The 71,897-nt window shown below is 45.6% G+C and overlaps 3 protein-coding genes across 3 annotated transcripts; 1 reads left to right on the top strand and 2 right to left on the bottom strand.

The window, feature by feature from the left end:
* The first annotated feature begins 35,521 nt into the window (after positions 1-35,521).
* LOC109753974 (heat stress transcription factor A-4d) lies at positions 35,522-37,679 on the top strand. The gene is made up of 3 exons (XM_020312892.3): positions 35,522-35,738; positions 35,891-36,297; positions 36,422-37,679. Exons 1-3 carry the CDS (start codon positions 35,537-35,539, stop codon positions 37,505-37,507), a joined length of 1,695 nt encoding a protein of 564 aa, XP_020168481.2. The 5' UTR covers positions 35,522-35,536; the 3' UTR covers positions 37,508-37,679.
* A 313-nt stretch (positions 37,680-37,992) lies between these two features.
* Positions 37,993-43,283, bottom strand: LOC109753963 (serine/threonine protein kinase OSK1). Its single transcript, XM_020312883.4, has 11 exons — positions 42,932-43,283; positions 42,271-42,452; positions 40,897-41,081; positions 40,473-40,655; positions 40,231-40,362; positions 39,953-40,138; positions 39,648-39,737; positions 39,496-39,579; positions 39,260-39,388; positions 38,957-39,181; positions 37,993-38,451 (listed from the first exon to the last, which is right to left on the bottom strand). Exons 2-11 carry the CDS (start codon positions 42,443-42,445, stop codon positions 38,338-38,340), a joined length of 1,503 nt encoding a protein of 500 aa, XP_020168472.1. The 5' UTR covers positions 42,446-42,452; positions 42,932-43,283; the 3' UTR covers positions 37,993-38,337.
* Positions 43,284-60,246: 16,963 nt separating this feature from the next.
* Positions 60,247-64,799, bottom strand: LOC109753972 (WD repeat-containing protein 55). The gene is made up of 15 exons (XM_020312890.3): positions 64,586-64,799; positions 64,467-64,499; positions 63,879-63,943; positions 63,553-63,640; positions 63,386-63,458; positions 62,933-63,039; positions 62,509-62,551; positions 62,314-62,370; positions 62,135-62,211; positions 61,488-61,533; positions 61,358-61,404; positions 61,183-61,256; positions 61,049-61,104; positions 60,697-60,964; positions 60,247-60,596 (listed from the first exon to the last, which is right to left on the bottom strand). The coding sequence occupies exons 1-15, from the start codon at positions 64,678-64,680 to the stop codon at positions 60,523-60,525; spliced, it is 1,203 nt and encodes a 400-aa protein (XP_020168479.1). The 5' UTR covers positions 64,681-64,799; the 3' UTR covers positions 60,247-60,522.
* Positions 64,800-71,897: the final 7,098 nt, after the last annotated feature.

The following is a 71,897-nucleotide window of genomic DNA, read 5'->3' on the forward strand; positions in this document are numbered from 1 at the left end:
TTAGCTTTAAGCCTTGAGGAATAGTGTAGACTGCACGGAGCTATGTGCAGTGCAGTTTGCACTATTCCGAAAGGCTTGAAGCTAATTAACGAGCATTGTGGCTCTTTTTTATTTTTAATAACTTATTACAACTCCGGACTTCTTGTGTTACGGCAAAAACTGGACGCACTTCGTGTACAAACTGGACAATCTCTTTCGAAGTATCAGGGTTTCTGACGAGAACTCATCTGTTACATGGGCACTTCATTTTTTTTAAACTTATTACAACTCCAGACTTTTTTGCGTTCCGTACACACCATTCAAAGCGACGTCATCAATTTCCAACACGTTCTCACATCATTTGCTGTTTTTCAGTCATTTGAACTCCAGCCTATTTTTGCATTCAGTATGCATCATTCAAAGCGACGTCATCAATTTCCAACACGTTCTGACATCATTTGCTGTTTTTCAGTCATTTACCGATTTGTTTAGAGAGCTAAATGACGGTGAAATTGAAAATCACTAGAAAATGAACTCTGAAAATGTTGGAACTTGGCAAGATATCATCATTTCGCCCGCATAGCATGTGCAAAAGAGTAAAGAGGGTCACGGCGAAAACTGGACGCACCTCGTGTACAAACTGGACAATCTCTTTCGGAGTATCAGGGTTTCGGACCAGAACTCATCTGTTACACGGGCACTTCAATATTTTTTAAACTTATTTGAACTCCAGCCTATTTTTGCATTCAGTATGCATCATTCAAAGCGACGTCATCAATTTCCAACACGTTCTGACATCATTTGTTGTTTTTCAGTCATTTACCGATTTGTTTAGAGAGCTAAATGACGGTGAAATTGAAAATCACTACAAAATGAACTCTGAAAGTGTTGGAACTTGGCATGGTATCATTATTTCGCCCGCATAGCATGTGCAAAAGAGTAGAGAGGGTCACGGCGAAAACTGGACGCACCTCGTGTACAAACTGGACAATCTCTTTCGGAGTATCAGGGTTTCGGACGAGAACTCATCTGTTACACGGGCACTTCAATGTTTTTTAAACTTATTTGAACTCCAGCCTATTTTTGCGTTCAGTATGCATCATTCAAAGCGACGTCATCAATTTCCAACACGTTATGACATCATTTGCTGTTTTTCAGTCATTTGCCGATTTGTTTAGAGAGCTAAATGACGGTGAAATTGAAAATCACTATAAAATGAACTCTGAAAATGTTGGAACTTGGCATGGTACCATCATTTCGCCCGCATAGCATGTGCAAAAGAGTAGAGAGGGTCACGGCGAAAACTGGACGCACCTCATGTACAAACTGGACAATCTCTTTCGGAGTATCAGGGTTTCGGACAAGAACTCATCTGTTACACGGGCACTTCAATGTTTTATAAACTTATTTGAACTCCAGCCTATTTTGCGTTCAGTATGCATCATTCAAAGCGACGTCATCAATTTCCAACACGTTCTGACATCATTTGCTGTTTTTCAGTCATTTACCGATTTGTTTAGGGAGCTAAATGACGGTGAAATTGAAAATCACTACAAAATGAACTCTGAAAATGTTGGAACTTGGCATGGTATCATCATTTCGCCCGCATAGCATGTGCAAAAGAGTAGAGAGTGTCACGGCGAAAACTGGACGCACCTCGTGTACAAACTAGACAATCTCTTTCGGAGTATCAGGGTTTCGAACGAGAACTCATTTGTTACACGGGCACTTCAATGTTTTCTAAACTTATTTGAACTCCAGCCTATTTTTGCGTTCAGTATGCATCATTCAAAGCGACGTCATCAATTTCCAACACGTTCTGACATTATTTGTTGTTTTCCAGTCATTTACCGATTTGTTTAGAGAGCTAAATGACGGTGAAATTGAAAATCACTACAAAATAAACTCTGAAAATGTTGGAACTTAGCATGGTATCATCATTTCGCCCGCATAGCATGTGCAAAAGAGTAGAGAGGGTCACGGCGAAAACTGGACGCACCTCGTGTACAAACTGGACAATCTCTTTCGGAGTATCAGGGTTTCGGACGAGAACTCATCTGTTACACGGGCACTTCAATGTTTTTTAAACTTATTTGAACTCCAGCCTATTTTTGCGTTCAGTATGCATCATTCAAAGCGACGTCATCAATTTCCAACATATTCTGACATCATTTGTTGTTTTTCAGTCATTTACCGATTTGTTTAGGGAGCTAAATGACGGTGAAATTGAAAAAATCACTACAAAATGAACTCTAAAAATGTTGGAACTTGGCATGGTATCATCATTTCGCCTGCATAACATGTGCAAAAGAGTAGAGAGGGTCACGGCGAAAACTGGACGCACCTCGTGTACAAACTGGACAATCTCTTTCAGAGTATCAGGGTTTCGGACGAGAACTCATCTGTTACATGGGCACTTCAATATTTTTTAAACTTATTTGAACTCCAGCCTATTTTTGCGTTTAGTATGTATCATTCAAAGCGAGTCATCAATTTCCAACACGTTCTGACATCATTTGCTGTTTTTCAGTAATTACCGATTTGTTTAGAGAGCTAAATGACGGTGAAATTGAAAATCACTACAAAATAAATAGCAGAAAATAAATAATGCAGAAAAGAAAAAAACTATATAATTTTTTTTATATTCACAAAGAAACTAAATACAGCAAAAAAAATTACTCGAAAATAAATAGAAGAAAATTATATAAAAAATTGTTGGGGCGCTGCCCGCTGGGCCTGCCAACCCTAGGGTTTGCAAATACAGGCCCAGAAGGGCTAGAAGGCTCAACGGACAGCGCGCCAAAGTTAGGCCCAGAAGCCTGCTATAGAGAGGAGTTCGAGACAGCAGCCGCGTCGGGGCTTTTAAACTGATGCAGGCGCCCCTCGGCTAGCAAGGTGGGACTAAACTTGCCCGCACCGCTCCTGCGCCAGCGCACACCTGTAGTACCGGGTCGTGGCTCCAACCGGTACTAAAGGGGGGCCTTTAGTACCGGTTGGAGCCACGAACCGGTACTAAAGGGCAGTTTCCCGCCCCTTGGCCTGGCGAAAATTGGCCTTTAGTACCAGTTGGTGGCTCCAACCGGTTCTAAAGGCCCCTCCTATATATATGGCACTTACGAAAAATTCAGTTTCATCGACCACCACTTCTTCTCCAACTACTTCGCGCGACATCGCCGCCGCCCTCGCCGCCCCCGCCGCCCGTCGTCGCCGTCACCGCTGTCGCCCTCACCGCCCGTCGTCGCCGTCACCGTCGTCGCCCTCACCGCCCGTCGTCGCCGTCACCGCCGTCGCCCCCGCCGCCCGTCGCCGCCGCCCCGTACCACGTCGCCGTCTCGATCGTGCCGTCGCCCCCGGCCTGCCACTCGTCGTCGCGCGTCCCCGTCGCATCGCCGTCTCGCGCGCCCGCTCGTACACACACACACACATACACACACATACACACACACACACACACATATTGTTTTTACTTATTTTCTGTTTTTTGTTGTTTAGATTAATGTTAGATAAATTACGTAGATAAGAATGTTAGAATGTTAATGTTAGATGAATTATATGGAAAAGATGTTAAATATTAATGTCAATTTAAGATGAATTAGCTAGATATTAATTAGGTATATATATGAGATTTGAACTAGTTGAATTAATATAACTAGTTTAATTTTAGTATGAAAATTAATAGAACAAGTTTATTTTTAGTAAGAAAATTTAGGTATATGAGATTATTTAAACTAGTTGAATTAATATAACTAATTTATTTTTAGTAAATGCTTAGTTGAACTAGTTGAATTAATAGAACTAGTTTATTTTTAGTAAGAAAATTTAGGTATATGAGATTTGATGATCTAATCAAAATATTACTATATATAGCTACTTTATATATTTTAGTAAGAAAATTAATAGAACTAGTTTATTTTTAGTAAATTCTTAGTTGAATTAATAGAACTAGTTTATTTTTAGTAAGAAAATTTAGATATATGAGATTTGATGATCTAATTAAAATATTACTATATGGAACTAGCTACTTTATTTTAGTAAGAAAATTAATAGAACACGTTTATTTTTATTAAATGCTTAGTTGAATTAGTTGAATTAATAGAACTAGTTGAACCAATAGAAGTAGTTGAATTAGTTGAATTAGTTGAATTAATAGAACTAGTAAGTGTTTAATGTTTCACCTATATGAACATAGGAAATGTCGTCTGACGACGAAAAAGATTTCATTAAGTGCGAATTCTGTGAAGACCAGCGCGGCCTGTGCGACAGAAATTTCCTTGTTGATGATAGGCGCTTCAGCATCAAGCTGGATGAGACCTTCGAAGTGGATACAGTAAGTCACAACGACAAGTCTTTTTTCGTAATTAAGCATGACTTATATATGCTTCATTTGCTTCAACTTATAATTTTAAATTTTCACTATTCTACTAGCGCATCCCCTGCCATGAAAGAATTTTTGTCTTGGATAAGATAGGTTTCAGTGCTATGGAAACTATGGAGGTAAAGAGAGTTTACCTGAAGACCGAGCATGTTGGTTATACTTTCAACGTCAAATTATACAATGCAGACACATACACCTATTTTGAATGCAAAACCTGGCAAGCACTATGCAAGGCTTTTGCATTTGAGCCTGATATGGTTATCACCTTTGATATTCGTCCGGAAGATGATATTGAAGGTAATAGGGACATCTGGGTCGATGTGCAGACGCCTCCAGTTCTACCATTATGTGAGTTTCTCAACCATATTTATGTCTTTGATATTGTTTATTCAAAAATAGTTGACAACTAATTTCTATTGACAGCTTATTTCCATTCAAGCAAACATGTCCGGCGCTTGGTAGACAGGACCTACTACTGTCCCGGAGCTGAACTAAACTGCGAGGAGATAAGTCATTATGTTTCCTGGCTTGAGGATCTTGATGCTGTTAAGAGAAATCATTTTCCTGAATTTGAAAATCTTAGTACTCAAAACGTGCGACCAATAGTGATCGTATTGAACTACGGTCACATGTATTTAGAAAAGATGGTAAGATTTTTACTATTAGTCCTCAGTGCATCTTTTGCATACATTATTTTTCAAGCTAACTTTCATTGCTAAGTATATTAATTACTATACGATGTTCTTCAACAGGGACTCCCGATGACAGTTGTGCCTCAGTGGATCGAGACTAAAGGTCGCATGTCAATTGTTAGCTTACGGCCAAGATATCCTACAGTGCACATGAGTGCATTCAGGATTTCTGAAAGCGATGAATGCTTAATAGTGAAAGATTGGAGCAAAATTGTTAACGATCGCAGAGAAGTACTAGGGGGCAGCAATCAGAAGCGTAGCCCACGATTAGGAGACAGGTTCATCTGCATGCTCCAATATGATGAATCAGGAGAGCTATACATGTTCTATGTTATTTTACCTGAGAGAGAGCAGCAGGAGTGATTTAGCTAGTTATCATGCTCTTAGTACTTGTTGTCCTCTCATGCGTGTCCATGTTCTTCGTCCTGAACTTAATCTTAAAGAGTGATTTGCTTTTGTGGTGTTATGAACGCTTATAATATCATGACCATGTTGAACTCGATGATATCTTTGCTAGCTAGTATATACTATTGTTGGTGATGATATGATGCAAGAGTTTTTATATTAATATGATGATGATGATGATGATGATGATGATGAGTTATTATATCATTTATGAAAGAAACCGCATATTAGTTTCAACTGGATGGATCCTAGCTAAGTGATCAAGTATATGACATATCCATATTACTTAGATCACTAAGTGATCAAGTAATATGGATATGGCATATACTTGATCACTTAGCTAGGATCCACATGCATCCAGTCGAAACTAATCTGCGTTACTTTCACCTAATGATTTAACAACTCATTATAAACAATCACTAAATTAAATTGGAAACACAAAACTAAAGGAAAAATAAAAATTAAAACCAAAACACACCCAAACATTTAGTACCAGTTGGTGTTACCAACCGGTACTAATGTCCTACACGCACCCGGGCCTGGCTCGTGCCACGTGATGGCACGTTAGTGCCGGTTCTGCAACCGGCACTAAAGGCCCTTACGAACCGGTGATAAAGGCCGGTTCTGCACTAGTGAAACTAAATTAGCATCACTTCTCCTTCATGGTCAACAATTCACTCAGGTGAAATTTCCAATCGACATTTCTTGCAACAGGGAAACAATTGACACCTGATGAAAAACGTGCAGCGATTATGTTAGTTTCACATTGTCACTTTGTGAAAATGCTACCTTCTACTCTATGAAGTGTTAAATAAATGTAATAGTACTTCCTTCAAATATCTATATAAGGTATCATTAGATTTTGTGGCAAACTTTGACCATTGATTTACGATCTATGTTCCCGAACATATACCACCGCAAACATTTTTCGAATGAAAATCCAACGGTAATACATTTTAGGGTATATAACTCGTAGTTAAATCCATGGTCAAAGTTAGATTCAAAATACAATTGGGCCTTGTATACCTGCCTAGATGGTAGTATCTTTTTGTGTCTCATGTAATATGCATACCTATGGGGATATCACATGCTCTAGTTTCAATATAAGTATGTAAAGAAACAACTCCCTTCGTTGTTAAATTCCACCATCAACCTCCGGCCATACGTTTAGAAACTGGAACAGGACTTTCGGTCGGACCCAGAAAAACGGAACAAGTGGCACATGTGGGTTTTAAGCTCTATATATGGACCATCCTACAAATGAACTGGAGAGAACTGACTAGTTTTTCATGCAAACCAGGAGAAAACCCCCGGTGTTGCTTGAACCAATTGCATGCATGCATTCATGGTAAATAGAAAAATAAGACCACAGCCAAAATATTTGACCTATGTTCTTGTCCATCCATGGTCGGCCGGGAAACAAGTCGAAGCCTAGTTTGGCCCAATAACCAACTAACCCGCCTATGTTCTTGTCAAAATATAGAATATTAGCATATTGACCCATTATTACATATCTTTTGTTTCTTAATAAACTAGTCAGTGAAGTGGTGAACTGGTGGTCTGACTGGTGAAACATGAGATGGTGGCTTCACTAGATCACACTCGCCCTCACATGGGCCATGGCGTTACCCTCATGGTTTTGCATTGATGGTCGAAGGAATGATGGTGTTACCCTTTCCATGCTATAGCAATATTGCAATGTTAGAGGAAAAAATCTTGGTGGAAGTGGAACAATGATTGATTTAGTTGAATCCAAAGAAATTCTTGAAGATGAAGAAAATGCAAAATAGAAGGCACAACACATGGAGCATGCTTTATGCATGACATGGATCTGTGTCCTCATATGGGAGGCTTCGTCATATGTTCTATATGTTGTTGACTCGAACATGTGATGTGTGTAGTCAACGTTTCACCGACACCTTCCACTCTCGTGCTAATAGATCACACACTCTTGTCTACACTTTGCATTGCTTTAGTCCTCAGCTGCTCAATTCACCTTTGTTTCAATGTACTTCTTTTCTAGTGTAGCTGGGAGCTTTTTATGTAGCCACATACATTGCAGCAATTAATGCAATCCAATATATTATGTTGAGGAGGTTCTTGCACGAGTTCAACTAAATGTAAGCAAAGGAGTTGGTGAGCTATGCTAACAAGTGCACTCAATTACTTTAGTCAACTAGAGTGAAACACCATCCCATTTAGCTCTTTGGGCAGCTAAAACTATAACGATCAAACTAAACACATCACAAATAATTATGAAGAACAGTACGCTCAGTATTAAACACTTACGGTTTGAGGATATTGATACCCATCCAAGCCTGTCGCATTAATGCACGGGACTTCTTACATACCACACTGTTTCACTCCCATTTACTGACATATCTCAATATCCTCGTCTACCCCCACGTGCAACAAAACCGCTAAATAAAACACTGGCCGCATGTGGTGGCAATGGTGACCGGTTGAATTGGACAAATTTTTATTAAAATGAGAGATGTGGTTGATGTCTGCTTTATTTTGAGCAATGCACCTGATCGATAGAGATGAATTTTAGCACCCGCAAGGTATTTGCTCTCTTAGCACGTGGAGGGTGATCAATGCTTGTCAAGTAGTGGGGACCTTTGAAAAGTGACACGTACATGTGTTACAAATGTAACTGTAAGTACTTTGTGATGCTTGAGAACTGAAACAGATGTCAATGTGTCCAGGAACACGTTATCTATTCTGAATCGGACCAATGACAAGCTGATTTTTAATTTATCATCTATTTATCTCATCCCATGTTTCTTGCGGGCAAGTTTGCCAAATGGAAAGATGAACCGCTACTTGTGTATGCATAGACATGCAATGAAAAGCAAACAATGCGGAGCTACTCCTAGTCTGGGATTAGATTGGTGATGTGGTGCAAGGATGCTCGCAGGGAAGCATTCAGCTCAAGCTGGACTAATCAGTTGTGTCCTTGTGATGTGCGTTTCAAGGTGAAAATCATGCAGCACATGTCTAATCTTATCGTTCGCAAAGGTACAAACCTCAGCCCAACCAGTTCGTAGGGACACCGATCGAGGCGTCCACGGTGCACCTAGGGTGAAGGTAGAGAGCTCTTCAGGCGTGTTGCCCCTAACTCGGAAGGGACTGTGGTTCGACAAATAAAAGAACGATGCGGAGACGAACACTTTGATGGACAAGTGCATGTGATGGTGAAATGGATCAGGTCTTATAAGATTTATCACTTTTTCATCCTCTTCGGCCGTGTTGCCTATAACTTTGCTCGACGAGTAGTTTGAGGAGACAATGAGAAGGAGACGAACACTTTGGTGGGGGAGTGCTTTAAGATTTGTTCGACGCGTTCAGAAGAAGTGCTGGATTGATATGCCATATCAGTGAGGGCGAGTTAACTCCACCGACAAAGGGATCATGTCACATGCGCTCTAGTCATCTTGTCCTATTTTCGTTGGTTGTGGCATCTTTTATTTTTTCTTCATTTATTTTAAGCTTTGGGTGAGCTTGTACTGTATCCCAGACCTTTTTGAATATTTTATTTAATAATATGGCTGCAAGCATCATTTTGATGCAAAGGCCGGGGCGATTCTCTTTTTCATGAAAAAAAACAAAAAAATTGCACACTTTGTAGAATCCCGGTTCTAGGTACGTACATACGGCATGGAGCATGCACTGTTCGCGCACACACGGCAATTTGGAAACAAAGATTTTTTTTTGAGATCTTTTTTTTTTAGATCAACAAAGATTTTTTTTGTGGATACATATGGGGTGAAATCACCAACGGAACTGGACCCAATTAAAGTCCATGCTCTCTCTCTAGAAAGTGTACGCGCAGTTCTTCCACGTCCATGTCTCTATCATGATGTAGCTGACGCACAAGAACCATAAAACATGCAATGGTCCCTGGGGACGGAAGACATGGAAGCTTCAACAAACATTGCTGTTGGTGACCACACGCCGCAGTGATTTTTCCACGATCCCAACAAGCAGACACGAACGGGTGAAAAATCTAGAATGGAATGGTAGCCGCCCGATCGGGCTCACACGCATAACGCGGGGACTCATTGACTAGTTTTGCTAGGAGCACAGATGAGGCCATGCAGATTGTTCATAGCCCTCTGCTTCATCTTGAACAATTGGACCCCGAACGAGATGCCCGGCAGGTCTAGCATTGTGTGTTTCACTTGTTCATGCCTGTGTTTTACTACTAGCCACTCCTGACGAACTTGCAGCGATCAGCTGGTGTCTCCAGCGGGTCAGGTCCGACGGGCCAATTTGCCAAGAGCTCAAATGGATTAACAAGGGTTACTTGTGGATTGGTTAGGCAGCAAGACAACCACGCAGCATATAGTTAATTAGTTGCTTCCATTTGCATCCTCGCATGGCTATGGTTGCTTAGCCGTCTGTTCCTTGCGTCCGTTCTTGCCGAACAAGTTGTTTCGATACGACAAGTCGTTGCCTTTGTTCACTCGGTGAAGATTGTCCCTCGCAGCTCGATGTAAAGAAGAATGGTTTAGACTTTCGAGCGAATCTTATTTTGACCCGTGTTCTACTATAAGTTGTTCATGCGCTGGGTGCAAGGATAGAGGGACTTGGAGAGGGGATCGATCGCCGTCTAAGTCACACGCGGCTCGCAAGTCGCTGTTCATGAATCATGATCAACACTCCGGACATGGTCGAGTAAAGAATGGCATATGGTGTTGTGTCGTGGGCTCGTACAGAGTCAGGTCCGTACCAGTGGAGGCTGACGGACTTATCTGAGGACATGCTGCCCTAGTATTTCGAGCGTAGCGTGGCAGCTCAAAACCTATGTCATGCATGCTGTCAGGTGGAACAATTTCTTGAGAGGCTTCATTCAGCCTATGTCATCTATGTTCACGAGTATAAATGGATAGCTACGCTGCAAAAAATTTACCGACACCTCTCACACCTATGGCTACATTTTTAGAAACACTACATACGTTCTCAGACCCTCAGCTCACCTTTGTTGCATTGTTCTACTTCTCTTATCTTATGGATCCATCACTGCCTAGGAGCCTTATATGTGGCTAGTAGATGCCAACATAAAAGAAGTCGATGTGATCCGGCACGAGATGGCAAGGAGGTTGTTCCACATGTCAAACTGAATGTGAGCAACCGTGAGTGAGCCACACTCACACATGCACTAAACTATTCAAGTCAAGAAGAGTGCAATGGTTTCGCCTTTTCTTTGTAGTGTCCAATAGCAACCAAACCAAATATAAAACAATTAGTGATAAATAATGTGTACAATTAATAGTAAGAGCAAGTACGGTAAGATGACGTAGACGGGCTATAAGACTTCAAATATTAACTTTTTTGTTGAGTTGGAAGAGAGAGAAGAGAAGCAGGCTACTAATTAATAGCCAGCTACAGCATGTATCAACAAAATAGTACATGTTTATATCCAACTATTATACTTGACAGCTATAAGCTTACCTATGGATAACGTGTCAACATCGTATAGCCAGTAGCTGGCCGTATTATTAACCATGCTCTAGACACATGTGACCTGATGGGATTTGGATATTCGCACCAAGTCGTGTTCAATGCATGGGATTTCTTGCACATTGCTTGTAGTTACATCATGATTGAGAGCAGTGGCGGACCCACTTCGTGTTGAGTGAGGGCCTAGATCCCCACAAGTATTCTTAAATTACAATAGTATTTCCATATCTCTTTGGTTAAAGTAGTCGATATTGTTAAATTTATGCAAGAATTTCCCTAGCTGGTAAATTTGCCCCCACTCATAACATATATTGGGTCCGCCCTTGGTTGAGAGTATGAGACCATTAAATTTTGAATATCCTCACCTACACCCACGAGCGGACGGGGAAACCGTAACCGACTAGTCTCCACCCTCTCCCTCCTACTGCCCTCCCCCTGCTACCTGGCGGCGCTGCCGAACGAAGCCCGGCCGGCGTAGGCGGCGGTGGGGCCACTTCTTCCACTCTGCTCCGAGTTTTTGGTGGGCGTGGGACAACCTTGTCGACAAAGGTGTTGAGCTGGTGAGGGGCTCGGTGGCATGACGACGAGCGCTTGGGGTGGCGGCGGCGCCTTGGTGCTCTTATGTGGTGTGGCGGCTGCATGGTTCCTGCTCGGGAGGGTGCGGGTTGGCTTCATCTCGGCCAAATCTGGCGCGAGGGCCGGAAGACGATGCAGGGCCTGGTACTCGGGGTCGTTTTGGTGCATCGTGCCAATGGGGCAGCGCGTGCCCGGTGCGGCCCGGGGCTTCCCTTGCGGCGATGGGGTGGGGCTGCTGCCTTGGTTGGCGACGGCTCGATCCGCGGCGGCGGCGGTCGAGGATGGCTCGGTGCGTGCTGATTCCGACGGGCGGGTGCAGCTCTGGAGTGTGGTGTAGGATGGCGGTCGGCGCGGCACATAGGTCAGAGGACTGACCTAGTCCGCGGTGGTGCTTGCCTTCGCGTTTGTGCCCGTCTGTCTTGCTTCTCTATTGTGTTGTCGGTCCGATTTGACACCTTGTTGCTGCTTTGCCGTTGGTCAGAGCGGCGCCGGTGGCCATGGGTGTGGTGGCATCCGAGCTCATCTCAACCAAGGTCAGGGACCAGTATTTGAGCTTGCTCGGCGGTGGCCGTCGGTAGTTACCAGGTCGTGCCCCCCTGGTCCACCAGGAGTGGTTGGGGATGCAGGTGTGGACGCTTTCTATCGTGTGGGCGATCCCACAGACCCGATGGCTGATGTCGGGCTAGGAGCGGTAGGATGTGCCATCTGCCCTTCCCACTGTGGTCTATGTGTTGTGATGTTGATGGCTGGCGGTGACTCGGGACATGGACGCTGGAGTGGCGACCCCCGGATGATGGTCCGTGTGGTGGCTTTCCGGCAGGCTCCATGGCGGCAGTCGTGGCTACGCTTCTTGGTCGTCTGGACTGCGAATGTGTAGTATACGATGGTTCGGTTGCACTTAAAGTTGCCCAGATCCGGATCTGGAGGCCGGCTCTTGCTGCGACCGTTCTGAGTGTCGAGTGCTCGCACGGGTGAGCTGCCGAGCGAAAGCTCCATGCTTTGATACTAGCAATGATGACACCTATGGGTGTCGTTATCTTCTTGAAGACGTCGTCATGGTTCTCCTCCGCGTGCCAGAGTCTTCGGATGAAAACCTTATCCACCTCGGGCTTAGCAGTGGCGGTGCTTGCGTCCCCCTCCCGAGGGCGTTGTTGTGGAGGCTAGGTGTTCTAGCTCGTGTGGTGGTGTTGTAATCTGGTGGTCCTGTGCTAGTTTTTGACAGCATGGTCACGTGTGTTTATGTTGGCCATCTATCTAAAGATCTGATGTATCAGAGGCTACCTTATCACATTTTATCGTTTGGCCGTGTAACTTAGGTGGTGTTGCTTTACATATGAATTGGGGCGAGGCCGAGAGATGGACACTTTGCGGAAGATACGCTTTGAGATTGGTGCAAGGCTCGTAATGGTAAAATGGACCAGATCTTACAAGACCCGTCTTTATTTCATCCCATAAGAAAGACTATGACGCCCTTTCTGATCGAAGGATATGTTCTCATCTCCGCCGTTAGTTTGCACCCAAGCTCACAAAAGTTTCTAGTAGACTACCTCTTATCACTATCCTAGCTCCTTTTAGAAGAAGTGTCGGATCTCGGATTGGTATACCCTATCTACGAGGGAAGAGTTAAGGCCAACTCCAGAGCACGACCCTAAACGGACGTCCGTTTTGCCCGGATTCTGTCTGTTTGGGTAGGGCAATGGGGTCGTGTCCGGGCCTGTCCTGGGATGCGATGGCCATGTGCCCAGCGCGCGGTCACATTCTTTGGCCCCATCCTGTCCACCACAGCCAAAAATGCCCATATATTCATATCAAAACAAGTTTGCACGTCCAAATATTAATTGTCTGAAAATAAAAATAGTTTTACAACCCAATCGGAAATTGTCTCTAATAAAATAGTTTTACAACCAAACCGAAATTGTCTTGAATGAACATAATGAACCAATACATCTATTGGTTGCAATGTGAGTCCACACGTGCTCAACCAAGTCATTTTAAAGATCCAAATGAGTGTGCCAATCACGCAATTCACGATGAAATTGGACAAACTGTTCAAAATTGGACTCACTCATACGCACATACTCATCCACCAGATCACCTGGAATTCCATATGCAAGCATGCGGATGACCGCGGTGCATTGCTGGTAAGAGGAGAATCCAAGCTTGCCAAGGGCATCTGTCTTGCACTCGAAGTATGGGTAATGAGCAACCACTCCCTCTCGGATACGATTGAACACATGCCTTGCCATACGAAAACGGCGACGGAATTTATCCGGCTTGAAGAGCGGGGTGTTCGCAAAGTAATCGGCATAGAGTAGGGCGTGGCCTCTCTCCCTGTTGCGGTTCAGGTTGGGAGCATGGCCAGGGAGTGACCCCCTATAACGAGGAAGTTTCCGTTCAATGTGGTCGTGAACGACCAGTGCAGCTACCACAAGATCTTCATCATCCGACGACGAATCGTCCGATGAATAAATGAAGTGGTGGAAGAAAAATTCATCTCCATTGTCCATGCCTTTGTGGGCAAAGTGTCAAACACCTTGCGGTCGTGGTGGCAAAGAGGTCGCGATGATCACCTCGATGCAGCAGGGGTGGTTGGCGGCCGGCTGCTGGCCGCTCTGGAGCACTCGTCGGAAGCTGCCGTGGCTGCCGTGGTACGTCGCCGGCGGTCGTATCCCCTCTGCCACCGGCTACGATGGCGACGGCCAAATCTCCTCCAAGCGACGGTCAAAACTACTACGAAAGCGCGGGCGTGGTGGCGGCCATGTGGAGATGTGGTTTGGTATGGACGGCCGGGGGGGTGCGCAGTGAGGATGCGGCCGGAAAATAGTGGCGGCGCCGGCGGCAGGGTGGGGCGGGGGAGAGGGGGTGGAGGCGTTGGAAGCGAAGGGACTGCTAGTGTCCCCGACAGACGGGCCATGAGGGAGAAGGGCGTGCGTCGAGCCCGTCCGCGCGATGTCCGTTTCACCCCAACTCGGCGCAAGTTTGGGCCGAGAATGGGTCGAAAACGGACGAAATCCGAATATTTGTCCGTTTGGGACCGCGTGTTGGGCCGCGCTATTTGTCCGTTTTACCCTAAACGGACGCACCCGAACAAAATAGGTTCGCGCGCTGGAGTTGGCCTAATATACACCGCCGACAAGGGGATCACGTCACCTGCTCTATTTAATGAAGCCACAACAAATTCCACAGCTTCTAGATTCCCGATCCTAGGTGTGTACACATGGCGAGGTGCACGCACGACAATATGGACACAAATACTCCCTCCGTCAGGAAATACTTGTCTGAAGAATGGATGTATCTAAATGTATTTTGATTCTAGATACATTCATTTGTATCCATTTTTATGACAAGTATTTTCGGACGGAGGGGGTAGTTTGTTGTGTGGATAAATCACCAACGGAACTGGGCCCAGTTAAGCCCATGCTCGCTCTCTAGAACGTGTATGCGCACTGCCTCCACGTCCATTTCTATATGGCCGCGCAGCCGACGCGCAGGAACTAGCAGAGTTGCACTGGTTCATGGGGACACCGGACACAGAACGCTTCCTACCTGCGCGCGCGGCATGGAAGGTTCCGCTGAGCATTGCTGTTGCGGTGGCACGTCGCGGTGATTTTTTTCATGCACGGGCGCCGTGGAGACTGGTTGACTAGCTTGGATGGATGGATTCTCCCTCTTCGTCTTCCTGTACGTAGAACGATGGTTTCTTTCCATGCAAGCGGAGATGATCGAGCCCATGCATGCAGATTGTCCAGAGCCGTCTGCTTCATCTTGAACTGTCCACGTGATGGACTGTAGGATTCACGTCTGTCTAGCTAATCCTCTTTCATGTGGATTCCTACCGTTACTCTCTTGAGAGCATCCGAGGAAATGACACACTTGCCCACAGTGTCCATGGAAGTAGCCGTGACCCGTACGTGTTCCGGCCGGACCAATGGGATCGTGTGCGCGTTAGCTGCTCCGTATCTACAGTAGATTCTAGAAGCAAGCCTAGCCACAAGCCCACGACGGCAGTGCGATGCGCGCGTTGGTCAGGCAAACGTCACATGCAATGCAACGACCAGCCCGTAATTAAGATGCGCGCGCAACCACGTCCATGTCGTGCGACGACCGCGGCCATGTAAGAGCATCTCCAACCGCGTCCCCAACAGGTCCCTCGAATCCATTTTTTAACGTCAGGGCCTAAAAATTGGTTCAGTCGCGTTTCTAGGAGCACAATTTTCGCCGGTTAGGGCCGAAACTGACGCCGGCGGACCCAGGCCGAACCTAGTGCGCTGGGGGCGCCGGGCAATCTTTTTTTGGTGCGAAAGAATGGTGGGCCCGCTGAGTCAGCGACCCCCGCGCCCCGTCGTCCTCATCGCCTCGATTTCCCGCGCGGAATCAATGCCAAGGCTACCGCTGGTCAGCCTTCCATTGATTCCTCACGGGCGGTGTGGTAAGGCAACGCCCCCCCCCCCCCCCCCCCGCCGCTATATAAGCCGCCCTGCCTCGCCGGTGAACGCACCCTGCCCGCAGCCCTCCTCTCTTCCTGTGCACACACAGCCGCCGCCGCCGAACTCTCTTTCCCCCTCTCACCATGCACGCACAGATGATGGGCGAAAGGTTCCCCTGCGACGGGGCGGCGGCCAATGGGTTCGGCCGCCGCTCTCTGCACGAGTGGGAAGCCCATCTCCTCCACGAAGCAAACTACCCGGCGCCTCCCGACATGCGCGCCGGGGCGGTGGAGGCTCAGCGACGGGGGAGTCTCCGTCCCCTCGCTACCCGACGTCGAGCACCCCCACTACTTCCAGGCCGAGATCGACCGTGTGCGGGCGTCTCTATCGGAGGAGGAGCGAGCCCTCCCGAAGTACGACACAGGCAACCACGAGGCATGGGCGGCGTACTTCGAACGCCGGCAGGCGGAGCGGCTAGCCTCCATCAACAATGTGCCACTGGTGAGGGGGCGCAACAACAGCGACGGCCGCCGCCTGTAGTAGGGCGCCCCCGGCCGCATGCTACACGACGTCCTCGAGTACCTCGATGGAGGCAACGATCCGCCGCTGAAGTACCCGGCCGCCCCGGTCCCTCGCCGGAGTTGCGGTCCATGGCTGCTGAGGAGGATCCTGGGCGGGTCCTCCTCCTCCTCCTCCCGCTCCTCCTCCCACTCCTTCGGGTCGCCGGCGCTCTTAAGCATCAAGGCCGAGCCCGTGGAAACGCCGCTCGGCCGGCGCAACCGCGGCGTCGTCATCAACGAGCGCGGTGGCGGTTCCTCGGGCGGCGGCGGCGGTTCCTCCCGCCTCGTCAGGCCGAAGACGGAGCCGGGGCTAGGCCCCGTGAAGCGCGAGCACAACGACGAGGCCGCCATGAAGTGGGTGATACGTCTCCGTCGTATCTATAATTTTTTATTGTTTCATGCCAATATTATACAACTTTCACATATTTTTGGCAACTTTTTATATGATTTATTGGACTGACCTATTGATCCAGTGCCCAGTGTCAGTTCCTGTTTGTTGCATGTTTTTGTATCACAGAAAATCCATATCAAATGAAGTCCAAATGCAATAAAATTTTATGGAGAATTATTTTGGAATATATGTGATTTTTGGGACTTGGAATCAACGCAAATGGAGGCGCATACAGCCCACAAGACACTAGGGCGCGCCGCATGAGCCAGGCGCATGGTGGTGGGTTGTGCTCACCTCGTACGTCGGTTGGAGCTCTACTTCAGGCGCAAGGAAGCTTATATTCCGAAAAAATCGTGTTAAAATCTCAGCGCAATCAGAGTTATGGATCTTCGGGAATTTAAGAAACCGTGAAGGTCCAGATCTGGGGAGCGCGAAACGGAAGAGAACAGAGAGGGAGATCCAATCTCGGAGGGGCTCTCGTCCCTCCGCCGCCATGGAGGCCATGGACCATAGGGGGAACTCTCCTCCCATCTAGGGGGGAGGCCAAGGAAGAAGAAGAAGGAGGGGGCCCTCTCCCCTCTCTCCCGATGGCGCCGGAGTGTCGCCGGGGCAAGGATCGTGACGATGATCTACATTAACAATCTTGCTACCGACAACACCAACTCTCTCCCCCTCTATGCAGCGGTGTAACACCTCTTCTCCCCGATGTAATCTCTACTTAAACATGGTGCTCAACTCCATATATTATTTTCCAATGATCTATGGTTATCCTATGATGTTTGAGTAGATCCGTTTTGTCCTATGGGTTAATCGTGATCTTGGTTGGTATGATTGTATATTTTATTTATGGTGTTGTCATACGGTGCCCTTCGTCTCGCGCAAACGTGAGGGGGCCCCGCTGTAGGGTGTTGCAATACGTTCATGATTCGCTTATGGTGGGTTGCGAGAGTGACAAATGCTTAAACCCGAGTAGGTGGGTTGTTGCGTATGGGATAAAGAGGACTTGATACTCAATGCTATGGTTGGGTTTCATGACCTTAATGATCTTTAGTAGTTGCGGATGCTTTCTAGGTGTCCAATCATAAGTGCATATGATCCAAGTAGAGAAAGTATGTTAGCTCATGCCTCTTCCTCATATAAAATTGCAAGAATGATTATCGGTACTTGTTATCGATTGCCTAGGGACAAATGACTTTCTTGTTGACAAAAGCTATCCACTTTTATTACCTTGCAATTTACTCGTAGTTTTATTCTCGCAAAGTACTCGTAGTTTTATTCTTGCAAAATAGTTTCATACTTGTTTTAGGTAAAGCAAACGTCAAGTGTGCGTAGAGTTGTATCGGTGGTCGATAGAACTTGAGGGAATATCTGTTCTACCTTTAGCTCCTTGTTGGGTTCTACACTCTTATTTATCGAAGAAGGCTACAAACGATCCTCTATACTTGTGGGTTATCAAGACCTTTTTCTGGCGCCGTTGCCGAGGAGCAATAGTGTGGGGTGAATATTCTCGTGTGTGCTTGTTTGCTTTATCGCTAAGTAGTTTTTATTTTCCGTTCTAAGTTATGGATATGGAACACGAAACACCAAAGAAATTAGTTGTACTTGCTACTCATGGAGATGGGGAACCTCCTCAAACCCTCGATGCTCGTTATGTGAAAATTATTATGCACTACTTTGATAATCCTGAGAAAACCTCATTCAACTATATAATGGGAGTAACTTTGGATCAATGTGAATACTTTAGGGATTATCGCTTGACTCATAAGGGAAATTGTTATGGGATCAAATTTATATGTTGCATTGGTATGCTAGGAAGTTATGCTTGAGATATGATTATACTTGTTGCTCTAGGATGAATGCTCTACATCTTCCCTTTTCATGTGAATTTAATGATAATGAAACCTTGGCTTCTTATGCTAGAGGTATATATGATTACTATGATGTGGAACGAATAGAAGAATTTTTTATTTTAAGGGTGCTTATGAAGTTGAATCTTTGTTTGAAAAGTTTGAAGATTTTGATGATTCAGTTTATAGACCTGAAAATTTTGCTATCCTTAAATATTGCTATGATAAATATAAATGCAATTACGATATTGATGTATTTATTGAGAGAGTCTCCGCTATCCAAGAAGAGACTAATATTTTGCAGGAGTCTATGGAAGAAGAAATTGATGATATTGTGAGGCCATTGGATGAAAAAGATGAGGAGGAGAGCGAAGAACAAAAGGAGGAAGAGCGGATTGATCACCCGTGCCCACCTTCTCATGAGAGTAACTCTTTATCCCATACATTGTTTGATGCCCCTTCGTTCTTATCGAAGGATGAATGCTATGATAATTGCTATGATCCCGTTGATTCATTTGAGATATCCCTTTTTGATGAACTTGATGCTTGCTATGCTTGTGGCCATGATGCCAATATGAATTATGCTTATGGAGATGAATTTGCTACAGTTCCTTATGTTAAGAATGAAATTGTTGCTATTGCACCCACACATGATAGTCCTACTATCTTTTTGAATTCTCCAAACTACACTATATCGGAGAAGTTTGCTGTTATTAAGGATTACAATGATGGGTTGTGTTTTGCTATTGCACATGATAATTTTGATGAATGTAATATGCATGTGCTTGCTGCTCCTACTTGCAACTATTATGAGAGAGGAACTACATCTCCGCCTCTCTATGTTTCCAACACAACAAAATTGCAAGAAACTGCTTATACTATGCATTGGCCTTTACTAGATGTGCATGAATTGTTCTTGTATGTCATGCCTATGCATAGGAAGAGAGTTAGACTTCGTCGTTACATGACACACTTCACTTTGTGCTCACTACTAAATGCCAGATCATTGCTAATTCAAATTGGCTTTGATATACCTTGGGATCCGGGTGGATCCATTACTTGAGCACTTTATGCCTAGCTTAATGGCTTTAAAGAAAGCGCTGTCAGGGAGACAACCCGGAAGTTTTAGAGAGTCATTTTATTATGTTGAGTGCTTTTATAAAGTTTAAAAACAAAAAAATTAGAGGGGAACTTAAAACTTCACAAAAAGAAAAGTGAAAGTGAGAGGGACGAGCATTGTGAAAGTGGGAGCTAGCCTTGAACTTTGTTCATGCCTATGAAACTTTGTGAATCTTAATTATAGAAACTTTTCAACAAAAATAATTATCCCCTTGTACGAATCCATTGTATTATAAAAATAATTTGCCAAGTTTTGCCTTTAGGATGATTAGATTGCTTGTTGGTAGGTGCGGTGCAGGAACAGAAACTTTGGCTGTAGCGCGTGAATTTTCATTTTTTACTCGAACGTGAAACGTTTTTGAAAATTTTTGCAAATTCTTGCTATACAAATTTTTTACGTTATCTTAATTTTTCAGAATTTTTGGAGTTACAGAAGTATGGTAAATGTTCAGATTGCTACAGACTGTTCTGTTTAAGACATATTCTTTTTTTGATGCATTGTTTTGTTTGTTTTGATGAAACTACCGATTCTATCGGTGGTATAGGCCAAGGAAAAGTTATATTACAGTAGCTACAATGAAACGGTACTTAGAGTAGTGATTTGCCTTATTATACTAATGGATCTTACCGAGCTTTCTGTTGAGTTTTGTGTGGATGAAGTGATCAAAGATCGAGGAGGTCTCGATATGAGGAGAAGGAGGAGAGGCAAGAGATCAAGCTTCGGGATGCCTAAGGAACCCCAAGTAAATATTCAAGGAGACTCAAGCATCTAAGCTTGGGGATGCCCCAGAAGGCATCCCATCTTTCTTCAACAAGTATCGGTATGTTTTTGTTTTCGTTTTGTTCATGTGATATGTGCAAATCTTGGAGCGTCTTTTGCATTTGGTTTCCACTTTTCTTTCATGCACCATGCTGGTAAGAGATAGTCCATGGTTGATTTATAGAATGCTCATTGCACTTCACTTATATCTTTTGAGTATGCCTTTATAGAATGCTTCATGTGCTTCACTTATATCATTTGAAGTTTGGATTGCCTGTTTCTCTTCACATAGAAAACCGATGTTCGTAAAATGCTCTCTTGCTTCACTTATATTTATTAGAGCATGATCTTTCATAGAAAGAATTAAACTCTCATGCTTCACTTATATCTATTTAGAGAGTCAAAAGGAATTGGTCATTTGCATGGTTAGTCATGGAATCCTACATAAAACTTATGGATCACTGAATATGATATGTTTGATTCCTTGCAATAGTTTTGCGATATAGAGATGATAATATGTGGGAGGTACTAGTAAACGGTTGTGGTTAGTAAGAATATTGGTGTTAAGGTTTGTGATTCCCGAAGCATGCACGTATAGTCTCTCGTTATGCTATGAAGTTGGAGCATGATTTATTATTGATTGTCTTCCTTATGAGTGGCGGCCGGGGACGAGCCACTAGTAGAAAACAGGGCTTTGGTTCAGCCAGAAAAGAGAATTAATCCCGGTTGCATTACGAACCGGGACTAATGTGAGCATTAGTCCCGGTTCGAGCGGCTAGGACACCGTACAGGCATTAGTCCCGGTTCAAATGGGACCTTTAGTCCCGGTTGGTGCCACGAACCGGGACTAAAGGGTGCGATGCCCATTAGTACCGGTTCGTGGCACCAACCGGTACTAAAGGTTAGACCTTTAGTCCCGGTTCGAGCCACCAACCGGTACTAATGGGGTTTGAGGCATTAGTACCGGTTCATGGCACGAACCGGTACTAAAGGTCCCATTTTCAAACTCTACCCCCTGGATCGCCTTTTCAGTTTTGTAAAAAGCAAAAGAAAATGATAAAAACTTCAAAAATTAAAATCCTTCCAGATGTAGTTATGTTACTACATGTACTAGTTAGGAAAATTTAAAAACTTAAATTTGGACAAGTTTTGCAAAAAGTGTAGGGAAAATGTAAAACGGCTATAACTTTTGCATACGATGTCAGAAAAAAACGTATAATATATCAAAATGTTCAGCACGAAAATCCGCATCCAATTTTGACGGCCTACGGCCTGTTTGCAAATCTTTAGAATCCTCAAATTCTAAAAGGAAAAAAATTTATGCTCAAATTTCTAGTTTTTTTTATTTTTGTTAAATCTGGTCAAACTACTTATTCAAGAAGTATGAGTGTTACTAAATAATTATTCAAGAATATTAGTGTTACTAATTAATTATTTTAGTTTTTTTGAATTTTGGTCAAATCTGGTCAAACTGTGGTCAAACAATGGTCAAACTAATTATTCAAGAAATATTAGTGTTACTAAATAATTATTTCAGTTTTTTTGAATTTTGGTCAAACTATGGTCAAACTACTTATTCAAGAAATATTAGTGTTACTAAATAATTATTGTTTTTTAGAACAATAGTTTCAAACTCAAACAGTGAAATGTGTGACTTCATGCTCAAGCTAAATTCCTGAGGGTTAATAGGACTGACATCTTACTATTGTCAGGAAAACAACAAGTGCAGACTTGGAAACGAGGGAGAATAGAACCCGGAAGTTAAGCGTGCTCAGGCTGGAGTAGTGAGAGGATGGGTGACCGTCCGGGAAGTTAGATGATTTCGAATGATGAGGGGTGATTAGAGATTAGAGGTTAAATTGAGCAGTGATGAGGGGTGATTAGAGATTAGAGGTTAAAATAATTCAGAAATTTGAAAATAAAAAAAATCAAAAAAAATCATAAAATTTCCTTTAGTACCGGTTGGTGTTATCAACTGGGACTAAAGGTGGACCTCCAGGCAGCGGCCACGTGGAGGGCCTTTAGTCCTGGTTCGTGTAAGAACCGGGACTAAAGGGGGAAGCTTTAGTAATGACCCTTTAGTCCCGGTTCCAGAACCGGGACTAAAGGCCCTTATGAACCGGGACTAAAGGCCCTTTTTCTACTAGTGAGCGATGGTCTTTTCCTACCAATCTATCCCCTTAGGGGCATGCGTAGTAGTACTTTGCTTCGAGGGCTAATAAACTTTTGCAATAAGTATATGAGTTCTTTATGACTAATGTGAGTCCATGGATTATACGCACTCTTACCTTTCCGCAATTTGCTAGCCTCTACGGTACCGTGCATTGCCCTTTCTCACCTCGAGAGTCAGTGCAAACTTCACCGGTGCATCCAAACCCCGTGATATGATACGCTCTATCACACATAAGCCTTATTATATCTTCCTCAAAACAGCCACCATACCTACCTATTATGGCATTTCCATAGCCATTCCGAGATATATTGCCATGCAACTTCCATCGCTTCCGTTTTGATGACTTGAGCATTCATTGTCATATTGCTTTGCATGATCATATAGCTGACATAGTAGTTGTGGCTCAGCCACCGTGCATCATTTTTTATACATGTTACGCTAGATCATTGCACATCCTGGTACATTGCCAGAGGCATTCATATAGAGTCATACTTTATCATAGGTATCGAGTTGTAATTTCTATTTCTTTTGAGTTATAAGTAAATAGAAGTGTGATGATCATCATTATTCATTTTTAGAGCAGTGCCTCGGTGAGGAAAGTATGATGGAGACTATGATTCCCCCACAAGTCGGGATGAGACTCCGGACAATGAGAGAAAAAAAGAAAAAAACAAAGAGAGAAGGGGCATTGTTAATATCCTTTACCACACTTGTGCTTCAAAGTAGCACATGTTTTTCATATGGAGAGTCTCCTATGTTGTCACTTTCATGTACTAGTGGAAATTTTTCATTATAGGATTAGATGCACACCCATTTAGTTTTCATATTGAGCTTTCATACACTTATAGCTCTTAGTGCATCCGTTGCATGGCAATCCCTACTCCTCACATTGATATCAATTGATGGGCATCTCCATAGCCCGTTGGTTAGCCGCGTCGATGTGAGACTTTCTTACTTTTTGTCTTCTCAATATTTACCCCTATCATCATACTCTATTTCACCCGTAGTGCTATATCCATGGCTCGCGCTCATGTATTGCGTGAGGGTTGAAAAAGCTGAAGTGCGTTAAAAAGTATGAACCAATTGCTCGGCTTGTCATCGGGGTTGTGCATGATAAATACTTTGTGTTAAGAAGACAGAGCATGACAAGACTATATGATTTTGTAGGGATAGCTTTCTTTACCGTTGATATTTTGAAAGACACGATTGTTTGTTGGGATGCCTGAGTATTGATGTCTTTATGTCAACTTATAGACTATTACTCTGAATCACTTATGTCTTAATATTCATGCCATGATTAGATATATGATCAAGTTTATGCTAGGTAGCATTCCACATAAAAAATTATCTTTTTTATCATTTACCTGCTCGAGGACGAGCAGGAATTAAGCTTGGGGATGCTGATACATCTCCATCGTATCTATAATTTTTGATTGTTTCATGCCAATATGATACAACTTTCACATATTTTTGGCAACTTTTTATATGATTTATTGGACAAACCTATTGATCCAGTGCCCAGTGCCAGTTCCTGTTTGTTGCATGTTTTTTGTATCACAGAAAATCCATATCAAATGGAGTCCAAATGCAATAAAATTTTACGGAGAATTATTTTGGAATATATGTGATTTTTTGGACATGGAATCAACGCAAACGGAGGCCCACACAACCCACAAGACACCAGGGCGCGCCCCAGGAGCCAGGCGTGTGGTGGTGGGTTGTGCTCACCTCGTACGTCGGTTGGAGCTCTACTTCGGGCGCAAGGAAGCTTATATCCGGAAAAAAAATTGTGTTAAAATCTCAGCGCAATCGAAATTACGGATCTCCGGGAATTTAAGAAACCGTGAAGGGCCAAATCTAGGGAGCGCGAAACAGGAGAGGACAGAGAGGGAGATCCAATCTCGGAGGGGCTCCCGCCCCTCCGCCGCCATGGAAGCCATGGACCAGAGGGGGAACTCTCCTCCCATCTAGGGGGAGGCCAAGGAAGAAGAAGAAGGAGGGGGGCTCTCTCCCCCTCTCTCCCGGTGGCGCCGGAGTGCCGTCGGGGCAAGGATCGTCATGGCGATCTACATCAACAATCTTTCTACCGTCAACACCAACTCTCTCCCCCTCTATGCAGCAGTGTAACACCTCTTCTCCCCGCTGTAATCTCTACTTAAACATGCTGCCCAACTCCATATATTATTTCCCAATGATCTATGGTTATCCTATGATGTTTGAGTAGATCCGTTTTGTCCTATGGATTAATCGTGATCTTGGTTGGTATGATTGTATATTTTATTTATGGTGCTGTTCTACGGTGCCCTCCATCTCGCGTAAACGTGAGGGGCCCTGATGTAGGGTGTTGCAAGACGTTCATGATTCGCTTATGGTGGGTTGCGAGAGTAACAGAAGCTTAAACCCGAGTAGGTGGGTTGTTGCGTATGGGATAAAGAAGACTTGATACTCAATGCTATGGTTGGGTTTCACGACCTTAATGATCTTTAGTAATTGCGGATGCTTGCTATGGGTCCAATCATAAGTGCATATGATCCAAGTAGAGAAAGTATGTTAGCTCATGCCTCTCCCTCATATAAAATTGCAAGAATGATTATCGGTATTTGTTATCGATTGCCTAGGGACAAATGACTTTCTTGTTGACAAAAGCTATCCACTTTTATTACCTTGCAATTTACTCATAGTTTTATTCTCGCAAAGTACTCGTAGTTTTATTCTTGCAAAATAGTTTCATATTTGTTTTAGATAAAGCAAATGTCAAGTGTGCGTAGAGTTGTATCGGTGGTCGATAGAACTTGAGGGGATATTTGTTCTACCTTTAGCTCTTCGTTGGTTCGATACTCTTATTTATCGAAGAAGGCTACAAACGATCCCCTATACTTGTGGGTTATCAGTGGGCGCGGGAGGACTGGACGCGGATAGAGATGGAGCGCCAGCGCCGCACCCTGGAGGAGATCGCGGCTCAGCACCGTGGCCGCGACGAGGGAGGCGTCGTCGTTGTCGACGACAGCGATGACGAGGTGCCGCCACCAGCCGAACCAGTCCGCCAGGGGGGCCCGGGCAGGGATCCAGCAGGGACGGCCGCGTGAAGGAGGAGAAGGAGCACGACGGACGACGACGGCGACTTTGGCGTGTTCAGCGAGTTCTTCGGCCTGTAGGCGCGGCCTTTTCTTTCTTCTTTTTAGTAGACTTATTATTATGTTTCTATATGTAAAAAAATTGTGAACCGCCTAAATATCGCCGAGTGTATGCCGTGTTTGTCAAAATTTGCCCACTATGTTTTTTTTTAAAGAGCGTCTGGGGGCGACCGGCTGCCGAAAATATCGCCGGTGGGATCGCCGGTTCGCCCACCAGCGACGCTTTTTTCTATCCCCTAGAGGCAAACGACTGGAGATGGTCTAATAAAGGCCAACTGTGCGGCACCTGCACCGGTGGTGGCACGGCGACGGCCGCCTCGGTCACCCGTCTGCCCCGCTCGCTCCCAGTTCCACTATGCTCCTTTGCGGAAAGCTTGCGCCGCCTCTTCGCGGGTTGGCGCCTTGGAACCAGATTCAAAGGACCAATCAAACTTGCCTTGGTCCCTTTTCATAAGGGTTCCTTCCCAAGTCCATTTGGTTTGTTCAGACATTTTGGCGGAGCAAATTCTTGTGTTTTGTTGGCTATCCCTACAATCGATCGGTATAAGGATCGGGTCATCCATATAGAGGGTTCATACTCACATGCTTTAAGGCAGTACCACCATAGTTCCACCGTCGCAATGGAACGACGAGCAGTTCTGACGAAAAGGTGGTGAGATGAGGAGCCGGAGAACCCCAGCTATATTGCAATGAAACAGAAGGGGAGCTGGAGATTCTCCATTTAGTTCAAGATAAAAAAAAAGGGCAAACAAATGATGCATTGTAGAGCATGCTCGATGTGTGTTGTGCACAACATGGATCCTCTTTCTCATCCGAGAGGTTTCATTCAGCCGATGTCATTCATGATATCAAGTTGGACTGATCATCTTCGTGGCCAACATTTCACCGACACATCCCACTCCCATGACTACATTTTGCACGTGTCTCGCCCTTAGGAGCTCAGCTCACCTTTGGTGCATGGATCCTCTTCTCTTTGGCCTATGAATCGAGCACTGGCTAGGAGCTTTATATAAAGTTGTTGTGCCAATCAAACTATAGTACGCCATTGAGTTGGTGAGCCAGATTAACACCTATATTCAACTACTCAATGCTGCCATCTCTATACCAATCAAATTGAACATAGTACAAGTACTTATAAATAACACATGTACTCAGTGATAAACACACATGACTTGATGAGATCTAGATACCCGCGTCAAGCATGTCGTGTTCAATGCGAGATTTTTTTTTTCACATGCTGCATCTGTGTTTTGCTCCTAGTTAGTAATTACAACCGAACGAAGTGTGAGAGTATCACATCTCAATATCCTCAACTAATAGACAGACTGGATATAGTGAAATAGTTGAAGAGTACACCAGATAGATCGAATGTGCTACACATGTCGGTGGTGATTTTGGTGGACGTGATGCACTTCGGTAAAGTCCCAACCTGCAACATGCAATACGACTTCTAGTGCACATGAAATCTTTAAGAAGTTCAATGCACTCTAAATGTTAGAAAACTAGAACGTTGCCCATGTGTTGCTACGGAGCCATGGCGACTCAGGAGGTCATCAAAATAGTTGAAGAGTACACCAGATAGTGGTTTGCACAGGGAGGGTCATTAATTTGGCGCGGATGGCCACCACTTCCCCATCACCTCTATTTTCATGGGCAGGCTCTAACATCTCGTTGATCTCAAAATCAGCTACCTGGCCCAACTGAAGTTGACATTTTTTTAGACAGAGAACCAACCTAAAGTAGATTGAATTGCTTATAGAAGTTAGATAGCACATTTCTTGTTTGTGATAATCTATATACATGTATGTATACCTCCTCACAATGCAAGAGATAATCATGTAAATGAACTGAATAGAGAGCTAGCTAGTAGACCGACAATTATAAAGATAACCTAACACCAATGTGATCCGGATACATATTGGTGCCTGCTTTGCAGGAGATTTTTTAGATACCAGGCAGTTAATTGAAAATACAGCTACTACCAGAATAAAGCTAAAGAGATAAGTAGATGATCTAAACTAGAATCAACTCATAGTTTTGGGCATCGCTAAGTCGAATTCTCAAAACAAAGAGCTGAAACGTGTAGGCAAGGGAACATACAACAATTCATTGGAAGCACCTATCAAACAACATTCTTAGGTAGGATATATATTACATTCGCATGCATTATGCAGAAGCAACAAAAGAAGACTTCAGAGGAGGCATTGCAGTAGACAAAGTGTAGACAAAGAAGGTTCATCTCTCACATCGCCATGATCCTATTCACCCCCACCCGCCAGCCATGCACAACTCTAAAGAACTCATCTGCAATCAGCTCGAACATCTTAACTCCCCATCTAAGTGTTTCTTGACTTTCCTTGTTTTTCTGCAAAAGTACCCAATCATTCAACCATCTGGCAATCATATTGACAGGAACACGAGGATCATTAATCTTGTTATTATCAAATATTAAGCCATTTCTTAATATCCAAATTGTCCACAGAACTACTGAGACACCAATCAACATCATGTGCCTTTCAGTTTTTGCAAAAAAGAAAATTACCGTACATCGAATAATTCATGCATTTACCCACAAAAGAAAAAAATCATGCATGTTATCGTGAACATCAATTAAAGTGAAAGCATACTTCGGAATGTTCAATGGCATTTTGGAAACGGAACATTGCATAAACATGTGTTGCACAGACTCCTCTCCACCACAAAAATGGGCGCGCTCCAATCCGGCCTCTTCTAATCAGATTGTCTTTTGTCAGAGTGTTGTTCCTAAACACCAGCTACAGGAAAAATATAATTCTAGAAAGCAATTTAACCTTCCATAGGAAAATAATGAGGAAATTTTATTCCAATTTCATCAGTTTCATGGAATAAGATCTTTACTATAGTCTCAATATAAGCCCACAGTGAATTCCATAGTTTCTAGATGCTGATCTGAAAACAAGAGTTTCCCGTGCAGATATGGAGTGAAGTCGCCAAGAAAACTGCCACCCAGCTAATCAAGTCCATCCACTCTACTTACCTACCTAGATGTCGATGCGCACGCAAGGACTCTGCTGCTTCGTTCCACGTCCATTTCCCTGACGGCGCAGCTGACGCGTGAGACAGTTGAAGTGATTGATTCCGGGGGACGGACAGAGAACGGTATACATGGATTGCGGAGCACGCTCGCCACCTGCGGCAGGGAAAGGCTCTGAAGAAAACATCGCTGTTGGTGTATCTCCCAGATAGATTTTTCCACGCGCGGGCGCATGCACGCCGGTGAAAATTCTCGCACGTTAACGGATCGCCGATCGATCGCGTCCACACGGGCACTGCGGAGACTCGTTGACTAGGTTGGTTGGAATTTCTATTTCTACGTGTTCTTCTTTCCTGTGCCGCTGTACGAACTACGAACGAGTATAATTTCTTTTTTTTTCTTTTTTTTTTTGCGGGGAAAACGAGTATAATTTCGTGGAAGCGTAGACTAGTATTTTCAGAGCCGTCTGCTTCATCATTTCGCACGATGGAGCGTAGGATTCCGGTGTGTCCAGCTAGCTAGTCCTGCTTGATGTGGATTCCAACCGCCATTCTCTCCATAGCATCTGAGCAAACAATACTAGCTTGCCCACTGTGTCCAGGTGATCGATCAACCGTGATATATTCGGACTAGTATCCTCTGACGTATGTTAGTTCTGACGTTCGTCACTGACATGTGGGCCCGAGGCACTGGCTGGCCCACATGTCAGTGACGAACATCACAACTGACTTACGTCAGAGGAGCCGCTTCCGATATATTCCGGTCGCCAGCGAGTTCACCCAAAAGCTCAAGCTGCTGGAAAAAAGGTGGGCTATGTATTTATATTTCAACACTCCTCACGTGTGGCTCCCTCGAGTCTAAATGTGAATAGAAAGTGAGCTATAATTTTTTGTTTTTAAATTGCGATAGCCGGGTCTTGAACTCAAGACCTCTTGGCTTTGATACCATATAAAACTGCATACTAATTAATTCACCCAAAAACTGAACCAGGTGGGAAAAGGTTGGCTATGCATTTATACTTCAACAACTGGTCTCAAATGGAGCTCGATAGGAGCTAGCGTGCGGGTGGAGGTGATGGGGCAATGAGGAGGCGATGCAGGGTGGCAACAACACTCGCCGGCGGTGACACCCTGCGGCTGTGTGGCAGACATGCGCGCACATGGCGGTGCCAGTCAGGGTTGTGTGGCCGTGCTTGATGGGGGAGAAGCGGGCCCAATTGTAATCTAAGTTTCGTGCATTGTGCAATTTTTCAGGGCCGTCTATAAATTGAATTGGTGACTGACGACTGGGCCTCATGTCTAACGTAACGGTCAACCAACAGTGTTGACCGTTTTATGCCAGGTTATCACCTACAGGTGGACCCATCATGTCTGAAATGTCATTAAAATGGGATAAACGCGTGATCAATATTTATTGAAAAATTTATATGAAAATTGGTAGATTTTTGGGGCTCCCAAGAAATGTGGTAGCAAATCCGAAATTGAACTTAGAATATGATGGGTTTTTTCAATTCACTCTTCTAGAAATAGAACATTGCATAAATATGGTGGGTTCCCATCTAGCATCTTCTAACCAGGTTGTCTTTTGTGTTCCTAAGCACATCCACAAGAAAATTTTAATTCTAGAAGACATTTTTTCTATGGGAAAAACTTTTGATCTATTAATAAAACATCATGGCAGTATAAAGAACACCAGAACTAACAAAAATTGTATCATTGTTCGTAGACTATGTAGTGACGATTACAAGCACTGGAACGAGCTGAAGGCGCGCCTCCATCTCGCCCTCTCTCATAGGAGCCGTGCAAGCCTCAAGGTAATAGATTCGAAGACTCCAAAGGACAAACACAGGGGAGCATCAACCGTTGTCGAAAAGAGGATCGGAAGGGTACAATCCATAGACACACGAACGCAAAGGAACAGAGACCGGATCCATCGAAGAAAAATACTGACCGATCCTGCGAGATCTGTCAGAGACACACCTCTACACGCCCTCTGACGATGCGAGCGAGACGTATCGCCGAGACGGGTGCTAGACGGAAGAACCTTATTCCATCTTTCAGTGAGCCGTCGCTGCCTCGGCTTTCTAAGCAAGACACGAACTCTAAACAAACCAAATTAGACACCTAAAAACAAAGTAGGAGACGTCCCATCGGTAAGGGTCCGGATCCATCACACCTACATGGGATTGGCGACGGCGCTGAAGAAAGGCAGGGAAACCCTAGACCATGGGCGTAGCTACGAACAGCTAGCCGGTGTCACTGGCACCGGATCCAATTTACGCTTGCTTAATATAATTCATTGATCTAGTGTGTAGGTCATTGATTTTTTGACATGTAGGCATGTGATCTTCTATGTGAACACCGGATAATTTTCAATCTGGGTCCGCCCCTGCCCTAGACGCTGGGGAGTCGGCCGTGGGGGAGGGGGGAAAACATTTCCTAGATGGCATTTTAACCTTCCATAGGAAACTATGAGGAAATTTTATTCCATTTTCATCGATTTCATGTAATAAGATTTTACTATAGTTTCGATACAAAAATGCTAGACGTACAAAAGATTACAGGGTTTTACAGGCTCTTTTCATCTAGTAACCAATCACAAACTTGCCTCTCCCTGATTTTGAGGAGGGCGGGCCGCGTCCCTCACCTTTTAACCAATCAAATTAACCATCTTTATAAAACCTTGTAATTCATTTGTACGTGTAGCGTTACTCGTTTCGATATGAGCCACACTAAATTCCAGAGTTTCTAGATGCCCCGATACTACTGACGTACGTACGCGGGAAGCACGCACAGGTCGCGCACAACAGGATGATCGCCAGGAAAATTGCCACCCAACTAATCAAGTCCATGCACTCTACTACCTACTGTAGATGTTGATGTGCACGCAAGGACTCTGATGCTTCCACGTCCATTTCCCTGACGGCGCAACTGACGCGCAAGACAGTTGCGGTGATTGTGATTCCCAGAGAACGGTATATATGGATTGCGCAGCACGCTCGCCACCTGCGGCAGGGAAGGTTCTGAAAAAAATATCGCTGTTGGTGGATCACCCAGATAGATTTTTCCACGCGCGGGCGCAATCATGCCGGTGAAAATTCTCGCATGGTAAGCACCTACAGCGGGGCGCTCTAATCCTGCCTTAAACGTGCGAGCGGGCGAACCAGTCACTAACTAGTAAAAAAATCGATTCATCCGGACGCCTCAAACCAACCTCAAACACCTAGACTATCTGACGTCCCTCATATCCAGTCTAAATATAGGAAGGATATGAGGCGGTCCGGACACGCTCGGGCACACGTCCGCCATGTCGGAGCTGATAGGCCTGGCCCATCACCGACCCCACGGTTGTCCCAGAAAATCCTCAATCTGGGTCATCGATCAGAACCCTAGCTCGCTCACTATCCTCTCTCGCTCCCCCCCCCCCCCCCCCCCCGCTTCGATTTCTATCCAATCTGGCGCAATGTCAAGCTCCGACAGGCACTCCGGCTCGGATCCGACGTCGATGAGGTGTTGGCCCTCCGCATTGCCTTGGAGCGGTTCAAGGGATGACAACGGGCAGCTCCGGATCTGCAGCGCGGACGCCGGAGCTCGCCCCTCCCGAATTTGTGCCGTCCCCTTCCCCCGTCGGCCGCTGCTCCGTGCGGGCAGCGGTTTGTGCTAGTGCCATGTTGTCGGCCCGCGCGCGCACTCCGGAATCGGAGGCGCGCGTCGCCTGCCCTGGAAGGCAACGGGCAAGGGAGAGAGATGCGGCAGAGCAGTCCATGCGCTGCCGCCGCGGGATGCCGGCGGAGCCCGACGAGGAGGAGCAGCTCTTGCTAGGTCTACCGCCGTTCGCTCACGACAGCAGAGACAGACGCTCTTGACCTACGGCGGAAGAACGCAAAGGTGCTCCGGCTTGCCATAAAGTAGTGAGAGAGCGAGGCGGAGGAGGTAGCGCCGGAGGCGACTCCGCTCGCCAAGTTGATGCTGCAGGAGGACAGGGCCGTTCGCCGGATGAAGGAGCTAATCGTCCTATCCGACTCCGGCGACGGCGACGAGCATAACTCCACCTCCTCCTTCGACGACCAAGATCCTCCACCAGCCGTGGACACCTACAGCTACGCCGACAACCGGAAGGGGAAAGGCCCGGTGAAAAAGTGGTGAAGACGCTACTCCTATGTTTTTTTTATCGTCTTTTAGTTGTTGAACTTAAGAACTTGTCCGGTGATGAACTCCGTTGATCTTTTGGATGATGTACAGTTCGTTTATGTGCAGTTGGTTGTCAGTTTGATGTCGATTTTGTTTTGCATTGTTTGATCACGCAAACTAGTTCTTAGAGCATCTCCAGCCGCGCCCCCAACAGGCCTCCCAAGCGATTTTTCAGCACCGGCGCTCAAAAATCGGCCCAGTCACGCCCCCAGGAGCCTGTTTTTCGCCGGTTTGGGCCGAAACCGGCGACGGCGGACCCAGGCCGAAACCGGCGACGGCGGACCCAGGCCGAACCCGGCGCGCTGGTCAGCCTTCCATTGATTCCTCACGGGCGGCGCGGCGACGCACCACCTCCCGCCACGCGTACACACGGCGCCCAAACTCCCCGGCCGCTATATAAGCAGTGCCTCCCCTCGCCTGTGGCCGCACCCTGCCCACAACGGCCGAGCTCTTCCCGTGCACCGCCGCCGCCGACGTTCCTCCCCTCTCTCCCCGTGCCCTGCCGCGACGATGGGCAAGAGGTTCCCCGGCGATGGGGCGGCGGCCAATGGCTTCGGGCGCCGCTCGTTGCACGAGTGGGAAGCCTACCTGCTGTTCGAGCCAACGTCCCGGCGCCTCCCCACATGCACGCGCCGAGGCGGTGGAAGCTCAGCGTCGGTGGCGTCCCCATTCCCCCGCTTCCCGACGTCATCGCGCGCGCCGACTACTTCGCCGACGAGGTCGACCGCGTGCGGGCATCGCTGACGAAGGAGCAGCGGGCCCTCCCGCGGTACGCGTCGGCAACCGCGAGGCGTGGGCGGCGTACTTCCAGCGCCGGCAGGCGGAGCGGCTGGCCTCCACCAACGGGGCGCTGGTGGTGCGGGGCACCAAGAACAGCGAGGGCAGCCACCTGTGGTGGGGCGCACCCGGCCGCAAGCTCCACGCCGTCCTCACTCACCTCGAGGGCGGCAATGACCCGCCGTTGACGTACCCGGCCGCCCCGGTCCCCCGCCGGAGCGGCGGCCAATGGATGCCGAGGAGGGCCGGCTCCTCTTCTTCCTCCTCCCGCTCCTCCGAGTCGTCGGCGTTGTTCGGCGTCAAGGCCGAGCCCGCGGAGACGCCGCTCGGCCGGCGCACCCGCAGCGCCGGCATCGTCATCAACGAGGGCGGGCGCGGCTCCTCCCCGCTTCGTCAAGCCGAAGACGTAGCCGGGGCTTGCCGCCGTGAAGGCGGAGCCAGGGATCGACGACGCGACGGCCTTGAAGTGGGCGCGCGAAGACTGGGCGCAGACGGAGCTGGCCTGCCAGTGACTCGCCCTAGAGCAGTCCGCCGCTCGGCGCCGTGGCCGCGACGAGGGAGGCATCGTCGTCCTCGACGACGACAGCGACGACAACGCGCCACCACCGGTCCGCCAGGGCGACCCCGGGCAGGGGTCCAACAGGGGCGGCCGCGTGAAGGAGGAGAAGGACGACGAGGACAACGGCGGCCGTGACGGCGGCGACTTTGCCTCTCTCAGCGCGTTATTCAGCCTATAGTCGCGGCCTCTATGTTTTTTTCTTAAGTATTTTATCTATGTAAAAGACTATTTATCTATGTAAAAGACTATTTCAGTTCGCCGAAGTAATGTACTGTTTCGCCGAATATTTGTAACGTTCGCCGAATTTTAGTCAAATAAATGTTCAAAAAAGTTTTAAACAGGCGCCTGGGGCCGGCCATGGGGCGTCGGCTGGGAACCCGATCGCCCCAGGCCGATTTTAGCGACGGTTCGCCCCCAGGTGACGACTTTTCAAGCTGCCTGGGGCAACGGCTGGAGATGCTCTTACAATTGCATGCATTGTATGAACATAGGGTATCGGATATGAGATAGACGGATGTGAAAAGCAAAATTTAAGATGTGATCGGTCCCGTGGACGTTTGAGGGGCCGGATTTACTTACCACCTCTGTAGATGCTCTACCGATCGCCGATAGATCGTGTCCACACGCGGCTACCGCGGAGACTCGTTGACTAGCTGGGTTGGAATTTCTACATGTTTTTTCTTCTACGTGTTCTTCCTGTACGAACGAGTATAGTTTCGTGGAAGCGAGGCCATGCATGCAGACTATTTTCAGAGCCGTCTGCTTCATCTTGGACAGTTCACGCGATGGACCGTAGGATCCCCGTGTGTCCAGCTAGCTAGTCCTCTCCTGCTTGATGCGGATTCCAACCGTCATTCTCTGATTCTCTCCATAGCATCTGAGGAAACGATACTGTCCAAGTGATCGATCAACCGTGACCTATTCCGGTCGCCGGACCAGTGGAATCATGCGCGCGCTAGCTGGTCCGCTGACTCCGACGACCCGCTGCCGTTCCGCATCTAGAAGCAGGCCACGCCACCACGGCCGCGCCATGCGCTGCTCCATCAAACGTCACATGCAACGACCAGCCCGTAAGATAAGCGCAACCACGTCCATGTCCACGTCGCGCGACCACGGCCGCCCTATAAAGGCCGCCCGCGCGCCACCTGCACCGGTGGCGCCGCCCGCCTTTTCCACCCCGGTCCCTCCCTCTCTTCTACCTCCGGATCCGCCACCTCCACTACGTTTTCCACCTCGTAAACATTTCTCCCGTCTGCCGGCCGGAACGGGAGGACCTCGCCGTGGTTTCGCCGCAGGTGAGCCGGAGTTCTCCTCCGTTTCTCTCGTCCCCTGTTTCTCGCTGGACGCCGGCATAGTTGCCAACTATTGACTGTTACTCCAGTTCCATCCTTTGCTTGCACGGCTAAGCTAGCTTAACTGACTCTTTTGCTTCCGTCCGTGCTTGCAGAACAAGTTGATTCGATCGACGACAAGTCGCTGTCTTTGCCAACTTGGTTACAGAGAATTTTCCACCGCGTGCGGCTTGATTCATGTGAACAAAGAGCGGCACCGAATCGAATCCAATCCAATCCAGTTGAAGACTTTCTCGCCGAGCTGGGCCGATCGACGGGCATGGACATCGACATGGAGGGTGGCTCGCAGCCGCAGCCGCAGGGCGCCTCGCTCTCGCCGGCGCCGTTCCTGATCAAGACCTACGAGATGGTGGAGGACCCGGCGACCAACCGCGTGGTGTCGTGGGGCCCCGGCGGCGCCAGCTTCGTGGTGTGGAACCCGCCCGACTTCTCGCGGGACCTGCTGCCCAAGTACTTCAAGCACAACAACTTCTCCAGCTTCATCAGGCAGCTCAACACCTACGTGAGTTGCTCCACTCCATGTTTGATTTCGCAAATAGTTTCGACCTGCCATTGTTACTGCTCTTGCTGACTACGATCTTCTTCTATGCTCGACCTAATCACTGATTTCATCTGCCGTCTCTCAGGGTTTTCGGAAGATCGACCCGGAGCGATGGGAGTTCGCCAACGACGACTTCATCAGGGGGCACATGCACCTCCTCAAGAACATCCACCGGCGCAAGCCGGTGCACAGCCACTCGCCGCAGACCCAGGTGAACGGGCCGCTGGCGGAGGCCGAGAGGCGCGAGTACGAGGAGGACATCAGCAGGCTCAAGCACGAGAACAGCGTGCTCGTGGCAGAGCTCCAGAGGCAGGCGCGGCAGCAGTGCGGGCTCAGCTGGCTGATGCAGTCGCTGGAGGACCGGCTGATGGCGATGGAGCGGCGGCAGGCGGACGTCGTCGCCTCCGTGCGCGACACCCTGCAGAGGAGACGGGGCGGCGTTCATCCAGGGCAGCAGACCATGCTGGAACTGGAGCCGACCGACCATTTCAGCAAGAAGAGGAGGGTTCCGAGGCTCGGTTTCTTCGTCGAGGAGCACTCGGCGGCAGCGGCCGAGGAGCAGCGGGTGCCGCATCTGCGGGCGATGGGTGGTGAGACGCCGGGCATGGTCATGGTGAACGCCGAGCCTTTTGAGAAGATGGAGCTGGCCCTGGTCTCCATGGAGAAACTCGTCCAGAGGGCGGGCGACTATGCGTCCTCTGAAGACATGTACAACGCCGCCGCCGCTGCACCCAGCACCGATGATCCGGCTCATGCAGATCTGCAGGCAGCACCAGTAAATCTTCAGCCGTCTTCACCGGAGATAGCAGAGTCTCCGGGTTACGCTGTCCAGAGTCCAATGCTACTATTCCCAGAAATTCACGAGGACAAGCACAAGACGATGGCCGAAGTTGACATGAGCTCCGAGGCCAGCACCACAGACACTTCACAGGACGAGACGACCGCCGAGGCCGAGGCCGAGACCGGAGTTCCCCATGAACCGGCCGTGGCGAACGATCTGTTCTGGGAGCGGTTTCTCACGGACACGCCCAAGCCGCTAGCCGTCGAGGATAGCCATGAATCCAAGGACGATGTGAAGACCGGCCTAGACTGCTACTGGTTCGGTCACCGGAACAATGTTGAACAGATCACCGAGCAGATGGGGCACCTCGCTTCTGCTCAGAAGACCTGATGGCTGGCCTACCATTTCCGCCCATGTATAGCCCATCTGTAAATTATAGTTTAGCCCGTCTCACATGCCCTCATACTCTACAAGCATCTCCCTTTCAGATATATTTGTATATAGCTTCCTCGTCACACACACTGTACATTTGTAAATTATTAAGATACAATTTTGTAGTCCAGTGCCCTGACTTGTGTGTGTGCTTCGTTCCTGCTATAACAAACTTGCATTGCGGCTGCCAGATCATATGCAATGGAAGAACAGAAAAACATGCGTTGAAAGAACGTGATTCGGTTTTATAAAAAATGTGGTCACGAGATTCTAGAAGGCCTCCTTTTCTGACTTCTAACTCGAGTAGTCAGTTTACCATTTAGACCTAGAGATTGCCTTGATTAAACTGTTAAAATTACCACCAAGAACATAAAACGGTGACACTCACTGAAGCTAAGATGGCTAGTGCAGATCAAGGTGAACAGTTCATGTCAACAGCACAGTTTTCATCATAACAGCATGGGTTATTCTCAGGCCGGCATTATACTAGTAAAGAACATCACAAAGCCAAAAATGTTCGGCTAAATATAGATAGGGCTACAAGCGTCATATAGCACCATTGGTGACAGGTGGACGAAGGAACAGGGATGCCTCTAGCCCGCCACCTCTGGTTTAGTAAATAAGTCCTGAACCATCAAAATAAAACCGCGTGGTTCTCTAGCGTCTACATACCCCAGGAGTAGATTCTACTGGGGGATTATGATAGTTATGTACACCTTGACTGTAACTTCGCACTTCGCAGGAAGCTGTGAGGCTTTGCAGTTGGGAAGTCACCATCTTCATCAGGATCAGAGGACTCTCAGCTGGGTTAGAAAGGCAGAACACAGGTCCAGAAAGAGGAGCTGTGGTCCACTGACCCTTTGCAAGTCGAGAAGATACTTCTCATCCCTTGTTTTGTAGAGCTGCAAAGAGCATAAGTGTATCAACACCAAGCACATCCTCGGAGAATTAACTTTATGCAAGCAAAAAGAAGTGTGATATGAACGAAAATAAGGTTGATTATGAACATGCATGAATATGATACTACCTCTGTAAACAAATATAACACGTTTTAGATCACTAAAGTTCTACTCCCTCCGTAAACTAATATAAGAGTGTTTAGATCACTATTTTAGTTATCTAAACACTCTTATATTAGTTTACAGAGGGAGTATTTGTTTACAGAGGGAGTAACAGTTAACGATAATCTTACATGCAAATGCACTGCTACCTCCGATCCATATTAATTGACGCAGGGTCAATTAATATGGATCGGAGGGAGTAACAAAATAAATTTCACTGCTTAGCCATCACACAAAGAGTAGAAAAACATGTCAATGTTGAGGCTTATGCATTAGATTGTTCATGTAACGACATGGCAAATTTGCAAATCAGGACCAGCTCACAAGCTAACAGCAGATGGTTTACCTGAATTTCAAACTTCACGATGTGGGTTGATTTGTCACTGAGGCCATCAGCTTCAATTATAGCAGACTCCACACCGAAGCCATTGTTGTTATGCATCATTGTCTCAACAAAGCCAGGACTCCACCTGCACTTCATGTTATAGTGCCCAATCTTCTTCCAGCAAACATTTAGCTCTTGCAGAGCTTTAAGCACTTCAGTTATGATTTCTCGTGGATGTGCTCGAGACTGTCAAATATCATAAAGTAGGAGAATCTAAGGATTTAGGCTTCAGCTATAGCAAGATGAATTTCAAACCAAAATTACCTGAAGACCAAGAGCCCATTTCCTCTCAGCTGCAAAATGATGCCTCAAGCCAAACCCTGGAGAACCATACTGCCGAGCTTCAGATGCTGAACTTGGTGTTTCAGGTGAAACTTGGGAGAAAGATGAGTCCTGCAGATCACAGAAAGCACAGCAAATCAGTAGTAGCAGTACAAGTACAAGAGCATTTGCAATCTACGGCACAAGCTATACGAATGAGAGAAAAACTCCCAACACACCATTGACTCTTGATACTCGGCTCCAAGGTAACCACTGGTTGTACGAAGCTTATTGTCCAAGAGTAAATAATATGCAACTGTCGCCTGCACAGGTAGAATTTAGTAATGGTTCCATTAAGAACAACCAAAAAAGAGCAGAGTAATGCAAATACCTCATTTTGCAATCTCTTTTGAAGAGATTCAGTTAGCTGATTTTTGTCAAATCCCATTTTGATAACATCATTCAGAGTTTCATCGTCAAGCTACAAAATTCATAGTAAAGTCAAAATCACTCCTGAACATGCATTAAGAAGTGTAATAATGAAGAAAGGGCTGCCATTTTGCACATATATAAATACACAAAGATAAATAAAAATAAATATAGTCACCACTGTTATAGAATGCCAGCCAAGAGCAAAGGTTGCAAAAATCTTAAATATCCAAATATTCATGTTGATACACAGCATCATCAGCATACCTTTTTGACTTGTTGTGCAGTGTCTGGAGGAGGCACAGCCAAATAGCGTGGAAGTCTAGCTTTGAACCATGAATGTTCACGGATTTCACGTATGGTAATCCTCTTCATAGGATCAACAACCAGCATTCTTGGGATCAAATCTCTTGCTAAAGGAGACAAGTGACTAGGAAGGGTGTATATTCCCCCCTATAATGACAAAACAGATAACTTATTCACTGGATATCAAGATGAAATGGTATAGCACATTTTTCAGTAAACTGGAGAAGATAGTTGCTAACCTTTATTTTCTTAAAAAGGTTTGGTATGTTCTCATCATCAAATGGAAGAGTGCCACAAAGAAGGGCATACAGAATAACACCACAGCTCCAAACATCAACTTCAGGGCCAGCGTACAGTTTACCTGATATCACCTAAGCAAATGGAGAAAACATTGTCTGGTATCAGAGTTGTGACACATTATCACGATATCAACATTTATTAACCCTGTGAAAGTGTGAAACAAGCTATTCTAGAGATATACCTCAGGTGCTGCATAATTTGGGCTACCACAACTAGTCTTCAGAAAGTGGCCGTCACGCATAACATTACTTAAGCCAAAATCTGCAATCTTAACATTACATTTCGAATCCAACAGAAGGTTCTCTGGCTTCAGATCACGGTGAACCACCATATTTCTATGGCAATATTCCACACCAGATATAATCTGTACGAAAGGTGAAACAAATAAATAGCCTACCATAAGCAGTGAATAGTGTTTATACATAATGATATTATGATAGAAGCAGACAAAAACGAGGTATCTACAGTGACAAACACGGTTAACAAACATGACATGTACTTCATATTAGCTTATGGTAACATACTGAATTTATAACTATAGAATAAAACAGTAAAGGGCTTGACACAATCTTTGCAATGAACTCGGGGAAGAGGAAGAACCGTACTTGCTGGAAAAAGCGACGAGCTTCTTCCTCTTGTAATCTTCCCTTCTCAACAATGTAATCAAATAACTCTCCAGATTTAACATACTCCATAACAACATAAATATCCGCTGGGGTATCTATGACCTCATAAAGCCGTATGATATGAGGATGCATAAATAATCTCAGTATCTTGATCTCTCTTTTCACTGTAAATTAGCAAAAAAAACTGAGAATTGAGCAAAGGTGCAAAACAACAAAAGCGGCAAGGGTGCGAGTATATGTAAATCAGCAAAGTAACAAACAGTGACTTTTAATGTAAAAAAATCAACAAGCTATTGATGGCCAATTGTGATATTTATACTAGACACATCAGCCAACAGAAATTTGCAAGTTGATTACTAAAGCGTCATAGGCTTATAACACAAATAAGGATGAATAGTTTGAGAGGTTGTCCTTTCTAACTTACACTAGAAACACGCAAATCGAACAATGTAATCAACCAACTCCCCAGATTTAACATACGGAGTCCATCACTAGCTCAAGAGCCTAATGAGCGATCGATAGCTCGGCTCGTTAAGCTCGTAGCTCACTTCTTAATGAACAGAGCCAATCACTGATTTCAGCTCGTTAGACTTAACGAGTTTCACGAGCAGCTCGCTAGTACAACACAGCACAATCTTTTCTTAGGTGGCAATTTTTTTGCGACACCTCAATCCATCTATTCAATCAAATCAACCTAACATAGCCCATAGGAGGCAGCAAACTAGGGCACCTCCTCCTGTAGTCACCATATTCCTTCATAAAAGTCACACCCTCACTCTCAACCTGTAGGCCGTAACACATCGTAGTCTGTTAACGAGCGCTCACGAACACTCACGAGCTTAACAAGCCGAGCAGCTCATTAACCCACCCCTCCATAGCAACATAAATATCCGCTGGGGTATCTATGACCTCATATACCGTATCATATGAGGATGCATAAATAATCTTAGCATCTCAATTTCTCTTTTTGCTGTAAATTAGCAAAATAAAAACTGAGATTTGACAAAGTACAAAACAACAAAAGTGGGAAAAGCACGAGTATATGTTGACCAGCAAAGTCACAGACAGTAACTTTTAACATGACAAATTCAAGAAACTACGGATGGTCAATTTTGATACTTATACTAGATAGCCACATCAGCCCGTAGAAATCTTGCAAGTTGATTGCTAAAGCATCACAGGATTATAACAGAAACAAGGATGAAGTGTTATACAGTTTCTATTTTCTACCTTAGAGCAAAAACATGCAGATGGCCCTCTGATGAGTTTTTCTCAATGGGCGCAAATCTACGTACACTCTAAGAACTTCAGAAACAGAAACAAGCTTTCTGAACAAAGTGAGCGATGACCGACCTTTCTCTTCCATCTCCATGCTCTTGATCTTACGGCGATTGAGGATCTTGATTGCAACCTTGTGGCCCGTAATTATATGCTCGGCGATCTTCACCTTACCAAAGGACCCGATGCCGAGGGTTTTGCCGATCCGGTAGCCGGCCAGCGGGTTGGCATCTCTGCCTGCTGCGTCCATCGTCGGCCTAAATCACAGGGGCAAAAAGGAATTAAAAGCTATTATCACCAGGTCGGGAGTGGTAGAGCTAAGGTCGGATCTACACATGCGTGGGTACATTTGGTGAGGCAGGGAGACAGAAGCTAGGCGCGATTTGTGGATTCCGCGCGGAAACGAGGAGTGGGAGCTCGCTCGGGTCGCTTGCCGATCCCTCGCGTCATTTCTCCCACGAAAAACAATCCGGCGCGATTGGACTAGCGGGATTGCGGCGCGGCCGCACGCGCACGCACGCAAGGGAGGGCGCGGGATCCCGGATCTGGGGAGGCGGGCTGGGTGGAGCGCGGCGGCACGAGCGGAGCACCTTGGATCGGCGAGCAGCTAGGCAGGCGCGGGGCAGAGCTGGGGTTGACGGGCCCGGTTTGCCCCAGACGGACGGCTGGATTCGGCGGCGGCCGCCGTAGGGGAGGGCAGAAGAAGGGGTAGAGAGGGGATGCGGCGGGGGCTGACCTGACGGGGGCGGGCGGGCGGCTGCGTGATGGAGCTCTCGCCCAAGGGCGCAGGCGGCGGTGCGGCGACGGGTGGGTTGCGGCGGGGCGCGGCCGGGAGGATCGAATCGGGGGATGGCAGACGCGCCTGTCACGGGGTGGACGGGGGAGGGGAAGCGGAGGCTGGGGGATTCACGTCTAGGGCGCGTGGGGCCCACTGTCCGCGGGCTCGTGGCGCGCGGAGATTCGCGTGCGCCGGAGGCGTGCACGTTGGGTGCGGCAAATCGGTTGAGCGAGACCGAGACGGAGCCCGGAGGGTGGGGAGCTCGCGTTCACCCCGTGGGTGCGTGCGACGCGGACTCCTCTCCGTGATTGAGCTTTTCACCTGGGCGGGTCGCGGCCGATTTTGATCTACAGATCAACTGCCACCCATTTCGTACGCGCGTTCGCTTGGTGTTCGCAATTCCCGGCCCATTTTTAGGCGGATTTGCGTCTGCGCAGATACTAGCCAGACGCGCGCGCCTACTCTTTTCCCGGGCTCGCCGGTCGGTGGCAGCCACCACCATTTTCTCCCAAAACCCTCCCGCTCGCGCGCGCTTCCGCCCCACACCCGCCATGGACGACGTTCTCGACCTCGACGCCGCCGCCGGTCTCGCCTCCCTCGCCTCGTCCGGCATGCCGATCGCCCCCTCCGGCAAAGGCAAGCCTCGTGCCCCGTGCAAGGCCACCGCCGCGCCCAAGCCAAAGAAGACGCTGACGCCCGAACAACGGGCAACAGAGTCGGCCAAGAGGAAGTACCGGAGGCACGCCGCGGACGCTAGGGATGAAGCCGTCGCCGCCGCCGCGAGTGTTGGCGAGACATTCGACAAGACCCCAAGACGGAGGAGGCTTGAGATGGACGCGGAGAAGCAAACCAAGATGCTTGGGATGGAGGCGGAGAAGCAAGACAAGATGCTAGAGATCGAGGGCGCCAACGCCAAGACCAAGGCCAAAGAAGTGGCTCTAGCGAGCATGATGACCGGGGTGGAGATCATGAAGGTGGATCTCAACACCGTGTCGCCAAGAAAGAGGTTGTGGTTCGAGAAGATGCAGGCCGACATGCTCAAGTTCACCGACGAGTGATCTCATGGCCGCGAGTGCCTTCCTTTTTGTATGCCGGCTTGTGTGCTCGCATGACCACGAGGCCGCGATGGCGTGGTCGGACTCAAGTCCCACCCCTTTTTTGTGTGCTGGCATGTGTGTCGGCCGCTGGCGAGTGCGCCAGCATGAACTGTGTCGTGATATTTTTTGAAGCCGGCAATGTATGCCGGTGCTGGCATGGTGCCGGCTGGTGGCATGATCAATGGCCGCGGGCCTTTTTTAAAAATTGTCTGCGGACATGAAATGGGTCGGCGCGTTGGGCGCACTGAAACAGGGCGGACGCCGGGCGGGCGGCCGACCCAAACGGACAAAAAACGGACAAATGTGCCGTCCATTTGGGTCGGCCCGTTGGAGTTGCTCTCAACAGACGCATAAAAATATCGAGCGCTAAAATAGTTTTACAGCCTCACTGTAGCATTTTTAGCATGCGGCGATCAACGCTGGTTTTTCATATGCCCAGAAATGCACGTCAAAAAAACACGCAGCGCAAATTATGAAGCGCGTGGTCCGGCGCCTCAGATTTGCAGCGTGCTGCATGAATAGCGCTTTTTAGCGCGTGCTCTAAACTTTTTTACGCGCGCTATTTTACAGCATTTGCTGGAGCGTCTCCGTGCAAAAAAACGGTTTTTAACGCGCGAAGCAGTTTTTGCGCATCTGTTGTAGATGCTCTAACCTCATTCATATAAAATCGGGATTTGACCATTTTGCTACCACCACCCTTTCAGGCAGTAGCCGAACACACCTTAGGGCATGTACAATGGTTCTATCTTAGGAGTGCCACATAGAATAAATGATGAGGTGGAGGAGAGAGAAGTCATAGGAAAAGGCTTGTCTTCTCTTATTTAGGAGAAGACAAGAGATATCTTAGCGCAATATGTCTCACCACGTTTTTAGGAATAGCTAGTTATTGAAGATAAGGCTAAGAGATGACCCATTGTAGACACATTTTTTTATCATCTCTAAATTACATGCAAGACTTAAGATAAGACTATCTTATCAACCATTGTACATGCCCTTACGGTCAGCCCCACGGCGGTAGGTGTAACGGCAGGCACTGACGGTCGTTCCTGCCCGCTTACATGGCAAAGGGACCTACCGCCAGCCCAAGTCCCCGGTGGTAGGGTCCTGTAGTGGATAACGTGATGGGGTGGGGGCTATGCTCCCTGACCCAACCATTCAAACCCCCCCCCATTCTCCTTCACTCCCCTGAGCTCAAGCCCTCTCCCCCTCTCTTCCTCACTTAAGGGCCTGTCAAATCTCTCTCATTTGCAAGGTACCTCTCTTACTTCCCCTCATTTTGATTGGTTGGAATCATGTTTTTAGGTTGGATTGCTCACATTGTTTCAAACCCTAGTTCATGATTGTGTTGTGGTGAAATAAATTTATATGATGCATTTAGGGTTATGTTTGTGTTTACACTATGTATTGTGTGCCTAGCATTGTTGGTGGTAGCTCGATCTAGTGCTAGGGTTAGTAGTTTTGTTAGGTGTTAGGGTTAGGGTTAGTGTAATGATTAGGGTTAAGGTTTTACCTTTGATGACCGTTATAGTTACCCATCGAATTGTAGGACGGGACCATTGCCCGGTTTCATGAATTTTTCTTTCACGGACCTTCCACGGGCAACCTTCTTTGTCACATTTGATGGTGTAGATCATATTTGGGTTGGAATGACCAACAACATACGACCGATGGTTCCTAATGGCGTAGTCACTCAACTATATCTTGAACTTTTGCAAGCACCCAAACTTGATGCATTTTTTCAAATGAGCATTCTCGTCATCATCCTTAGACATTGGATCACCGACCTTACGGCAAGGTGATGGTTCAACCAACCTCAATCTCATGCCACCCTCAACAAGGCCCTTGTCGGCAAGACTAAGATCACGAAACAATGAGGGTCCTCTTTCCTTGCCATTCACCTTCTTGAAGATTTGATTTTCTTGCGACGTGAATCCATCCTCGTCCAATTCTTCCTCCGGACCCTCGTCATCCGAGTCATACCTACACATAGGCTATAAGGGAGGTTACAGTCCATGTCTTGTTGGTACACAATGACATCCAAATCACTACTGGGATGATAATGAATCTCTTCTTCTTTCGCATAAGCATCATCTTGAGCAATAGTATGATCATCAACACTAGCAATAGCATCTTCATCAACACGAGGAATAGCAGCATCATCAACATGAGCAATAGGATCATCCCGAACTATTATGGCTCTATCATTGATCTCGTCTTCATTTGGTTGGCTACTTGGTGGTTGGCTAGAAGAATTATGGACATACACCTCGACACTAACATCATGTATTGGGGAGGACACATTCTGGTTCAAGTCAAGTTGTAGGCAACGAACTTCAAACTTTGTGGCAAATAATTCAAGTGACTTGTCTTGTGATCGCTCAATTTTATCCTTGTACACATTCCAATGCAAATCGGAGGTGTGGGCATACTCTTTAATCGTGACTTTACTCCCACTCCAGTATCATACCTCCCAATAAGCTTCATCTCATCAATTGGGTTAATCCAATGTAAGACGCTTCTCACTTTCACTACAACATCCTCATAGCTTGGGCTTGTGTCAAAAACCAAGGGCTCTTCCCCTTCATCGTCATTTCCTCTCATAAATGCCGCATTGTCCAAGTAATGCACATTAATGAGTCTATCCATCTAAGAACAATGGAAAGAAATCAAGTCATACATGGGTCGGTCAATTCATATGGATGAACTACCTACACTATGCATACAATGGAAACGAACTTGTATGCATTGCATTCAAAAAACAAGACAAGCATGGTTAAATTAAATCCATAGCCTTAACCCAAACCCTAACCCTAACCTTTCCCTAACATAACTGTAAGTGCATCTAGTGCCACCCCTAGTTGGTTTTGGAGTATTGACGACAAACCTGGTTGAGGGACTAATGTGTTTGTGAGAATTGCAGGATAACACAGGTAGTAGTCCCTCATTGATTCGGTTTACCTACCGGAGATGACCCCTAAAAATGTATGAAGACATTGAAGACAATGGTGGTATGTGAAGATATTCACATTGAAGACTATGACAAGAGAAGACGTCACGTGTAGACTATGGAGCGCGAAGACTTAGTTGTTTCGTTGTTTCCTTTTGTTCTTTGTTGAGTCATAGGAACCACCGTACTGTTAAGTGGGGTCCCAGTGAACAAAGTCAGAGTGACTGAAGTGATGCTCAACCAAATCCTATGTCTTCGAGCGAAGACAATGAGAGCAAATCTTATCCAGAGCTGGATGAGTCAGCTTTACTTGTAGCCCAAGTCAAGCTGCCGCGTGTGTTTGAAATCTGAACGTTGGAACACGTGTCAGTTCCTTAGTGACCCAGGGTCATTTCGGACAAATTAGGTCGGGTTGCCTAGTGGCTATAAATATCCCACCCCCTACACCATAAATTGGTGGCTGCTCAGAGTTAGTGCACGGCTTTTGTCGTTTGAGAGCAACCCACCTCCGAAGCTTTTGGGAGAGAGAAATCCTTGGGAGGACAAAGCCCAAACACCCAGAGCCAAAGAGTGTTAGGCATCACTGAAGTCTTTCTGTCCGCGTGACCTGAAGACTTGTTACACTTGAGGACTGTGAATCCTCCAGCCGGTTAGGCGTCACGTTCTGAGCATCCAAGAGTCATTGTGGATCGCCGGTGAACGAAGTCTGTGAAGGTTTGGAATTCTACCTTGAAGACTTACCAGAGTGATTGGGCGAGGACTGGGTGTCCTTAGCTCAAGGGGAATAAGGTGAAGACGCGGTCTTCTGAGTTAAATCTCAGCCTCCCTAACCAGACGTACAGTTGTCACAGCAACTGGAACTGGTCCAACAAATCCTTGTCCTCACCAAGCGACTGGTTCTATCTTCTCCCTCTCTTTATTCACAGTTTGTCTTCGTGAAGTCATTGTCTGCCTGTGTTACCTGTTTGACTTCACTGTGTGACTTCTATTGTTGTTTGGCTTCATCCTATCTTCCATCCTGATCATTACTACCTAGCTGCTATTAATCGTCGTGCTTTCACTTCATTGAATACTTGACTATGGCTTGCATAGTGTAGTCTACCTTCCGCTGGATGTTAATAGGTTCATTTCTATAGTTTGTCTTCGAAACTTCCATGTTTTGAAGACTTTCATAAAAATCGCCTATTCACCCCCCCTCTAGTCGATAACTAGCACTTTCAATAACAACTAACCCTAGCACAAGATCTTGCTACCCCCAACCAATGTTCAAGAAATCATTAACTGGTAGCTGCTCGATCAGTTTAGGAGTAGCAATTAATCAGTGAATCGACCTATTAACAAGATTAATCGGTCGACCATTAATCGGTAGATCGAATAGGAACTTGCTAATTTATACCTAGTTTTTTACGTAATATACCAAACTCTCATGCTCCCAACTATGTAATATACAAAAACATGTTGTCGTACACATATAAAAGGCATAGAAGGGAGGTAAAATTATTAATACTAGCTATTAAGGAGTGGGATGGGGCTGGAAGGGGTTACAGGACAAAAATCTGGGCTTTGTTTGCCCACCAGTTAATGGGCCACCAGGGATTAATCGGCCTAATAATAGATTAATCGGTCTAACTGGCCAATTAATTGGCCTAACAAGTTAATGCGACGAATAAGTGCTATTCGATTTGGGCACGCTATGAGTAGCGATTAACTGGCCCTTTAACTGATTGATCGGGTGAATTCTTGAACAGTGCCCCTAACAATGGTAGGCACACAATACATAGTCAAAGCACAAACATAACCCTAAATGCATCATATTCATTGATTTCACCACCACAAGAGCAAGAACTAGGGTTTGCAACAATGCAAGCAATTCAACCAAAAAAGAAGATTCCAACCAACCAAAAGAAGGGGGAGTGGGAGAGGTACCTCGGGTGATGCAAATGCTCTGAATCCACCGGACAAATCTCTATCAATGGAGGGGGATTTAGTGTGTGCTTTGACGGGGGAGATAGCGGAAAAGAGGATGAGCTCGAGCGGAAGAAGAAGATTGAAGGTGAATGAGTGGGTAGTGGGTCCCACCCGTTCACCCCAACACCTTATCCACTACACAGACCTACCGCTTGGGTGCTTGGTGGTAGGCTCGATCATCCTACTGCATGGGTCCTTGGCGGTAGGCCTCTTTGCCACGTTAGCTGGTGTTAACGGTCGTCACCCTACCGCCTAGGGGGTGTGGCGGTAGGATGTGATACCCTAACGCCGGGTCGGGTAGCGGTAGGGAAAATGGTCAAATCCTGATTTTTTTTGCAATTGGGGTTAGAGCATCTCTAGCCGCGCCCCCAACAGCCCCCCAGGCGTTTTATGAGCGCCGGCGGGCGAAAATCGGCCCAGTCGCACCCCCACGAGTCTGTTTTTCGCCGGGTTGGGCCGAAATAACAGCCGGCGCACCCGAGCCGAACCCGGCGCGCTAGGAGGCGCCGGCACAAGCGAAAAGGGGCGTGGGGCCGCTCTGTCGGCAAGTCGAGCGCCTCTTCCCGCCGTTTCTTCCCGCTTTTCCCCCCACTTCCCTCTCATTCTCTCCATTCCTCCCGCCAATCTCCCCCCCCCCCCCCGCTCGCCTCTGATATGTCTCCGTCGTATCTACTTTTCCAAACACTTTTGCCCTTGTTTTGGACTCTATCTTGCATGATTTGAATGGAACTAACCCGTCTATTATTATTATCATCGTTCGGTCGTGCAAGTGAAAGGCAATTATGACGATATATGATGGACCGATTGAGATGAGAGAAGCTGGTATGAACTCGACCTCTCTTGTTTTTGTAAATATGATTAGTTCATCGTTCCTGATTCAGCCTATTATGAATAAACATGTTTGCAATTACAATTAGAGATTATAGTTGCTTATGCCATGCTTAATTAGCTAGGAGTTTATAATGGTTTATCTTGCGTGCCAACATGCTATTAAAATGGTTGTGATGTGGTATAGTAGGGTGGTATCCTCCTTTGAATTGACTCGACTTGGCACATGTTCACACATGTAGTTGAAACAAAATCAACATAGCCTCTACGATATTTATGTTCATGGTGGATTATATCCTACTCATGCTTGCACTCAATGTTTATTAATTTTAATGCATGTTCATGACTGTTGTCCCTCTCTAGTTGGTCGCTTCCCAGTCTTTTTCTAGCCTTCACTTGTACTAAGCGGGAATACTGCTTGTGCATCCACTTCCATAACCCCAAAGTTATTCCATATGAGTCCACTATACCTTCCTATATGCGGTATCTACCTGCCGTTCCAAGTAAATTTGTATGTGCCAAACTCTAAACCTTCAAATGAAATTCTGTTTTGCATGCTCGAATAGCTCATGTATCAACTAGGGCTGTCTGTATCTTCCATGCTAGGCGGGTTATTCTCAAGAGGAGTGGACTCCGCTCCTCACTCACGAGAAAATGGCTGGTCACCGGGATGCCCAGTCCCATGCTCTAAGCAAATCAAATCGAAATAATTACAAACAAAAATCCCCCAGGATTGTTGTTAGTTGGAGGCACCCTTTGTTTCGGACAAGCCATGGATTGATGCTTGTTGGTGGAGGGGGAGTATAAACTTTACCATTCTGCTTGGGAACCGCCTATAATGTGTGTAGCATGGAAGATATCGAGATCTCTCGGTTGTTATGTTGACAATGAAAGTATGCCACTCAAAATATTATTTATCTCTATTTTAAAATTGAGCTTTGGCACCTCTATAAATCCCTGCTTCCCTCTGCGAAGGGCCTATCTATTTACTTTTATGTTGAGTCATCATCCTCTTTTTAAAAAAGCACCAGCTGGAGAGCACCGCTGTCATTTGCATCCATTACTATTAATTTATATTGGGTATGAGTGGATCTCTTTTACCATGAATTACAATGTTTAGTCAGTCCTTGATCTTTAAAGGTGCTCTACATTTATGTTTTGCGGTCTCAGAAAGGGCTAGCGAGATACCATCTTGTTATATCATATTATGATTGTTTTGAGAAAGTGTTGTCATCCGAGATTTATTATTATTGCTCGCTAGTTGATTATGCCATTGATATGAGTAAACATGAGACCTAAGTGTTATTGTGAATATGGTTAGTTCATAATCTTTGCTGAAAACTTGAATGCTGGCTTTACATATTTACAACAACAAGAGCAAACAGAGTTTGTAAAAGTTTTTCTTTATCACTTTCAGTTTATCAACTGAATTGCTCGAGGACAAGCAAAGGTTTAAGCTTGGGGGAGTTGATACGTCTCCGTCGTATCTACTTTTCCAAACACTTTTGCCCTTGTTTTGGACTCTAACTTGCATGATTTGAATGGAACTAACCCGGACTGACGCTGTTTTCAGCAGAATTTCCATGGTGTTATTTTTGTGCAGAAATAAAAGTTCTCGGAATGACCTGAAACTTCACGGAGATTATTTTTGGAAATAATAAAAAATACTGGCGAAAGAATCAAGGCCAGGGGGCCCACACCCTGTCCACGAGGGTGGGGGGCGTGCCTACCCCCCTGGGCGCGCCCCCTGCCTCGTGGGCCCCCTGGTGCTCCACCGACCTCAACTCCAACTCTATATATTCACGTTCGGGGAGAAAAAGATCAGAGAGAAGGATTCATCGCGTTTTACGATACGGAACCGCTGCCAAGCCCTAATCTCTCTCGGGAGGGCTGATCTGGAGTCCGTTCGGGGCTCCGGAGAGGGGAATCCGTCGCCATCGTCATCAACAACCTTCCTCCATCACCAATTTCATGATGCTCACCGCCGTGCGTGAGTAATTCCACCGTAGGCTTGCTGGACGGTGATGGGTTGGATGAGGTTTATCATGTAATCGAGTTAGTTTTGTTAGGGTTTGATCCCTAGTATCCACTATGTTCTAAGATTGATGTTGCTATGACTTTGCTATGCTTAATGTTTGTCACTAGGGCCCGAGTGCCATGATTTCAGATCTGAACCTATTATGTTTTCATGAATATATGTGAGTTCTTGATCCTATCTTGCAAGTCTATAGTCACCTACTATGTGTTATGATCCGGCAACCCCGAAGCGACAATAATCGGGACCACTCCCGGTGATGACCGTAGTTTGAGGAGTTCATGTATTCATTATGTGTTAATGCTTTGGTTCGGTACTCTATTAAAAGGAGGCCTTAATATCCCTTAGTTTCCAATAGGAGCCCGCTGCCACGGGAGGGTAGGACAAAAGATGTCATGCAAGTTCTTTTCCATAAGCACGTATGACTATATTCGGAATACATGCCTACATTACATTGAAGAATTGGAGCTAGTTCGGTGCCACCCTATGTTATAACTGTTGCCTGAATAATCGCATCCAACATAATTCTCCATCACCGATCCAATGCCTACGAGCTTTTCACATATTGTTCTTCGCTTAGTTACTTTGCCGTTGCCACTGTTACCGTTACTTCCATACTACTTTGCTACTAAATACTTTGCTGCAGATATTAAGTTATCCAGGTGTGGTTGAATTGACAACTCAACTGCTAATACTTGAGAATATTCTTTGGCTCCCCTTGTGTCGAATCAATAAATTTGGGTTGAATACTCTACCCTCGAAAACTGTTGTGATCCCCTATACTTGTGGGTTATCAAGACTATTTTCTGGCGCCGTTGCCGGGGAGCATAGCTCTATTCTTTGAGTCACTTGGGATTTATATCTGCTGGTCACTATGAGGAACTTGAAAGACGAAAGAACTAATATTTATCCCTCAACTACGAGGGGAGAGACCACCTGGATAGTTGTGCTGGTTGTGTTTTCAAGAAAAGAACTGTTGGTGAAGCTGAAATTCTATTGAATAATATGTTGACGAATGAAAACAATTGGACACTCCCTGAACCAACTCCTAAGCCAACTCCGAAGAAAAGGGGTATTCTATTTCTCAGTCCTGAAGATATGCAAGAGGCAAAGAAATCTATGAAAGAAAAAAGGTATAAAAGCTGAAGATGTTAAGAATTTACCGTCTATTGAAGAAATACATGGTCTTGATAACCCGACACAGGTAGTAAAGGTAAATTCTCTCTATAGATATGATAAAGCTGAAATCCCGCCTACTAAGTTTGCTAGCCAATGCTTAGATGAGTTTGATAATTTTATGGCTAAGCAAGAAGATTTCAATGCTTATTTTGGTAGACAATTAAAACACAATGCTTATATGATTGAACACTTGAGTGATTATATGTCTAGAGTTAAAGGTGAACTTAAACTCATTAGTAAACATGCTTCTATGGTTACCACTCAAGTTGAACAAGTACTTAAAGCTCAAAATGATTTGCTCAATGAATTAAATAATAATAAAAATGATAATGTTGTTAGAGTTATGACTAGAGGGGGTAAAATGACTCAGGGACCTTTGTATCCTGAGGGCCACCGTAAGAGAATTGAGCAAGATTCTCAGAGAACTAATGTTGATGCACCTAGTCCTTCTAAAAAGAAGAAAAAGAAAAATGATAGGACTTTGCATGCCTCTAGTGAACCTGTTGTTGACACACCTGAGAATCCCAATGATACTTCTATTTCTGATGCTGAAACACAATCTGGTGATGAACATGAACCTAGTGATACTGTTAATGATGATGTTCATGTTGATGCTCAACCTAGTAATAACAATGATGCAGAGATTGAACCTGCTGTTGATCTTGATAACCCACAGTCAAAGAATCAACGTTATGATAAGAGAGACTTTGTTGCTAGGAAGCATAGTAAAGAAAGAGAACCATGGGTTCAGAAACCCATGCCCTTTCCTCCTAAACCATCCAAGAAAAAGGATGATGGGGATTTTGAGCGCTTTTGCTGAAATGATTAGACCTATCTTCTTGCGTATGCGTTTGACTGATATGCTCAAAATGAATCCTTATGCTAAGTATATGAAAGAAATTGTTACAAATAAGAGAAAGATACCGGAAGCTGAAATTTCCACCATGCTTGCTAATTATACTTTTAAGGGTGGAATACCTAAGAAACTAGGAGATCTAGGAGTACTAACTATACCATGCTCCATTAAAAGAAACTATGTTAGAACTGCTTTATGTGATCTTGGAGCCGGTGTTAGTGTTATGCCTCTCTCTTTATATCGTAGACTTGATTTGTATAAGTTGACACCTACTGAAATATCTTTGCAAATGGCCGATAAATCAACTGCTATACCTGTCGATATTTGTGAGGATGTGCCTGTTGTGGTTGCCAACGTTACTATTTTAACGGACTTTGTTATTCTTGGTATTCCCAAGGACGATAGTATGTCTATTATTCTTGGAAGACCCTTTTTGAATACTGCAGGGGCTGTTATTGATTGCAACAAAGACAATGTCACTTTTCATGTTAATGGTAATGAGCATACGGTACACTTTCCGAGGAAACAACCTCAAGTTCATAGTATAAACTCTATTGGAAAATTTTCATCAATTATTTTTGGAGGTTTTGAATTTCCTCTTCCTACTGCCAAGAAGAAATATAATATTCTTATTATTGGGGACGTGCATATCCCCGTTGAGGTAACTTAGTGTTATTCAAAATTTCGCCGGTTTCATGCGATTCAGAATGAGTTTGTTAACAAGACCTGATCAACCTTGTTAGTGGATTCCTTTTGATGAGCATGAGATGGATGAAGTTAGAAAGCACAACCTTCTGTACCCTCCTTTTACTTTCTGTTATTTAGATTAAATAAAGCAAAAATAGTATTTTCTGTCTATTTTCTGAATTATCCTTGCAATTAAAAAATACCCCGAAAATAAAAGTTCTCCAAATGCCCCGAAAATGAAATAAGATTTTTTCTAGAATATTTGAGAATATTAGGCACTAAGAACACATCAGGGGGAGCAAGCACCTGGCCACGAGGGTCCAGGGCGCGCCCCCTGCCTCGTGGGCCCCTGGTGGCCCCCTCCACTTATTCCAGCCACCACACACTCCTTCCTCCCAAAAAAATCACCAACCAGCTCAAGCATGAGTTTTAGCTCATCTTGCTGCCATTTTTGATCTCCTTGCTCAAAGCTCCATTCACAAAACTGCTTTGGGGGATTGTTCTTCGGTATGTGACTCCTCCAATGGTCCAATTAGTTTTTGTTCTAGTGCTTTATTTATTGCAAATTTTTGCTGCCTAGGTGACCCTGTTCTTGAGCTTGCATGTCAAATTTATATGGTCCCAAGTAGTTCTAATGCATGATATAGTCTCTAGGCACTTGTGGGAGTAGTTGCTATCAATTTTGTTGAGTTTGGTTCACTTTTATTTTGAGTTACTAAAATTTTCAGAAATTTTTGAGAGGAAGAAATATGTTTAGGAAATTATACGAAGGCGGTTCTTCAAGGAAGCAAGGACCTAGGCCCGGAATGCGTGAGCCGGACCATGAACTACCCAGAGAAGCTCAAGTGCGGCCTTGTGAATGGCCGTCAGACGATTTCATGGTCCAAGTAGGAATTAAAGAGGAATTTGACGCGTATATATGTGCGTAATGCTGAACTCGAGGGCTTCATGCTAGATAAGTGCCCTCAGTATTACCATCTAACTGATTCCTTTGTGAGAAGGTTCAAATTTTCATCTTCACGTAATTCTCACACTGTCCTGTTTGATATATATGGCAAATCTTATACTATGGACTTAGAGGATTTTAACACTACTTGCAAACTTCCACAATGGGGTAGTGCTAGTGAACCTCGCAAATCCGAGTTTAGAGATTTTCTTGCTAGTATTACAGTGGGGGAATCTAGAGATATAACACAAGCTACCATAGGGAGCATTCATTTTCCTGCTATACATTATTTTGCTCTCTTCATAGGTAGGTGCATAAATGGTAAGGATAAAGCATGTCACATGTGTGTCCCTGTTTTAGGAGATAAACAATAAAACTTGGGGGCTATTGTTGCACGGAGGTTGCATAACAATGGCTTAAGTGGAGACTTATTTGGTGGAATTTATGCAACCTGTGTGGCTAATTTTCTTGGGATACCCATACATGAAAATGATTTGGAATTGCCTCCCACTTATTTAGATTATGAGGCTATGGTTCGCCATCAGTTTATTGAGAGGAACGAACAACCTCTCTAGTACCGACTAATGTTTGACAAGCGTCGCGTTTTCCATGTTGCTCTCCCTGCTCCTACTTTCTTTGACTTTCAGACAAAGGGGAGATATATCATAACCAGGGAGGAGGCAAATGAGTACGAGAGGAGGATGAGGGCAGCTCGCCTCCAAGCTGCAGCCCACGATGCAATAGTCGCTGCATCTCAGTACGACCCCAGTTACAACTTTGGATATCCGCCAGGCCAGCCATGGCCCTAGACCAACTTAGGCCAAAAGCCTAAGCTTGGGGGAGTATGTATTTCTCACCGACATTACATTCATGATTCACACACTCACGCTAGTTGTCGGTGCTCATACTTTTTCACTGTACTATCCATGCTAGTTTATTTTCCTTTTTATGCTTTCTTCTTGTGTGTTTGATAAACCTTAAGAAAAACCAAAAAAAATATTAGTTGTAGCTTTTAGCTAGTTTACTTTTCATGCTTGTAGTAGTAATAATTAAAAAGAAAACCCAAAAAGATTTGTTCTTCTTCTTTTGCTTGTTGGGAGCTTTCCCGTGTAAATAGTTTTATTTTACTTCTTTTCTTTGGGGGTCGATAGGAAAAGACCATAATGAAAATGTTGAAGTGGCTCTTATATGCATTATTGTTGATTTGACAAAGAGCCCATATTACCTTGTCTTCTCCTTTGTATCAGATGCTTGCAGATTCCAGCTTAGTCCAATGCACGTGCACTATTAATATTATCATCATCGTTCGGTCGTGCAAGTGAAAGGCAATTATGACGATATATGATGGGCCGATTGAGATGAGAGAAGCTGGTATGAACTCGACCTCTCTTGCTTTTGTAAATATGATTAGTTCATCGTTCCTGATTCAGCCTATTATGAATAAACATGTTTGCAATTACAATTAGAGATTATAGTTGCTTATGCCATGCTTAATTAGCTAGGAGTTTATAATGGTTTACCTTCCTCCGCATCCAACATAATTCTCCATCACCGATCCAATGCCTACGAGCTAGAGGAAGAGGACGAGTGCGACATCGAAGTGGAGCCTTTGTTCGAGGACGAGCTCGCCAACCAAGCCGCTGGTCCTAAGCCGAAGCGCAAGAGCAAGCGCACGAAGGCGTACACGGCGGCCGAGGACAAGCTTCTTTGCGAGTGTTAGCGAGACATTGGACAAGACCCCAAGACGGGCTCCGAGCAAAAGCATTCAACCTTTTGGATTCGTGTCCACCGAGAGTTTCATGAGCGCAAGAAGTTTCTGCCTTACCAATTTGTGAGCACGCGCGGGTGGGTCTCCATTTCCAAGCGGTGGAGGGTGATCCAACAAGAGTGCAACAAGTTTTGCGCCACTCTTGAGAGCGTCAAGGCCCGCCCCGTGAGCGGCATTGGCATGCAAGACATGGTATGCTAGCAAGCCGCCCTCTTTTGTGTCATCAAGTTCACCCTTTGCGTGCTCATTTGCATATCACTTGTCCATATGCTTGCATGGAAACATTTTGTAGGCATTTCAAGCTTTGGAGGCATACAAGGTTCAACACAATGGCAAGTGCTTCAACCTCTCTCATTGCCATCGGGTCATCAAGGACGAGGAGAAGTTCAAGACGCAATATGCCGCACTCAAGGCGCGTGGGGGGAAGAAAGCCGTGGAGGATGTTGGGGAGGGCGAGCCGGCACGGCCGCGGGGGAAGACCAACTCCAAGAAGGAGGACAAGTGAGATGCGGCCACCAACGCCTTGATTGCAAGCGTGGACGGCATGACGAATAAGAAGGACTCAAGGGAGGAGGAGCGCTGGCGTTTCAAGGCGGAGCAAATGGATGCTTTCATGGAGATCCAAAGGAGGAGGCTTGAGATGGACGCCGAGAAGCAAGCCAAGATGTTCGAGCTAGAGGCGGAGAAGCAAGCCAAGATGCTAGAGATCGAGGCCGCCAACGCCAAGACCAAGGCAAAAGAAGTGGCTCTCGCGAGCATGATGACCGGGGTGGAGATCATGAAGGTGGATCTCAACACCGTGTCGCCAAGGAAGAGGCCATGGTTCGAGAAGATGCAGGCCGACATGCTCAAGTTCGACGACGAGTGATCTATGGCGGCGAGCGCCGTCTTTTTTGTATGCCGGCATGACCACTAGAGCCGCGATGGCGTGGTCGAACTCAAGTCCCATCCTTTTTTGTGTGCGGGCATGTGTGCCGGCCGGCTAGCGAGTGCACCAACATTAACTGTGGTGATATTTTCTGAAGCCGTTTCATGGTGCCGGCATGAGACATGGCCACTGGCATGATCGGCAGCGGGCCTTTTTTTAAAATTTGAATGCGGACATGAAATGGGTCAGCGCGTTGGGCGCACTGCCGACCCAAATGCAAAACTGGGCGGACGCAGGGCGGGCGGCCGACCCAAACGGACAAAAAGCCGAAATCACTAATTAAGGAGCACTCGTTGCAAAGAACACTCCACCTTCACAGGTCGCGACAAGTGGCGCACATGCAGCGCGCCACTTGTCGCAACCTGGGAGGTTTCCCTTTTTCGTAGATCCGTTTATTCAAAACGTTTTATCTCTTAAACCATGCGTCCAAATCTCGAATCGTTTTCACTGTTGGATTCCTCACGTCGAGATCTTCAAAACTAGATCCCATGTTGATAGGTTTTGACGAACTTTTTTTCACGAAAAAAACCGAACCGGGAGCACGGATTTTTCCCTTTTCGAAAGAGGCACGCCCGTGCCTCCCACGAAATCACAACCGTGCCTCTCGTGGAAGCAAACCCGTGACTCTCGTGGAAGGAAAAAAAACAGGAAACGCTTTTTTTTTCGTTTCCGAGAGGCACGGCCGTGACTCTCGCGAAAGCACAACCGTGCCTCTCGCGGAAGCAAAACCGTGACTCTCGTGAAAGAAAAAAACAGAAAACGCGTATTTTTTCCCTTTCCGAGAGGCACGGCCGTGACTCCCGCGAAAGCACAACCGTGCCTCTCGCGGAAGCAAAACCGTGACTCTCGCGAAAGAAAAAAAAGAGCAGAAAACACGTTTTGTTTTTCCCTTTCTGAGAGGCATGGCCGTGACTCTCGCGAAAGCACAACCGTGCCTCTCGCGGAAGCAAAACCGTAACTCTCGCGAAAGAAAAAAAAGCAGAAAACACGTTTTGTTTTTCCCTTTCTGAGAGGCATGGCCGTGACTCTCGCGAAAGCACAACCGTGCCTCTCGCGGAAGCAAAACCGTGACTCTCGCGAAAAAAAGCAGAAAACACGTTTTGTTTTTCCCTTTCTAAGAGGCATGGCCGTGACTCTCGTGAAAGCACAACCGTGCCTCTTGCGGAAGCATAACCGTGACTCTCGTGAAAGAAAAAAAGAAAACACGTTTTTTTCCGTTTCCGAAAGGCACGGCCGTGACTCTTGCTAAAAGCACAACCGCGCCTCTTGCGTAAGCATAACTGTGACTCTCGCGAAAGAAAAAAAAAGAAAACGCGTTTTTTTCCGTTTCCGAAAGGCACGGCCGTGACTCTCGCTAAAAGCACAACCGTGCCTTTTGCGGAAGAAAAACCGTGACTCTCGCGAAAGAAAAAAAAAGAAAACATGTTTTTTCGCGTAATTTTTTTTTTGATTTTTTTATCAGAAAGCTATGGAAGACCGAGGAAAACCAAAACGTTGAAAAACCGGGAAAAAACCGTTTAAAAAGCCGAAAACGTGTGCGAAAAAAATAAGAAAAAACAAAATCCGGAGGGAGCTTCCAGAGCGCGACACGTGGCGAATGGCTGAGAGCGCGCCAAGTGACGCTGATCGCTGCTAGGCTCTCGAAGGAGTGCTCGTCAACTAGTTGCTCTCAAAAAAGCGGACAAATGCGCCATGCGTTTGGGTCAGCCCATTGGAATTGCTCTTAGATCCTGCTAAAGTTTGACAAAAGGGCCGAAACGCCAAATTTCGCCGTTGCACCCACACCGGCACGGGCACGTCGTGTCGTCACTGTTCGTTGGTGGGGCGGCACGGGGGAACAGTGCGGCATGGGCTCGTATGAAACCGACTGACGCGTGAGGGCACGCAAAGTACGTAGCTCTTTCTTTAAAGCGGGACAGGCCTACCTGCTACGCACATATCGTAGACTATCTTTGCCGCTTATGCTAGCCACACTGTGATTTTGTGAAAGCTACGCGTGCAAGCTGGTTTCCATGTTCGTTCTTGCCTGGGAACTCGAGACAAAAACGAGCCAGAATATGATAAAACATTCAGAGAACAAGGCAGGACACAAATTGTTGCGACAATAAAAGATACTACACGTATGCTTCACTTCAGGGGGCCATCTGCAGCCGGAAATACACGTTACTATGATAGCCAAGTTCACACTCCTCACGCCTATAAATAAACTAAAACATTCCTCCTACAACCCGATATACTGAGACAACATCAAAACTGACCCTTGACAAGTGAACATCTCAAGGGCGGCCTCTTTGCCCTCGCCTGGGCAGGCTACAGATCTGCAAAGAAGTCCGGCGCGAACCCGTCCAGCTTCTTGCCCTTGCCCTTCTTCTTGCTCCTCGACACTGTCCGACACGACGGCACAAGCAAGGGCAACCATTATCAGAGACCCTAAATAGCAACGGCGCATCGATTGCTTCGATGCAAGGCAGGCATAGGTCTTACCGTTTGAAGAGCTTGGCTCCATGTCCACGTCCATCCCGTCGTCGTCGCTGTCAGCTTCAGCCGGCTGGTTGTGGTTGACGACGGCGGCGTTGGCTGCAGGCAACTCGTCGTGGTGACCAGCGGCGGCGTTGGCTTCAGGCAACTCGTCGTGGTGGATGGCCGCGTTGGCTTCAGGCAACTCGTCGTGATGGACGGCTGCGTTGGCTTCGGGCATGTCGTTCTGGTGATTTAACTGTGGACCGCCCAGGAGTTCCTCCATGTCCCAGAGCTGCATACAACAGGGCGCCTGGTTAGATCACTGCTAGTAGTACATGGATACCGGGGAAGGGCTGAGGGGGAGAGGGGTCGTCACCTTTATCATTTTGTCATGTGAAATGCTGCCTAGATACTTCCTATCGTGCGAGAAACCTGCGGTACAGACATAATGGTTGAGAACATGGCACTTCTTGGAGTAATTTTTACCGAGAAATGACGGAGTGAACGTACCAAGCGCCTCGATTGGAAATTCTGAATGCTCAGCTAGCGGCTGTATTATCTGATTCGGTAAGATACCCACTAACCTGAATGCGACGAGAATATGGAGGGCATGATAAAATAACAAATAAGACTACGAAACAGGCGACAGAAGTAGGTCATAAAGGCGCCATGGTAAATTTCAAACCTGATCACACCATCTGCTGCAGCAGATATCAGAGTTTCTTCATCCAGCTAAAACACCAAATACACTATATTAAATGATGATTACACAGAGGAAAAGAAGGCAGAAATAAAAAAAAGGCATTCATTCTAACCTTCAGCAAGTTATCAACAGACTGTGCGTGCCCCAGAAAACGGTCACTAGCCACAAAAGTATATGTTAGTACACAACTACAGACAAAATCACTTGCAGACTTACTTGGTCTACCATCACAGAAATTGAAAGAGGCAAACTGGTTTAAGCTGTAACATGTTCAAACTACTCTGCTTATCACCTGTGAAGATTCTTCTCAGGCCTTATCGGTGATAATAAAGCAACATGAGCCTTAACAGCCAATAACATTTAGGAATTAATTACATGTGAGATAATACTGAATAAAGCCTGATATTTACCCAAAAAATGGCTAATGTTATTGTTTAACCATGAGAAAAGAGAAATATCACTAACAAACATAATGTTTACTAATGTACATTACAGAGGATACAGCTATATATACAACTAAAAAGGATAACAGCAGTTGTATGGCTAGCATTTAAAATGAAAACAGAAAACTAGAGAAAATAAGGAGTGTCTTCATGGGTGCCCTTCGGAATATAATCCATGGTAGGTGGATAGCTATTAGGTACATCTTTCTTTACATTTTACAATAGCAACCACTCGATAAATAAATTACAGTATATGACGTAAATCAAAGGATGCATTATATTTCTGCTCCTGGTGCAGTCATGAAAACACATTTACCTGCAGTCCTTAAAATGTCCCCACGAGTACAACAATAGAGCTCCACTTGGAGTTCCACAAACAACTTTTTGGCCATTCTGACAATTGCAAAGAATAAAGTTTTGTTCAGTAACCATGAAATTACGGATGAAGGGTGTGAAACTGTGAGTAAGTGAAAGTTGTTAAACAAAGGCAATTACCTTCATTACCACCACAGATAGGAGTTCGTCTTCTGAAAATTCAGATTGTGACTTTACCTATTAGCAGATTAGGCATGACCATGGTTATTAAGATTAAAGGTAACTCATAGTGTGGAAGTTCTTAAAAGCAAACATAGAGTAAGGGTTTATATAATACACAGGGATGAGATTTGATGTATTGGAAAGGCAACTCACTCTGTTACCCCGGAGATTGTTCACAGATAAAGTTCCATCACCACTGCAAATAACAAGATAAATTTTAACATTGATTACCATAATGCCAAGGAGAAAAAAAAATATCCAAAACTTTGAACAGGTAGAACTGCCCAAAAAATGGAACTTCAAGGATTCACAAAACACTGGCCTCATACATATATCATCATTCATGTACTAAATAACAGCGTTGTTCTGCATCAGTGATGTAAACTAAGAAGTGAAATGGTTGCGGCCTCTCCATGATGCCGAATGGTCTATGAGAAAGAGAGATTGGTAGACCTCATTGCCATGGAAACACTAAGTTTGTGCTTGCATACAAATAGGCCACTCATTCCTATGAAATAATGCTCAACTATATAACACTGGTACAGCAGTAAAATTTGCAGGAATGCAAATTAAGTACCTTGTAGCCAATATTTGATTTGAGCCAGCTACATAGGTCATATCTGATATGTAATCTTCATGGCGGTGAAAAGTGTTGCAGCAAGATCGTTGCCGAGTATCCCACACCTAAAATTGAATAAGTATTTTAAACTGATTGTATCAAAGAGACTGTGTTACTACTATTGAGAAAGATAAGAGCTAGAACATGGAAAAACTATCAAGTGTCGGCTTGTAAGTGTAGCTGTGCCAGTCCAAAACATATGCAATGGTCATTAAATAATGATAGCTATTATGATTATTATCAACCAAGCATGGACGATTAGGTACTTACAACAGGTCTGTATGGATAAATAAGCTGGGGTGTAATTATATTATGTACTCCCATAAATGTACAGGTTTATCAATGGTGAAACTGGCCTACGTTTGAAAGCGATACAGCTGGAGGCAGTCAAACCGATACAATATTAAATACCTTAATGTAACCGTCATCATCGCCTGAAGCAACTGTAGTTTCAGTAAGACACACAAGGCGGTTTATGGCGTCACTGAAAATATCAACAAGAATATGAAATGGGGAAACATAGATATCTAGTTCCACAAAAAAATCAATAGCAGCACTGATAACTGACAAAAACTTACTCATGTGCATTATCCAAACGGGCAATGACTTTGCCTGTTTCTACATCAGAAGCGACAATCGACATATCAGCAGATCCCGTCAGAATCGCTGCAACAAGCCACAACATCAACCAACAGGACCTGGTTAGAGCATCTCACAAGATGATCGGATGTGTTTTACCCTCAAATATGGGTTGTGATTGCCAATGCCAGCATAAAGCGACTACTGTTTTAGCACCATGCTTAAGCAAATAAAAACAGCTGGTGAAATATCAAAATCACAGATAAAATGTAGGGTAGTTGATTGGAAAGCTGGGAGGTACTGGCATTAATAAGGGAGTCATTACCAGTTCCTGAGTCCACAAAACGAACAGCCCTACAAGAGTCCTTGTGAGGTTTTGCCACGAACAACCTTAAAAACATAGCAAGAGGACGCTTTCATCAATCTCTGTCGATATGAAAACTACATAATAATTGTAATAACACAAAGACAGCTCAAGCATCAAACGGATACCCATCAAATAAACATCATCAGTGAGACGCTTAAATTTTGAACTCACATACACCCATTCAACCCAAATGCCCACACGGCCACCCACAAATCAAGCTTTGCTAAACATACTATCAAGGATTGCAAAACCAGGCAGGGGAATTTAATTATGCGAAAAACGACCAAATATAGTTGAACCCTACACGAACTCTGCATTAACCACATGAGCTTGTCCACCTCGTGCAATCAGCACACAACAAATGAAACCTCTACGGCTCCAAACTTCAAGTAAGCAAGAAGAATCTAAAGCTGATTGACAGCTGAGGGTAAACCATAGGAACACTAATCCGAGACCGGAAGCAGTGATAGTACTATGAAACAACAGCAGCTGGCAACGTAGTACGAAAATAACCGAGCACGAGGAGCAAGGGGCCACCGTGAGTACCTCTCCAGCGGCAAACCGTCGGCGTAGCGGAACCTGCGAGAGGCAGCGAAAATTAGAACCGGTTACCTCCTCGGAAGGGGGAGCGAGAAATTACTGAGGGCGCTGGAGGCGGCGCGCACATGTGGAGCTCGCCGGTGATGAGGGAGGTGGCGACGAGGGGCGCGGAGGGGTGGAAGGAGAGGTCGAAGGGCATCTCCTCGTGGAGGGCCTCCATCGCGGGCGGCGGGCGGCGGGCGGCGGCGAAGCGGCTGGGGGAGAAGAGCGGGGGAGGTTTAGGAGCCTGGCTCGGGCCGTCGGGTGAAATCGCGTGGAGGTGTCGTGGCTGGGTCGGACACTCGTGAATGGGCTCCGGGCTGGGATGAATTTGTTGGTGAGATGGGCGCACCTTCACGGCCTGGTCAGCCGAATGGAAAAAGATGGCCCGAAAGCCTTATTTGTTCCCCTCTTTTTTTCTTTCCTTTTTTGATTTTTTAACTGGGACACCTTTTTTTCCTCAAAAAAAGAAAAAAATGGGACACCTTTTGCATATCAAAAAAACTGGAACACCTGCGTTCCATAGATCATCTCGGACCGACCAGGCGGTCACAGCACCGGTTACAATGTTTGGGAGGTCAGCCAGCCACACATGCTGGTCACCATGCACACCACGCCTACAATTTGCGCTAGTTCATGAGCTCGGACGTGACAAGTAAGCTACTCCTAGTCGTTATGGCCCGTTGGAGGCCCGAGCAGCCCGTCTCGAAGATAACCAGACTGAGTGCACGTATTAGGGCAACAGATTCAGCCAAGAACCATCATGGTTCCGGGCGCAGCCAAACATCAGGTGCACTGACACACCCCACACATGCCCATAGGAGACCAAATCAGAGCGCCCCGCAGTGCCGATAGAAGCTTGGAGATCAACCCAGCTATTGCATCATTGCCACCGCTCACCACCACCCCACACACGTCAGCAGGAACACCACAAATGTGAACCGCACCAGGCCTGATGGCCCCAAAGACCACAACGCGAGATCTGGAAAACCAGATCAAGAGTGGTGTAGACCTGCACCTAACGTGAGGGCGCCCGTCGAGCCTACACAGGGAGGGCAGACGACGACCTAGGGTCCACCCAGCATGCACCTGAATGCGGAGGCGCTTCACCAGCACTGGGATGCATGGATCTGACACCACATCGGGAGCAGAAGGGGCAAATGGCTTCATACAGGAGAAGATGCGCCACAGAGGCCTGCTGGTGGGCCACTAAGCTCAAATGGTGCGCCCCAGGGGTGGGCGCGCCACTTAAGCTTGTGGCTCACTGCTGGGTCCCTTCCCGGTGATTCTTCTTCTAATATTTTTATATATTCCAAAATAAATCTTCATAAAATTTCAGGTCATTTGGAGCTTCGGAGAATAGCTATCTCTGTTGTAGTTCTTTTCAGATCCAGAATTCCACCTGCCGACAGTCTCCCTCTTGTGATAAAACTTGCAATTTAAGAGAGAAATGACATTAGAATGGCACCTAAAAGTGAAATATAGCTTTAAAACAATATAAATAGCAATAAGAAAAACATGATGCAAAATGGACGTATCAACGTTCATAGTTAGACATGTGCAATTGATGATAAATTAAATTAGCGCATCATGCCTAATGCAAATTAGTGACAACAAAACTGGTATCATGCACATGTGCTTATTCCATCTAAATTGAGAAATTGTATAATATACAGATCAACATCTTACAGTATAAAACAACAAACAGAGAGACAAAATCACACAATCTCCTTGGGCGCGCTCGCAGGGTGCAGCGTGATAGGACCCACATGTATGCGTTTTAATCTTAGCAGTCAATGACAATTTCCCCCTCCCGAACTGCCCTAGGCACAACGACGGCGCATAAACGACCGATATATGTCTTCTCCACTTTCGACCTTGCCGACGAAAACCGAGACCTCCTCCCCAGCGCCTTAAGCACCAGGGAGGGGAACCGGCGCTCACCAACAGCCCCTCATGGGCAGCCCACGAAAGCAGGCAACCCTCGATTGGGACACCCAGTTTGTCTAAAAAAAGAATATGGGCGCCTGATTTTCCCGTTTCACTAGTGGTGGTTGACCGCTCCGTCGTTGATTGCTTGACTGTTGACTTTTTGAGGGAAATGTTATGTTTTAAAAAGAATAAAAAAATGTTCACGAATTAAAAAAAACATGGCTTTAATAAAGTTCATGAACTTGAAAAAATTTCATGAGTTAAAAAGTCGTGGGATTAAAAAAATCATGGATTTGAAAAAATTTAATGGGTCCAAAAAAAGTTCACATGATTAAAAAGAGTTGTGGATTAATAAAAAGTTCACGAACTCGAAAAAGTTAACGAGTTAAAAAAAAGTTTGTGAGTTACAAAAATCATGAATTTTTAAAAAAGTCACGTGTTCCACGAATTTGAAAAAAATTCACGAACTTACAAAACTACACGAGTACAAAAAAAGTTCATGAATTTGGAAAGAGTTCGCGTCTTTCCCGGACTTGAAAAATAGTTCATGATTTGGAGAAAGAAAGTTCATAAATTTGGACAAAATGTTTTCAGATTTGAAAATTTTCACATATTTGAGGGAAAAAAGTTCACAAAATTGAAAAAAGGTTATGGTCTTGAGGAAAAAGCATTCATAGAAAAATGAAATAAGTTTACCAACGGGAGAAAAAGTTCAGGAATTTTTAAAAAGTTCACACACTTAAAAAAAATAAAAAGATAAGAAAGTAAAAAAGCAAAATAAAAAAGAGGAAAAGGGAAGAAAAGAAAAGGAAAAATAAAAAACAGAAAAAAAAACCGTTCGGAAAACCTACAATGGAAAAAGGGGGGAAAAGGTCAGAAGCTTCTAGAAGCTTTCCAAAACCTGCCGGAAGCTTCACAAAACCACCTGGACCCCTTCTAAAGAAATGAATAGCGTCGCGTGGCCCGTTTCTCATACAAACTGTTAGCTTGCGCGGAAAATGTGTTGTCGAGAAAAAAGGAAATGGGCCAAGCCCGGGTGGGAGGGGGTTGTGCACTGGTTGGTGGATTGCACTTTAGCGCCAATTCTTTTGGGCGGCTTAAAAAATAAGCTGCCCCTCGCCCTCTCCACGGCTTAAAAAAAGTTGCGCTCTAAATTTGTTGAGACTTCTAAATTAGTTATCCCATAAATAGTTTAGAAACCTCATTGAATGAGATAGGCGACTTATGGGAAAAGCTGGAAAGAAGGCGGCTTATTTTTTAAGCCGCAAAAAGAACTGGCCCTTAACCAGCACTGAGGGTGCGCCATAGAGATGGGGTGAAAACCTGATTATGTTCACTAGTGGGCTACTTTGGCTAGTATGTATTTGGGATGGTTTCAAGTAAAAAAAAAATGTTGCGGGAACGCTGCTGTGAGGTAATGGGCTTCAGGTCTTTTTTTTGACAGGAAATGGGCTTCAAGCCTTATAGTATCTCCAGTGGCTGGTCTAAATTTGGTATATGCACAATTGTCTAAAAAGTTTCTCTCTTGTACACAATTAGTTTTCCCAAATGACAAGTGCCACACGTGTGGCGTAAAGCACTCTGGCCCTGACGTTTTTTTACAACTAAAGTTGCCATCTGAAAAGATAAAACAAACCAAAAAATAAACTGAAAGTTGCCATCCGAAAAGAAAGTTGCCATGCTTGACAACTAAATTTGCCATCCTCGCTTCACTAAACTTGCCATAAAAACGTTCATGTGTTCGTGCCACACTTGCGGCACTTATTAGGATCCTTAGTTTTCAGCAGATTGTCTATATTCTCTCTCTTATATTTAATACTACTAATAACTACCATATTTTATGACTACCAATTCACCCATCATTTCAAAAAAATAATACTTTCATTTACAAATGGTCAAGACAAGCATAAATTATTTTTGTGAGAAATCAACACAAGCATACTATGGTACAAGCATCCATCTAGTAGCAGTAAAAATATATTCAATAACAATAATATCTTTTTTATCTCTCTCTTCTCTCTCATTCTTATAACATCATATTCAGTTGCAAATAATGCAGCAACATTATGTAGGATATACATCATAGACATGAACATAATATTCAGTAGCATCACGAGAAAGAAGGAGCAACATCACTGTAGCCCCGTGCGGTCCTGCTAATTCTCAACAAATGCATTGAGCAACACAAGCAACGGCCAATTACTAATAGTTGTAATTAACAGAGGCTTACGATCGCAGGAGTATACATGTTGGATGTAAATGTTGGGGGGGCGGAGTCCGCTCGTCTCCCCTTGGCAGCACCACTGGAGGCTCGTGCCCAGTGGTAGAGCTTCATGGGGGCCAACCTCGGCCATGCCCCCCAGCTAATAGAAAAACATATGTATATCCCTTTATTATTAGACCTGTTTATCCACTGAAAATCAGCCCATAGTGATTGTGTTCCCTCCCCTCCCCCCCTGGCACCATGATTTTGGCCCAAGCTTCGGCACCGCTTGTGCCCTCTTTCCCTCCACTTCCTTCAAGAATTGGAGATTTAAATAATAAAGAGAGTTTATATATGAACAAAAAAGGTTCATTTACCTGAAATAAATGTCCATATATTAAAAAATGTTTGTCTCATATTATAAAAAAATCACAACACATGGGGAAGGAACCATATATATCGAGAACTTCATGAATTTTAGAGAAAAAAAATCATATACCTCAAAAGTTGTTCATATATGGTTCTCGTATTTTAAAATCGTCGATACATATATAGGAAAAAAAATCATATATCTTAGAAAAAGTTAATTACAGTTGAGGAAAGCTATTTTATTTGTTAGAATAAATATTCATGTCATTTTGAGAACCAACCACATTAGGAGGGTTGTGGTACCCCTGTTGGGGAACGTAGCATGCAATTTCAAAAAAATTCCTACGATCACGCAAGATCTATCTAGGAGATGCATAGCAACGAGAGGGGGAGAGTGTGTCCACGTACCCTCGTAGACCGAAAGCGGAAGCGTTAGGTTAACACGGTTGATGTAGTCGAACGTCTTCACGATCCAACCGATCTAGTACCGAATGTACGACACCTCCGAGTTCAGCACACGTTCAGCTCGATGGCGTCCCTCGAACTCTTGATCCAGCAGAGGGTCGAGGGAGAGTTCCGTCAGCACGATGGCGTGGTGACGGTGATGGTGATGTGATTCGCGCAGAGCTTCACCTAAGCACTACAGCGCTATGACCGAAGGAGTAAACTATGGAGGGGGCACCGCACACGGCTAAGAGAACAATTGATGTGTTATGGGGTGCCCCCCACCCCCGTATATAAAGGAGGGGAGGAGGAGAAGGCCAGCCAGGGGGCGCGCGCCATGGGGGGAGTCCTACTAGGAGTAGGATTAGCCCCCCCCCTTTTCCTTTCTTCACCGGAGGGAAAAGGAAGGAGCGGGAGAGGGAGAGGAAAGGGGGGCCGCGCCCCCTCCTCCTTGTCCTATTCGGACTCCCTAGGAGGGGGGCGCGCGCCACCCCCCGCGGGCTTCCCTCTCTCTCCCTTAGGGCCCATGTAGGCCCAATACTTCCCCGGGGGGTTCCGGCCCTTAGTACTCCGGTAAAATACCCGAACCACTCAAAACCATTCCGATGTCCGAATACTACCTTCCAATATATGAATATTTACCTCTCGACCATTTCGAGACTCCTCGTCATGTCCGTGATCTCATCCGGGACTTCGAACAAACTTCGGTCACCAAAACACATAACTCATAATACAAATCGTCATCGAATGTTAAGCGTGCAGACCCTACGGGTTCGAGAACTATGTAGACATGACCGAGACACATCTCCGGTCAGTAACCAATAGCGGAACCTGGATGCTCATATTGGTTCCTACATATTGTACGAAGATCTTTATCGGTCAAACCACATGACAACATACGTCATTCCCTTTGTCATCGGTATGTTACTTGCCCGAGATTCAATCGTCGGTATCCTCATACCTAGTTCTATCTCGTTACCGGCAAGTCTCTTTACTCGTTCCGTAATGCATCATCCCGCAACTAACTCATTAGTCACATTGCTTGCAAGGCTTATAGTGATGTGCATTACCGAGAGGGCCCAGAGATACCTCTCCGATACTCGGAGTGACAAATCTTAATCTCGATCTATGCCAACCCAACAAACACCTTCGGAGATACCTATAGAGCATCTTTATGATCACCGAGTTATGTTGTGACGTTTGATAGCACACAAGGTATTCCTCCGGTATCGGGAGTTGCATAATCTCATAGTCAAAGGAATATGTATAAGTCATGAAGAAAGCAATAGCAATAAAACTTAATGATCATTATGCTAAGCTAACGGATGGGTCTTGTCCATCACATCATTCTCCTAATGATGTGATCCCGTTCATCAAATGACAACACATGTCTATGGTTAGGAAACTTAACCATCTTTGATTAACGAGCTAGTCTAGTAGAGGCATACTAGGGACACAATGTTTTGTCTATGTATTCACACATGTATCAAGTTTCCGGTTAATACAATTCTAGCATGAATAATAAACATTTATCATGATATAAGGAAATATAAATAACAACTTTATTATTGCCTCTAGGTCATATTCCCTTCAATCTCCCACTTGCACTAGAGTCAATAATCTAGTTCACATCGCCATGTGATTTAACACCAATAGTTCACATCACCATGTGATTAACACCCATAGTTCACATCGCCATGTGACCAACACCCAAAGGGTTTACTAGAGTCAATAATCTAGTTCACATCGCCATGTGATTAACACCCAAAGAGTACTAAGGTGTGATCATGTTTTGCTTGTGAGAGAAGTTTAGTCAACGGGTCTGCCACATTCAGATCCGTATATATTTTGCAAATTTCTATGTCTACAATGCCCTGCATGGAGCTACTCTAGCTAATTGCTCCCACTTTCAATATGTATCCAGATTTGAGACTCGGAGTCATCTAGATCGGTGTTAAAGCTTGCATCGACGTAACTCTTTACGATGAACTCTTTATCACCTCCATAACCGAGAAATATTTCGTTAGCCCTCTAAGGATAATTTTGACCACTGTCCAGTGATCTACTCCTGGATCTCTATTGTACCCCTTTGCCAAACTCATGGCAAGGTACACAATAGGTCTGGTATACAACATGGCATTCTTTATAGAACCTATGGCTGAGGCATAGGGAATGACTTTTATTCTCTCTCTATCTTTTGCCGTGATCGGGTTTTGAGTCTTACTCAACTTCATACCTTACAACTCAGGCAAGAACTCCTTTGACTGATCCATTTTGAACTCCTTAAAAATCTTATCAAGGTATGTATTCATCGAAAGTCTTATCAAGCGTCTTGATCTATCTTTATAGATCTTGATGCCCAATATGTAAGTAGCTTCACCGAGGTCTTTCTTTAAAAAACTCCTTTCAAACACTCCTTTATACTTTCCAGAAATTTCTACATAATTTCC

This window comes from Aegilops tauschii, chromosome 1 (genome assembly GCF_002575655.3).
Source record: "Aegilops tauschii subsp. strangulata cultivar AL8/78 chromosome 1, Aet v6.0, whole genome shotgun sequence".
NCBI lineage: Eukaryota > Viridiplantae > Streptophyta > Magnoliopsida > Poales > Poaceae > Aegilops > Aegilops tauschii.

Excerpts from the sequence above, each read along its gene's own strand:
- LOC109753963 (XM_020312883.4), bottom strand. The coding sequence starts at position 42,445 with ATGGACGCAGCAGGCAGAGATGCCAACCCGCTGGCCGGCTACCGGATC. Across the intron at positions 39,580-39,647 it reads AAAAGAGATTGCAAAATGAG|GCGACAGTTGCATATTATTT; the intron begins GTATTTGCATTA and ends CTACCTGTGCAG. Across the intron at positions 39,389-39,495 it reads CCGAGTATCAAGAGTCAATG|GACTCATCTTTCTCCCAAGT; the intron begins GTGTGTTGGGAG and ends TGTGATCTGCAG.
- LOC109753974 (XM_020312892.3), top strand. The coding sequence starts at position 35,537 with ATGTCCACGTCGCGCGACCACGGCCGCCCTATAAAGGCCGCCCGCGCG. Across the intron at positions 35,739-35,890 it reads TCGCCGTGGTTTCGCCGCAG|AACAAGTTGATTCGATCGAC; the intron begins GTGAGCCGGAGT and ends CCGTGCTTGCAG. Across the intron at positions 36,298-36,421 it reads TCAGGCAGCTCAACACCTAC|GGTTTTCGGAAGATCGACCC; the intron begins GTGAGTTGCTCC and ends GCCGTCTCTCAG.
- LOC109753972 (XM_020312890.3), bottom strand. The coding sequence starts at position 64,680 with ATGGAGGCCCTCCACGAGGAGATGCCCTTCGACCTCTCCTTCCACCCC. Across the intron at positions 64,500-64,585 it reads ATCACCGGCGAGCTCCACAT|GTTCCGCTACGCCGACGGTT; the intron begins GTGCGCGCCGCC and ends TGCCTCTCGCAG. Across the intron at positions 61,105-61,182 it reads ATTTCCAATCGAGGCGCTTG|GTTTCTCGCACGATAGGAAG; the intron begins GTACGTTCACTC and ends TCTGTACCGCAG.